Consider the following 60,948-nt stretch of genomic DNA (forward strand, 5'->3'; position numbering starts at 1 on the left):
GTGGAACAACCTACAGAATTTATACTAATAAAGCTTAACTCATTACCTGCTTTTCTTCCAAACTTACTTGCAATGTTTCCCACAAGTTTTGATTAATTGCCACAGGTACATGCATGGAACAACTTATTTGCACATTTGCTAATCAGCTTTAGTCCCAATACACACAAGAATCGGGTACCCTGTGTCCTGCTCAGCTGTTATTCCACATTATCTCTTGATACTGCTATGGGAAAATGAAGGCACATTCCCTCCTGTGTATACACCACTATTTATTACTCCAGTCTAACACCCCAGCAGCCTTTAAATAAGGCAGTTATGGCATGAGAACATCTTTGCTACTGTGAAGGCTAACAAAGCTTACCTTAGCACCTGAACAGCTGAAACTAGTCTAGACTTAATGGGAACACTCCAATCACCTGCCTTAAGACTTCTGGCTGCTCTGTAGTGCTCTGGCACCACCCAGCTAGGATCATCTCCTCGGTGGGAACACTCAAAATAAGTGTGGTTCTACTTCAGAAACACAACTGTAAGAGACAAAAAGGGTGTTGGTGAATCACAGTGCCCTGAGAGTGTCACCTGGCTCCTTGGGTTGTCTGGTTTATAGAAAGGGTGGAACAAGAAAGTGATTTTAATTTATAACCACCATCAGTTTGCTGTTTTGCAACAAACATGACCCAGTCAGCTCCAGGATGTTCAGAGGTCTCTTGCCCAACAGGTTCAAATATTTGGCTCCATTTTCTGTATGTGAAATGAGCAGTCTGGGCAACCCTTAAAAATGAATACTTACAGCACTTGGAAAATTAATAGGTTCTGAATTCCAAGAGGGAAAAGAAGGAAAGAATGAAAGAAAGAAAATACTCAGTACACATTAGCATTACAGGAAGTTTTACACCCACCATTTCCCATGACCACGTCCCTGATATTCTCCAGTGACTGGGAAGGAACACCATAATGAAGGAACCCTTACCTGAGAATCTGGCCAGACACCTTTTTAAGAAGACTGACATATATCCCAATTGCTCTCTGTGGGTCAATGACTAGCTCCGTAATTACCATGTGTATTTTGATCTTCACTGATACCAGCTGCAGGAAATTACACACTGTGCTGTACCTGCTGTAAGCTTATCCCATTGCTCTGCTGTTATTAACTGTTCTCCCTTTGGGACTTGCAGCATCTCCTACGCCAGCCACTGAAATGGAAGAAAATGCTAACACCAGCTTGGAAGATGACTTTGAAGGACAGGCAACACACACAGGCAAGGAAACTAACTGGGTTTTTTTCCTAAAAATAAGTGAAAATGTTCATGTTCCCTGGGGAAGCCCAGAATTCCAGTAGTTCCAGTGGATTGGCCAAACCTCTTGCACAAAAACACAGGTTCCAAAGGCAATGAGAAGGTATTTGCAAGTGACAGCCCCCATGGAGGGCAGGTAACACCAAATGTTGTGCTGCTCCTCCTCAAACCTGAAGCAAAGGCCAAATGCAGGGGACACTTGACAAAGCCACCAAGAGCCATGGCCCAATGTGGCTCCTGTTGGTTTATTGCCTCACTCCTGTGGTTTATTTCTTCACTTTGTTCTCCAGGGGAGTAGAGAAGACAACAAAAGAGCAACAAAACCCACACTCCCACGCTAGAATTAGGTGATAGCGTTTCACTAGAAAGGCAAAATTATTTTTCCCTTCTTACAGAAGGAACACTTGGAGCTAAAAATGCCCCTTATGGCAAACACAGAATTTAGAAGCTTTAAAAGAGGCCTCACTCAAAACCATCACTCTTTTTAATCCAGTGCTCAATCACCAGGATTTTTATGAGTAGTGACATTGTGTTCAGCTCTACAGCCAGGGATCATCTCCTCCACCCCACTGACAGGTAACAGGATGCCAATCATTCCCTCCCTGTGCTCCAAAGGCTTCTTTTCCTTGGAGCTATAATAAATGCCGCCCTTGTAATAACTCTGGGGTTCTTTCCCAACCAGCCTTGCTGCTGTTGGCCAAGATTATGATATATACAGAGGTTGGATGTGGCTCTGAGCAACAGAGCTAGTGGAAGGTGTGGAACGAGATGAGCTTTAAGGTCCCTTCCAACCCAAACCATTCTATGAAAAAAAAAATAATAACAATTAAAAAAAAAAAAAAATATATATATATATATACACACACTATATCTCACTTTCATCACATCTTCCATGTGAAAATGAGAGCTGCCTACCCGGTCTTTTCTAAATTTTCCATAGGAAACTTCACCTCTGAAAACACTGAAGTATTCTTTGTTTGTGCTTTAAAACCTAAGATGCAGATTAAAATTTTTCATTTTGAAAAACAGCACTGGAATTTTGAAATTAATTTTTTTCCCAGTTTCAAAATTTAAGCAGTTTAATCAAGCAGCTCCAAAGACCAAGATCTGCATTACAATCAGAATTATCATTTGCCTTACAGGTTACTCTTCCAGTGCAACATGTATTGTTTGGGGTTTTTTAAAATAATCTCAAATGTCCTGCATTCTTAGTTTTACTCTGAGTCCTTACGCACATTTAATATTTAAATTTTATTAAATATTTAAATTAATATTTAAAGACCCTGTTTATAAAGAAATCAAATATTTGTCTACCAAACATCACCTTTGGCCAACATGGCAGTTTTAACAGGTTTCAACATCCTCATCCATGTTAACTGCTCATGTAGTTCACCACAATCCTTCCAAAGGATCTTGATGGGAACCAGATCACCAAAGTGATCCAGGCTACAAAAACCCTCTTTCTTTCTTTTTGGGACACACTGATCCCAAAGCTTTGATTCTCAGCACTCCTGGAGAGTGCTTTGGAAGGAGGAGGGACACATAAACTGAGGCACAGAAGGACAAACCAGCAAAGAACAGAAACTTCTCAAGAAATCTCTTGTTGCAGCCACTTTCTCACCCAGCTTCATCTCTCTTAGGGCCCAAAGGTGTGATCAATGACTGGAGGAAGTTCAAATTAGAGAGTGAAGATGGAGACTCCTTACCCCTGAGCAAGAAAGAAATGCTTAGACAAATGTCTTCACCACACAGATCTTTCAGCAGAGATGATAAAGATACCAGAGAGAGATTCTGCCGTAAGGTAAGAAAAGCAAAAGGAATTAGTTTTGGCTCTATATAAAACATGCCTGTTATAAGGTAGAAAATCTTGAATTTCCACTCAATTTCTGTGTAACTTAGCAGAACTCTCACAATGCAGACAGAACACGTGTGCAAAACAATGGAGCTGGGGAAGGGGCTGGAGTACCAGGAGCAGCTGAGGAAGCTGGGGGGGCTCAGCCTGGAGAAAAGGAGGCTCAGGGGGGATCTTCTGGTTCTGCACCACTCCCTGACAGGAGAGGGCATCCAGGGCTTGGACTCTGCTCACAGGGAATAAGGGGCAGGATGAGAGGAAATGGCCTCAGGTTGTTCCAGGACAGGCTTAGACTGGATATCAGGAAAATTTCTTCCCCATAAGGTTGGCTAAACATTGGAATAGGCTGCCCAGGGCATGGATGGAGTCACCATCCCTGAAAGCATCCAAAAAAATAGGGATGTGGTGCTTAGAAACATGGGTTAGAGGTGGATTTGTCAGTGCTGAGTTAATGGTTGGACTTGATGATCTTGAAGGGCTTTTCCAACCTTAATTAATGGATCTGTGATTCTGTCTATCCAGTCCTCTCTCAAGCAAAGGGTAACTTCAGTAAAATGAGCAGTGTATTTCACATCTATCCTGTACAGCACAGCTTGATCTTTCTTCCTCCCTTCCCTGCCACAATGCTCTATCCTTGGTTAAGGCAATGGAAAATTTTTAACGTGTTTAAGAAACTATCAGTCAGGATAGTGCTCTGAGCCTGAACATCACTCATGACCATTTATTAATTCTGAAACGGGGGGAACCAAATCCCCAATAACACAGGACTTAAACCTGCCCCACTACTGGCAAAATTTCCACAGGCTCTGAGAGATCCATAAATTTTTGCCAAATGTGGCCACTGCTTTCAGTACCAGCATGTTGACAAGCAAGTATTGAGACAGGATCTTCACCTGTCTCTCGACGAGACCTCCCAAAGTCACTGTAGGGAGTGATGGTGCTTCTGGCTCAACTTTCGGGGTTCTCTAGACAACAGGTGGGTCTGTCCCCATTCCAGCTCCAAGGGGTTCCCAGTGACTAACAGCACTCTCTGTATATTCCCAGATGAGCATGCAGGAGTACGAGTTGATTCACGCCACGCAGGAGGACGAAAGCTGCCTACAGCAGTACCGCAAGCGCTGCATGCAGGACATGCACCAGCGGCTCAGCTTCGGGCCCAAGTTCGGCTTCGTGTGCGAGCTGCAGAACGGGGAACAGTTCCTGGAGGCCGTGGAGAAGGAGCACAAAACCACCACGGTCATCGTGCACATTTACGAGGACGGCGTCAAGGGCTGCGAGGCCCTCAACAGCAGCCTGACCTGCCTGGCGGCCGAGTACCCCACCGTCAAGTTCTGCAAGATCAAGGCCTCCAGCACGGGCGCCGGGGATCGCTTCTCCAGCGAGGTGCTCCCCTCCCTACTGGTCTACAAGGCTGGGGAGCTGCTGAGCAATTTCATTAGTGTTTCTGAACAGTTCAATGAGGAGTTTTTTGCTGTGGATGTGGAGGCTTTCCTAAATGAGTATGGGCTGCTACCTGAGAGGGAGCTTCGGGTGCTGGGGAATGGCACGGATGAGCCAGATGTTGAATAATTAGAGCCATAGTCCTCACTGCCTCCCTCTCCTCTTCAGTCAGCTGTAAACCAATGTCAGTAACACTCATCCCACTTAGAGAAGGCGGTCTCTGCTGATACATTTGTAACATACAAAGACATAAAAATTGTTTAACTGTTAGTATGTGAATTCTACTTAAAACACATACAACTGGCAGTTCTGTACATATCTCTATGTCAGCCACAAGTAATAGGAAGAACAGCAGTGATATTTAAGAAATACAGGAAAACAAATTAAAATTTGAGGGCCCATGCCTGTCTCCACAAAGCACCAGTCCTTCATCTCAGTGGGGACAGGACTGGTCCATCCCTCTGTGCACACAAAAAGCCATCTCCATGCTCTGAAGTTACAGCAAGTCCTGACTCCTGATTCACTTCTACCGATTTTGTCAGGAACAAGCAGTTTAAAGGACAGACAAATAGCCCAAAGTCCTTGCATTTCTAAATGGCTCAAGTGTCTACATCATTATTTTCTTCCACATTTAATATCCAATACTGATGCAAAGAGAGAAGTTAGCTCAGTGATCATGTACGTTTTTCACCCAAACAGCTGACACAGACACAGCATCAGCTGATTTCAGTTCATGGGAGCTCCCTATGCTGAGCAGCAGTATTTAAAATGTCTGTCAGTTTCTGGAAAAGTATGTTGTGCTTATGTAATAACTCTGAATAAAGCTTATCAGCTCTCAAAAGCTGCCATTGGAAGTGTGAAATATATTGGTAGTACATAACCTTAGCCTTAAAGACGTGAAATATTAGTAAGCACTCGTTAGACATTTACTAAACTCAAAGTTTCAAGTTTTCTTAAAGGGAAGCTACCGAGAACTACAATTTAACAATCTATCTGAGAGGAAAACATGGGATAAACTCACTATAAACATTCCTCTCTCTCTCCACTTGATACAACACAACAAAACATTATAAACCCTTCAGTGATTTCTGCACACTGCCAAAGCTAAAGGCTGAGTTTGACTCAGAATGGAAGTATCTGTATCTTACTAAAGATCTTAACAGCACAGTTTGGCTGATAACATTTGAGATGATCAAAATGTTAAAGACTATTTCTCTTTTGTTCTTTTTTATAAACTGTCAAAGCACTACTGAATTTCTACTTTTAACATTGTTTTGCCATGGATGACTATTCTAACAGAGCTCTAGAAACCTCACCTCATGTACAGCTTATTAATCATCTCTCGTACAATCTTCTCTAACCGGTAAAACAATTCATGACTTTATTACACCAATAATTCAAATAGCATGTTCCCAAAATGTCACTATTTCCATGCTGTAAACTGCCGAGTGAGAGACTGTGACAAGCCTTTCTGATGGAACTCCAGCTGAAAGGAATAAAGCTTTTCCCTTGGAGCAGTCCTCTCTCCCCTTCCTGAAGCGTGAAAGTTGACCCCTCAGGTAAAGTCACTTTCATCCTAACATTTCATTTGTCTCTTCAGAATATTTGCAGATACACCCAACAGCATGAAAATCCAATGATCTTATAGGAGTTTAGGTAGAAAATACTGAATTATCTTTTGTCCATCATAAAAGTAACCAGTTACTTGAGTAGCAGGACAATACTTCCCTTGCATTTTGTTAATGATGTGTTTTAAAGAAGAGACACGAAAAATTTCTATCCTCTACACGCCAAGAAAATCTCCATTTAAGCTGTGAGAACTTAACTTCCTCGAGAACTTTCCCTCTTCATCCAACTTGGTTTAAAAGCTATCAGGCTGTACATCAGCAGCCTCATCACATAAGCTTCATTTCCTTGAGTATAAGGCTGAAAGCACAAAATCCCAACAGTAGCACCACAGAAGCAGCACCCATAGCTACTGCAAGAAATAAGTTGACACTCCAATTTAAGAGACAGATTAAGCATGCTTAAGAAGGATTTTCTTCAACCTGTAATTTAAGAACCAAAAAGCAAACACACATGTGGCACCAAGCCTCAACAGAAGCTCATGACTAATGAAGTTGCAAATAAAACTGATCACAGCAGTTAGCAGTTTCTGCAGGAAAAAACCCCAACACCTTAAAAACAAAAAGTAAGACTTGACTCAAACATTTACTACTGTACGAAGGTTTTTGAGTAGCAAATGCTAAATGCTTCAATAAGCACATGGGAACAGCCTTCCTGCTACTCTGCCCTGTGGTTACTCTTCCTTTTGACTCAGTCACAGAGACCCTGAGTGTCCCCAAATATTCTGATGGAGCAGAGGGGGGAACAAATGATCACTGGTGTCACTGCTGCTCAGACTGAGAACAAAGCCTCTGGTAGATGCCAGTGTCCTGCTGTCAGCTAGGCTAGTTATTTTTCCTCCCAGCAGCCCAGACAGGGCTGTGTTTTGGATTCAGTACAGAATCATTTTGATAACACACTGATGTTTCAGCTGTTGCTGAGCAGAGCTTACCCCCAGCCAAGGACTTTGCAGTATCCCAGGCTCTGCCAGTGAGAAGCTGCACCAGAAGCTGGGATGGAGCATGGCCAGGACAGCTGATCCCCCTGGGCAGAGGGATATTCCACACCATGGGATGTCATGCCCAGTGTGAACTGGGGCAGTTGGCCAGGAGGGCCAACGGCTGCTGGGGGACAGGCTGGGCATCAGTGGGTGAGTGGTGAGGGACTGCACTGGGATCACTCATCTGTCTGGCTTGTACTCCCCTCTCTCTTTTGTTATCTCCCTTTTCATTATTATTACTACTGCTATTACTATATTGTACTTTATTTCAATTATTAAACTGTTCTTATTGCAACCCAAGAGTTTTATCTTTGTTCCAACCCTCCTGGCCCCTCGTCCCACGGAGGCGAACAAGCCCTGTGTGGTCCTTAGGTCCCAGCTGGGGCCACACACCATCACAACCTGTCAAAACTTCAAACACCAAATGCTGCCCTCAGATGTGAGGAATCATAAACCTCAGTGACCAAGACCACTGAGGTTTTTAAAACTACATTTTAAAACCCCATGGCACAGAAAATAATGATTCTGTAAAACTATTTTGTGTCATAAATTTTAGAACTATACTGAGAAGAGCCTGATTTTCAGATGTGGAAGTTGAAACCATTCCCCTGGACTCTTACATATTAAAATAAATATATATCTTCAATCATGACCATGAGTAAACAAAGCTTAGTGTCAGTCACAATGGAGTTTTGATAGACTGAAAGCTTTGGAGTATTATACAGGTAGGAAAAGGATAAACCTACAATCAAACCTGAGCTAGAGTTATGCAGTAGTCAGGAAACAGATTTTTAAAAGGTTGTTTTCCTTTTCTCTTACACACACATTTAAATTTATCCTAAAGCCGTCATTTTCTTATGCTATCAATGGCACAAAATGGTACAAGAAAGGATGGGACAACGAAATCCCCTCTTGGTTAGTCCTGTAATTCTTAGACAAGTAAGAACCTGCTTTCTTCTACATCCACTATTTCCTCACGCCAGGATGACTGGAAGGCTCAATCTGCAGGTACAAGTCAAATTACTCATTTTTTCTTTGACACGGTTGATTAATTTCTTATTGCACAAATGTCAACAGTCTCCTACATCACACCTGAAATCTCCACCAGAGCCCAAATTGGAAAATCAGACTTCCACAGATCCTTGATACCTAGTTACTTACAAACTGAAGGATTAATTTGACCATCACCACAAAGAAAAGGATCATTTACTAAGCACTGCATAAGCTTGCAGAGGGGAAGAAAAACAGAGTTCTTTGCAAGGGGATCCATGGAATAATACATTCCAACAAGCTCTATTTTTGACACCACGAGTACTAAACAAGAATAACTATAGGAAGTGTTTCAGGACAGTTTTCTTCTCTGGTGTCAGAGATGCTGTACCTCACTTCTGTGGCTGAGTTTTGTGTTACAGGCCACTAAAGAATAATCATTTTGTATTTTACCTCCAAAAGCACACCCTATTCTCCTTAAAAAAAAAGACAAAAGACAGCTCCTTTCTCCTAATTACATCCTTGTTCCTCCCTCTAACAGAGGCTGTAGCAGAGCAATTTTTAAACCAACCATATTCTGAAGCATGTTACAAAATTACTCCCATTTTCTGGATAACCCTCAGCCTCCCCTGGATGTCATCCCACCTCCTGATTCCTGCCTATTGATTCCACTCACTGGCACAGAATAAAAAGCAATTATAAAACCCACAGCTGAACCCAGCTGAACCCAGTGCCTCCATTACAACACTCACCTTGCTCCAGAAGGCCCCAGTTGAGCAACGCTGAGCACAGAAGGTCAACATTGCGTTTCAAAATATACTTACAATACTAAAAGCAGTTGTTTTTTCCAAACACGTAAAAACAGAATACACAGGTGAGGCAACAGCAGTCAAGACACCTTTCTCAGAGTTGCCTTTAATAAAGGTATCCCAGTACATACTTGATTATGCTTTAGATTCAAAGGGTTTATTTTTTTCTTTGCGTTCCACTGCCTTCAAACAAAAAAAAAATTTGCAATGGTATTAAAATGCCTTTAATTCTTTTCTGTTGTAGTTCAGGTCCAAGTAAACATCACATTTCATATACAAGTTATCTTTATTAACCTTACTAGAATTCATTCCCTCCTGCCACCTTCCTCATGTCAAGTAAACACGTAACTGGCCAACATCCCCAGGAGACTCTCTCATCACAGAAAGCTCTCTGTTTATAGCCTAAAAATCCTGATTAGCAGTAATTTTGACAATTTGCCTGTATCTACAAGATAACCCACAAGACCTTGCCTAGGTGTAACTGTTGCTGAAATAGTTAAAATTCCAAGATAACAATGATTGTATTGGAGCTGGACAGAGAAATCCTCATCAGGAGGCACTGAATAAAAGCCAGCAGCATACACACAGCTCAGCAATGCTATGCATTTCATTGATTTCTGAGTTCTCCAGTCCTGAACCAAGCTATTTACAGGCTGTCTTGGTCTAGTCTTGAAACTTCTAGAAACTATTCATTTGCATTTTATGCTAGTTAGCCAGTATTATCTAAAACAACACATATGGTGAAATGCTGGCTTCACTAAAACTAATATTCCCCCAATTAACTGTAATAAAATAAGATTTCTCTTAGCAAAGGAACCCTTAAAGCAGGAATTGTCATACCAGGTCATTATGCAGGTTTTACCAATACCCTGAGAAACACCAGGAGCAGCATTTTGCATTAAAGGAGCCAGGAGGAAGAAAATGAAGGTTCTGTGTTTGTTTAAGGGATCTCTCTAGAAAATAATATTACCATTCTTTTATACAGAGCGACAGAGTCAGTTTCTTGTAAACCTGATTCGCCCTCTACTTGATTCTGTAAGTGCATAATTCTACTTGATCTAGGAAGTGCATGATGGAACAAGGTAACTGAACCTACCATTACAGTTTATATTGCACATCTACCTGGTGAGATTTAGGCAACAATTCTTAATTACTAATATATTAACCCCAGCTGTTTCCATCTTGTGAGTGGCCAACACTTCCTAGGAGCTGTGGTGGCTGGAGTTTAATCACTGGAGATCAATCACTGAAGTAGTTGAAGGAGAAGATCGACGCCAGGACTGCGACAGCGGCTGCCACGACCAGCCCTAAATCCAGAGGGAACACAGGCAGTGAGGGAAGGGCAGCACAACCAGCCCTAAATCCAGAGGGAACACAGGCAGTGAGGGAAGAGCAACACAACCAGCCCTAAATCCAGAGGGAACACAGGCAGTGAGGGAAGAGCAACACAACCAGCCCTAAATCCAGAGGGAACACAGGCAGTGAGGGAAGGGCAGCACAACCAGCCCTAAATCCAGAGGGAACACAGGCAGTGAGGGAAGGGCAGCACAACCAGCCCTAAATCCAGAGGGAACAAAGGCAGTGAGGGAAGGGCAGCACAGGCAGCAGCAGTCAGGGAGGGGAGGGTGGGTCAGGGGGAATGAGCACAAGGAGAAACAAAAAGAGCTACCCCAAAAACTACTTGTCTTAGCATGCTCATTACTGATGCAGCTGAGGAGACACACAGAAAACCCCAAAACACCCCAGTGATGATTTAAGGGAAAACATTTTTACATTCAAAACAAACACATATTTACTGCTCCTATTTAATCTTCCAGTTACCATATTCTAATAATTAATAGAAACCAGAAGTTACTGCTTTGTTGACTAAAGTGGAAGTATTTCAATACAAGCAGACCCACAGCACAGAGAGCTGTACTAAGTGCAGACACATCTCTGAGAGCAGGATGAGGCAGCACCATGGAGAAGCTGCAATGGAGAGTTCTGTGGCTTAGCATTGCTGTGGGAGTTAACAGTCCTGAAAGGGCCCACTGCAGGTTCTGGAGTGCCATAGCAAACATCTGGGAAGGAACATACCCATATTTTGTTGGAGCTTCAACAGCAACGTTGCTTTTGTCAGCTGTGCCTGTTGCGTGTCACTCGGGCTATCAGTCACTGGACAAATATCAACTGCATGGAAATCAAGGAAAGATGGGAAATTAGCAGTTGTGTTTTACAGTGAATTAATGCAAAAGGCCAAGAACTTCCCATCAACTTTATAAAGTGTATTTATAGTAGAAAAAACAGTTTATTGCAGTAGAAGTGGTACAACAGCACATCACTAAACTATGCTGTATGGCTGGAACGGTAAAACTTAAAGAGACGAAATACATTTCAGGAGGAGTTCCTCTTCCAAAACTCATTTTCCACACCCTGCTTCCATAGAAACACTCCCAACCCTCTTTGCATAGCCTGGGGAGAATTTGACTACCCTGAGAGGGAATCACCAAAATGTACCAGTAAGCACCTTCCAAGATCAAAGGTTCCCTTCAGAGCCATCTGTCCCAAGTTCAGGGTACATGCAAATCCCACTGCCATGAGAGGATGAGCCAGCCAGCACTTCCCTACCCAACATCCAGAAACACATTTTTTCCAACCACAGAAATTTCTTTTTGAAGATCCCCTAAAAATACCCTTTCACAGCAGGCATGGAGGACTCATTCCTCTTTGGAAGAATTACTAAATCCTTAGTCTGCCCAGCCAGGATGTGAGAGAGCTTAAGTCTATTTCCAGGCGGATGGGATTCAAACCTGTATCTATTTCCTTTGCAAAGATCTCCCTAATCCCTTGGCTATATCCAGCCTGTTAGAGGGGCAGGAGACAAAGAAGGGGATTAACCTCCAGTCCTCCAGCCCAACTTGTTTGAGCCACACAGAGCCAGCATGGAGTATGCCATACACCCCTCAGTGATAAGGCTGCTTGATGGTGGTGGGCCAATGGCCTTCAATTTGCAGCATTCCCATTTCCACAAGTTTGCTAAGACTTCACTTGCCAGAAGTTTGGATTGCAATTCAGTAGCTACGACCACAGGCACCTTCTGCACGAGCAAAGGGTAAGAGACAGTGTTTGTCATGGCAGTGGGAGCTGGATGTGTCTGGCAAGAATGGGACGGGCAGGCTCAGATAAGAGAATGAGCCTAACAGACTGTTCAGGAAACAAGGAAACCCCCAGCAGCACCAGATATCAGGTTTAGAAGGCCATGGGACACTGATCTGAATAAAAACAGATCTCCATTTCCACAGCGGCGTTGTCCATCAGCAATAAATCACAAATTACATACTTGAGTAATAAGGCACATCCTTTGGGTGATTCATACGCAAATAATTCATAAAGTACTTTCTCTATCATTAGCTGTGGTGGAAATGGATAATTTAGACATGATCAGAAAGGTTGTCTCATCTAACATGAGTCATGTGGATGATTGTCTTCAAAATCTCCTTAAGTCAAACTTGCACAACATCTGTTACGCAAAACCACCCAAACTAGGCTTTTACAACTTGTCTTCAGGTTTTTTTATTCCTAAACCCACCGAATTGCTATAGGATGTACTGCAGCAGAGAAATCACTGTCTGATATGAAACTCAACAGGACAGTGAGTTACATAGATATACAGACATCTATACATATGCATATATTAAGCAAAACATTGCTTGGAGATCTCTCCGCAAGCAGCACATACACGTAAAATCAAGATAACATTGCAGTGCAAAGTGTGTTTTTCGAAGAGAAAGTATCAAATATCCCTGAATCCCACTGGTCCTCAACGAGGCCATAGCTAGATCATTATTTTCCCTGTGCCAAGAAAAACACCCCCTCAGCTGCCTAAAATGTGAGTAGAAGTCTTCAGCTAGAGTAGAGGTATTATTAATTGTTGCAATATAGGTTTTCAGTAAGTATCTTAACTAGTACAGTAAGAGAAGTTCTGTCCAGAGTTTTGAACTTCTTAAAACATCCCACTTTGGGATAATCTGCCTGCATTTCTTGAGCCACCTCTGAAGTCTAGCTCCAGCAGGTTCCTTTCTGCTGTACATTCGATGAGCAGGTAGGATGGTCTGTGCCCTCTAACTTGAGGTTTCTTTGTGCCTCCCTGTGCTGACAGGACCTTTGGAAGCTGCACATCAAAGAAGCTGCACATCAAGGCAGCTGCACATTCCTCACTTGTTCAGGTGGGAAAAAGGTAAAAAGACAAAGGGAAAAAGAAAAAAGAACCACCCTTGAGCTATTTAGTTATCACAGGCCTTTATGCCATCACATTCTGGAAGATTTGCATGTGAAGCAGCTGTAGCACTAAAGAGTTTTCATAGCAGATGTTTTCTAGTACCAATTATATGAATCCTTAATTCTTCAGTTTCCTAACCAAGATGGGGAAGTGATTACCACTGCTGAAGTCTTATTTCTGTCTATCCACTCAGGGTATTTAACAGCCCACCCCCTGCACTGAGGAGGAGCAGGGATTTAGTAAAGCCAATCCGAAATGCAGAGCTTTCAGATGCCTGTATTAGAGCACTAAATACCTTGAAATCACAGTGTTAGAGCTATTTAAGGCTTTCACTTATAAATAGCTCGGGGTTTACTTTCTATTTTCCATACAGCAATTTTAAAGCATGACCCCATGGTGCCCCCACTGGTGAGGTGTACAAGGAGTCAAGAGACTAAAACTGCAGGAGACACTAGGAAAGCCCAAGTTCAGTAAACACATGAAACTGACCTCAAAATTTCCCATTTTGACTAAAAGCTGCTTAAGAAATAAATCTTTTACCTATACTGATTAGATCCTCTTCTTCTAAAGTGCATATTTTAAAGAGCAACAAAACCCCAAATTATTTCAAAAGCCTGCTTGTGTTCTTGAATTTTAGAGAATTCTTTTTATCAGCAAACTTTCCCCAGAACCTCAGTATGAAAAGCATTTCCAGTTAATTCGAGGTAGGGGCCTCAGACCACAGGAACTGTGACACAAACAGAAACGCTGATGACAAAATTCCTTACAAACCTATTACTGAATATTGACTACTATTAACAAAGTTAGAGCTAAGCTTAGAGAAACAACACATGCTTCCCATGTCAATATGATGCACTGGAAAAGCCTTTGTACAAGGGAAACCATAAACTCCCATTGTAACATAAAAACACATTTACAGCAATACTTAGACATTTCCTACCAAAGCAACAATAAAAATCAAATTCCATAATTAATGGTTTTTTGGTTTTTTTAGAATGCAGAACACTTTGTATGCATTTAACAGGACTCTTTCTAAAATGACCTTCCTGGTGTGATAAAAGAGTATAAATAACTTGTGATTTTAATAAACCACAGGTGCCTCATGCCTCAACACTAATTATCAGAATGAACGGTGCTGTGCTGATAACATTATTGATATCACTGCTATTAACAGAGCCAATTCCATGGACAAACTTTATGGTGGTCACCAGGACAAGGCCAGGCTTTACCAAAATCCCCTTGAATGTTTTTCCCTCTCTTCTTCTATGCACTTACTTTAATTTGTGGGTTTGGTTTTTTTTTTAATGAAAATACAAACCTACTTTAATTTGCTTTTCTTTAAAGAACAACAACAAAAAAAAGGACTATAGCCCCCCCCCCTTTCCCCCCCAGTTAACTCTACAAGCAGCTGGGTACAAGAACACCCAAGCTCATTTTGTGGCCATCATGTCACACCTATTATTGGCATTAATCTTTGGGAATGCCCTGCTGTTAGTGGAAAGGTGTTTCCTTCCTATCTGCAGCTCACACAGCCTTACACAAGCAATAAAGCTGAACTGAATCATCACCTCTCTCCTCCCACATCTCTCTCCACTGCTACAACAATACTTACTTGCTTCTCTAAGCTACACAGATTCCTTAAAGCTCAGTAGTAATTAGTTTTAAGAGTATTAAAGTTACTCTAGTAATACCAGAGAGATTTTTATTGGCTTTCCTGTTTTCCTTGAGGTTTCTGTACATCTCTTACTCGTCAAGATGATGAGTCAGTTCATAGCTAACAGGTCTAGTTAAAGCCTGGGGGGGAACTGATTCATTTAGAAAGACAAGAATTAATGGTTAGCTCTGAAGGAAACTCAAAACCCCCTCCAAGCAAACAAGTAGGTCAAGGAGAATACTCACAGTTCACCCTGCACAGCAAGTCATGGTTACATTGCCCAGTTTATGTCCCTAAATACCAACATCCAAAAGTGTTCATAGTTCTTAGCTGAGAATTAGTGTTGGATTTTTTACTCATTTAAATTATAAAACTGGAACCTGCAGCTCATATGCATGTTGATGGGGGAAAAAAAAAGGGGAGTAAAATCTCTTCCATAAGACCACAGGAAATGTTATTAGATGCATTTCAATGTCATATTTGACGTCTACATTGAAATCAACATTGCAAGGGAAAAAAACCCAACAGGGAATGATATAAACCAGAAATATTCAGAAAGAGGAACCCAGTAACTAGATTATAGCAAAATATCTGCATTAAAAGGAATATAGCAGTCTCATAATCAGACCATAAACTTGTAAGACATTCAGTCGAAAATGAAAAGTGCTCTCAATTTTGTTTTTATTCTGGGTGAACCACAGATCTTCAGGTTTGGGCACTGCATTTGGTACATAAATTAAAACACTCAGAATAAAGAAAGGTATTCGGTGTTTTTTAAAACATCAGGTTTAGCATGAAAGCTTCCTGAAAGACAAATTAGACTACATGCATGTTTTGCTAGTGGAATTTTTGAAGTTTTTAATTCTGTAGTGAAAAACCTGTAGATTTGACTAAATCACTCACCTTATTCTAACTCGCCTCAAAACTACTTAACACTAAAAAGATGAACTACTGAAAGTGTAAATATATATATCTTCATGTGAAAAATAAAGCTTCACAGGGTGTTTTAAGAGTTTATTTGTCAATAAAGGATCCCCTCTTAATTCATGAGCAGAATGGCACACAGAAACCTCGTTTAACCATCTCTTCATGTTTCTACTGCAATTCACAGGATGCAGCCATGGCTGCACTGAAAAACCAAAATATCTGAGCGAAGAAAGAGAAGTCTGTTCCAAGAAACACAAACTGCAAGAAACTTGATGTTTTCCCACAACATATTCAAGCTGTAGTGAATTGCTATAAATCCTCAGAGTTGGACGTGAAATAAGTTGACTTTAGGCATGTCCATATCTGGATAAAACTGGCCTATGCCATTAGTCAGCATTTTCCTAGCCCCTTACCCAGCTTGCCCTGGTTCTCAGATATTTACCTGTGCTAATGTCCTCAGCTATGTGGATTTCTTCAGCTTGCACAGGCTGATCCAACATCTCCACAAAACGTTCCTGGATTTCTCCAGCAGCCTCATCACCGAACTTATAATCACTGAGCATCACACTGGATCCAGCAACTGGGACAAACAGTCTCTGAGGCAAGATATGATATTCCCTCTCAAAATCTGAAAGGCAAGAGGGAGAAATACCATCCCAATAAAAGCCTTGACAGTTATGATAAGATTCCTCCATAATCTCTGAGCCTAAGATAAAGTCATTGCCAAAGAAGAGCTCAAGGTCTCTGTGTAAAAACCCTGCTTTCAGACATGCCTGGTTGAGTTGGCTGCTATTATATGGATTGATGTCCTTACATTATTAATCTCTCCAGAAATACCCAAGGCAGTTCCAAAGCAGACCATAAAGCTAATAGGAGCTTTTCTCCTCTTTGGAATGACTTGCAGGAAGGCTCTGGGAGAGCCTGCAGGTAAGAGCTCCCCGAGGAGCAGGATTTCACCAGCACAAAGGATTGCAGAGGTGTCACACTCAGAGCCGCGAAGTTCGGGTGCCACCTAGAGAGGGGACTCAGAACTACGTGCAATGGAAAATGCTCTCCCTACCGAAGATATTCCCATTGATTTGTCAATTAACTCCTTTTTGGTTCAAACACAACAACAAGACAACGACACCACTGCACTGAATTAAGTTTAAAGAGTCCCCAGCACGAGCTCAGAGATCTGGTCTCTACCAAGTTTTAACAGACTTCAATATTAATAGGAACACTATAGATGGATTTAAAGAATAAAAATAAAAATGTAAAGAGTACAAGGTACAGCTGGAACTTCAGAGACAAGAATTTCAACTACAGAAGTTTTTTAAAAAATCACAAAATTTCTCATGAGTGAGGAAGAAGCTGGAATTGCATTTTGTGGTCACAGGAACTGAACACAAACTTGGTGTGAAAGCTGTGATGCCAAAGGACACAAACTTGACAAAAAATTTCCAGATTTAAGTCAAGGTTGACAAGCAGCAATTATACCTTTCACTTTTTACTCTGCTCTAACCAGACTGGAACTTCACTGTAACAGAATTTTCTACAACCACCAAAATTCACTGCAAATAGAAGCTGGTGATTTTTTTTTTTTTAATTTCTTACTTTTTTTCTGAGGTCCTTCATTTAAAATCAGATCTTCAAACAGTATTTCACACCGGTCATTCAATGTGTTTATTATGTCTCTTTTCAAAGCCTGCAAGGACACAATGAAATCATCAGGAATATCAAAGCCATTTGCAAAGCTTTTAACCAGGAAGGAATAACCAAAGAAGCCCCATATGTTTAACCCATGATGAAAAAACAGTTTTTTCCCAGAAAATAAAAATTAGTGTGAATTTTCAAATTAATAAATAATAATTTATAAATAAATAGAAGCTAACAGCAAAGAATTGGCATCGAGGAGGAAAACCACAGAACAAAAATGAAAAGCTGAGGAAAGTTTTAGGATTGTTAGGATAAGAACTGACATAATCTAGCTATTTATCAGTAAAACCAAAAAAAAATAATCACAATGCATTGACTCAGTAAGGGCAAAAAAATAAATCATTCAGCAAGTAAATCTCAATCTTACCTCAACAAATGTAAAAATATAGTCTGCAACTTTTTCTTAATTTTAAGAGAATTCTTCAAAGCTTAATCCCTTTGACAGTTTGTGCAAAGATTCCCCAGAGCCCTGCCTTACCCACAGCACACATATTGTCTAGAAGAGAAAAACTAACTGACCCCACATGGATGGTTTCTAAAATAAGCCCCCTGTCCAACATTTTCATCCCAGTTTAGACCATTCTGGCAAAGAAAAACCAGTATGGCAAGTCCCATGTATTTCAGAAGAATGCTTCTGATGGACTAAGACCCTGCTCAGTACCTGAATGGCTTCTTTAACCTTGGGCTTGTTGTTATGGACGTAGGCCCTGCACTTGACAGCTCCCCGGAGGTTGATGGAGCCGCTGCACACCTGCACCGTCGCCGTGGACCTGGCGCTCGCGCCCTGGCACTGAGGAACAAACACAGCCACTTTTATTTCAGGCCCAGGCACTTGCAGCAGAGTCACTAAAACCAGAATCAACAAATTAACAGCAGGTGTTTACACATAACCTGCTTCCCTCAGCACGTATAACTAATTTTATTTTAGTTATTCTTTCAGTTAGGTAAGACTGAAAATCTCTTCTCCATTATGGAAAATGCGTTTATCTCTCCAGGTGTTTCAAACACTTGTGTCTGTGAGATTTTAAAACTTTCCAGGCTTGTGGCAAATAACAGTATTGCAACTGATAAATCCTTCTCAGCATTTTTTAAACAATGAAGCTTTCATGTTTACTATAATCAGTGTAACCCACGGTGTGCTGGGAGTCATCCCATCAGTCAGTACTAAATTATACACGTGGTCACACTGAGAGCTGCATCAAACAGTTGCCTAGAAATGCTCTCCCTAAATAGCACAACAATGAGTGTGGCATGAAACACTCCAGGACAACACCTGGAAACAGGGAGATGCACGACTTCCACACCAACTGCACAAACCACTTCTGCCAAAAAGTTTTCCTCTCCCTGCAGCAATTAACCTCAGTACGATAGACAGTAACAACACAGTAACAATAAAAGAAGCTAAGATACTCATGGAGTCTTTAAAATGGCACTGGATACATTTCAAGTTTTCCTGAACATAACTTTGAGAAACCAGGAACTACCTGACAAAACATAGAAGGCTATGAAACAATGCCTGGACACATTTGGACTTCAGGACCTAGACTGGGGCACCAAATTCATGGTTTTTCACAGCTCTGGTAGAGAGGAAACTCCTGACATAGATCCAGCAGTTCCAGATGATGATTCAGCTCACGGGATCTGTGCTTTAATCCAGAGCTGGCAGCTGAGCTTCTGACAAAAGCATCCAAGTGAATGTCCAAGTTAGTCAGGGCAAGCTGTCAACTGAACTGTGGGGGTGCCTCTGAACTTCAGATGCAAAGTCACTTGAAATCAATGTGCACAGGTATCTACAGGTATCCTACCACCAAAGGAATTAGTCACAGGCCTTCTTTTCCATAACCTGTTTTCCAGTATTTCAGCTATACTATGCAATTCATGGACAACACAAGAATTTCTAAAGGCACAAAATATGCAGATCTGTCAACAATCAGTTCCACATTCAATATGGGTAGGAAAAAAAGGTCTTAGGAATAAGTGAGCAGGATTTCTAGACAATAATTCAGAACCTTGGTATTTTATCTTTTACTCTATTTTATAATATAAAGGCAAGCTTATACTTTGCAAACCACTAAAAACTTACCAGCTGTGTCAGAACCTTGACATCAGAAAACTGAGTGCCGGGCTGAGTATTTCCTCTTAGCTTTTTCTGAGGGGAAAAAAAATTCTTTGTGTCATGAAACAGGAAAGGAAAAGTCCCTGAGGCAGTCTCCTCACTATGGCATAGAGTGTACCCTAGTTTATAGACTTTAAGAGAGAAAAATAGCACTTAGAAACCAGCCACAAGAATCGAACTACAAAACTAAAAGAAGAGATGAATGCATCAGCCAAACGAGGTGACAGACATAGATCTCTGAGATGTCATCACCCACATTCACACCTCACTTGTGCTCTGTAATAGAAACATTTCAGTCTCTTCACGCATAATTACTGCATTCACACTGCCCGAGGAGGGAGAGGCAATCTCCAGGAATGGAGCTGAGAACAGGAGCAGTTCTGTGTATTGGTTACCTGGAACAGCCAATCAGATCAATAAATACTGCACAGGAGATATCTCAGTCAATGCTTTGTCACACAGAGGTTCCAACCATACATCTATTAGAGCTCAATTCCTCGCTGTTTGGTACTCACCTGCCCTTCCAGCAGTTCTGTATCCTCATCTTTAACCTGGCCATTGATCAGAAAAACACTGTCTTCTATCTGTTTTGACCATCGGTTTAACCCATTCTTTAAAATAAGTGAAAACAAAAAAAATCACAAGAAAGAGGAAAGAATTTCACTAATGGGTTGGACAGTAACATGCTGAAAATTATAGAAATAATGTGTTTTAATAGTTACTCTGGGAGAGTTTTAAAGTCTCTGAATAACCTATGTTTTTCCAAAGGTAAACCTTAAATGGATCACGTTCAGAACAAATTAAGAGACAAGCATTGCAGAATACTGAAGTGCCACCTCAGGGATTTGGGGGTTGTAGAGACGGTTGCAGCCCATTGAAAGTCAACTCACAGCAAAAGCATCCCATAGCCCTACTCTGATTGGGTGTAACCTTTCACTAGGTGAGGCACCAGAGATGTTACCTGGGATACTCATGACAATTATTACATAATTTTGAACAAAGGAAACTTCTCACTGAGCACAGCAGAAGAGTTACATCTAAAAGAGGAATAATTGCTAAACATTCCCCACTGATTAGTCCTACTCCTCTCCTGCACTGTTCAACTCTCTCTCTCTTACTTAATTTTCAGCAGAGAAATGAGTGTCATTACTGGTGTGTAGGAACTGGTGCAGGCAGTGAGTTACCTTGGTATTCTTCTCCAGGTCGTGGTTGGGGGAAGTAGCAAGAAGTGGAATGTGGATGTTCACATTTACTGTGCAGCCCAAAGCTAACCAGGAAGCAGTCAGAGCACTCTGGTATTTCCAGTCCGCCGGCTTAGCTGAACTCTGAGAGCAGGAAGAACAAAGCCATAAAGCATCCATCCAAAGCACTGTATTGAGGCTCTTTTGGGTTTTAGCATTACTTGCCATGCATTAAAAGCTGCGTGTGGCACAGCAGGATGAGCTTACCTTTGGGTCTTGCACATCGTAGGTTCGGCAAACTACTCTGTGCTACTTAAAGAAAAAGATCCAGTGAAAAGCAAGGGAACAACTAAGAACAATTCCCAATTAACTTTGCCCTCTACTAAACTTCCTTGCTGAGCTAATTTATGCTCTGGAGCAAGCTCTCACCTTTCATCAGCATAAAAAAAGGTGGGGAAAACATTTTCCCATAATCTCCAGCTACCCCAGTGATGCTGTGCATCTCTTACAAACAAACTAAGATCAACATATATTGACAGGAGAAGCACCAAGGCACCAATCTGTAATTTGTCCTCATCTTTCTCTCCTCTCAGAGAAAAATCCTTGCTTTCTCTCCTTGTATTATGTCATTACCAACAGCTCCTGCATTCTGCTGCAGCTCTAGTAGTGATCCCACAGGCCTGCTGCTCCCCCCACTCCATGGAAGCACCGTTGGTAACAGCAATTCAAGAAGCCAAACAGTAATTTAGATGGGTTTTTTTCAATTTATGCAAATCAAGACTGACTGGGAAAGGTGTCATTTGATGCCCTCACACAGACAGACCTCGTAAGAAATGATGGAAATTTTGTAAGGACAAGAGGGTCAATAGTCTTAACCATGGCTAATCAGAAAACTTCATTATTTCAACTTAGCCATGTCTAGCTGAACTTAAACAGTCTCCTCCTCCCTAATTCTCATTTATTCAGCAATAACTGGATAAAAGAGGTTGGGGTAGCAGCCGCAGTCAATAAACCTTGCTCATAAAGGATACTTTTTTGTAGCAGAACAGATTTGAAGAGCTGCTCTGTCTGAGACCTCCTCCTCAGCAAGTTTCCAAAGCCTTCTTTTACTCAAGGACTTTTCCACTGAGAAGATTAGCTAAAGACCAAGAAAAATATTATGGATTTTTCCCACAAAAATATGCACTATAATTCCTGGAGAACAGTCTTGTACTAAAGTTTTAAGTCCAAGTGATATGAAAATTATGTATAAGAAGGAAACACAGCTTACACATCACCAAAATGTCACATTAAAAGAACATTCAAGAGAGATTCAGAGTCACTTTCCCCAAAGTGAAAGAGGCCTGTGAAATCCTAACTTAGCTCCCTTATAAACCAAAGCAAGCAGCACACACTCGCATCTCCAACCCGTATGCTTTTGTCCTCACAGACATATTACAGTTTTATGCCTATCAGCTGGGTCAGGAAAGCTGTGCAAAATAGCTACTAATTATATAAACAAAAAACAAACCCAATTTTTAATTCAGTAATCACTGATCACCTGGACACCTCTTTCAGCCAGCTGCCAGTTTCATTAAGCACAACTGAGATGCAATTACACTGAACTGCCAAAATTGACTGTTGGATCTCAGGGTGCCAAACCTGCTCATGCTTAAATCACTCGCCACGATTATGTTAGAAAAATGATAAAATGAACATACATCTTCACAACAGAAACTAAATATGGCAGTAGATACCCCAATAATGTAACAAAAATGCATTTTAAGTCTATCAGATAGTTCTGAGTATGTTTTAAATTTAATCCCACACTCCTGAGTCAAATGCACAAGTTCTAGACAAGATGTTTCTTTTAAAGGAATCAGAATTATAGATCTTTCACTACTGTAAACACCTCTAAAATGAGTGATTCATTCAGACAAGGAAAGCTAACATGTTAACATCACTAGCACCTGTGCCACAAGGATTTAATATAAACCTTCAAGATGCTTTCCTAAACCAGACTGTCCACATTCAGTAAATACAGATAAACACAGTAAATAGAAATTCAGATTTACTATTGCAGTAACAAACAGGAGGTTAACAAATAGTGTCCCACAGGACAGAGATTTCAGAGGTTTCAGTCTCAAACCCACACATCAAAGCACAACATTTGTGAAATAAAACAACAAAACAACTGTATTTTAGTCAAGTCAATGACAAGAAATTCCTCAGACACACAGCTGAAGATGCTGCTGTCCTTCCAGTAAGAACTCCGCTCACCTTGCGCAAAGCATCTTGACCGTCTTTTGCCAGCTCTGGAGTTGCAACCATAAAAACACCAAGAACCAGCAACCCTCCAGGGAGCATTCTGGACACCTTGGAAACGAAAATGAACATTTATTAATAGGAATTAGCAATCTAACAACCATGTAACCTGAGATATCAAAAACCACTGGTGAGACAAGTCCGCACCAAAAGCAGAAATTAACTAAGGGAGACTGGTTTTCACTTATAGGACTCTCTGCATGCAGGAGTACATCCTGCAAGTGTTCTCCCTTCAGCAATATCAAGTGTCCTTTCATCAAAAAACCTGAAAACAATACGGGGGTTTCTGGTTTTAAACATCTGTGCCCAGCATGGTTAGGAAGGCTCTCTCACTTGGAGAAAAGGGCTTGAGATGACAAAAGTGCTGAGATACTTTGGGTCCGTCTTATTTCCCTCTTGTTCCTCCCACCCCTCTGTCACCTCCCAGGGTGAGCTCTCACCTGACTGGCGTGTGTGGTGATCCACTCCTCATCCAGGGATGCCAGCTTGGGAGGGCCCATGCTCTCCTCCTGCTGCTGCTCCTTCGGAGGGGTTCGCACAGCCCGAATGACATAGTCCCGTTGTGGGGAACACTTGCCAAAACATCAGCAGAAGCAAACACACCTTGAAACTGGTGAACAGGGGTTTCTCCAATTCACAAGAATGAATGGAAGGACAATTCCACACTTACCTGCCCTATCAACAGGCCAGTGACATATGGCTTCACCTTTGTGCTGAGCTCTGTCAGGTACTGCCCAATACCTTCCTCAACAAGGTAAGTTCTACCCATGGCTCCAGGTTTAAGTGAGGTGTTGTAGTTCCAACCTACAAAACACACAATGCATAAAGTGAAAAAAGGTACATACACTGCAATGGGTACAGGAGAACAAGTCTCACAAAGATCCTTTAGAATCGTTTGGATTGAAAAATCCCTGTAAGGTCATCGAGTCCAACCATTCCCTCAAGGCCACCACTGACCCATGTCCCCAAGGGCCACATCTACACAGCTTTAAAATTCCTCCAGGCATGGGAACTCCACCACTGCCCTGGGCAGCTCTCCCTGGCCTGGACAGCCCCTTCAGTCAAGGAACTCTCCCAATGTCCAACCTGAACCTCCCCTGCTGCAACTTGATGCCGTTCCCTCTCCTCCTGTCCCTGTTCCCTGCGAGCAGAACCCGACCCCCCCCCGGCTGCCCCCTCCTGTCAGGGAGTTGTGCAGAGCCACAAGGTCCCCCTGAGCCTCCTTTGCTCCAGGCTGAGCCCCTTCCCCAGCTCCCTCAGCTGCTCCTGGGGCCCTGGCCCCTTCCCCAGCTCTCTTCCCTTTCCTGGACACGCTCCAGCCCCTCCATGTCTTTCTTGTCATGAGGAGCCCAAAACTGAACACATGATTTGAATTTTGGAATGCCTTCAAGAAACAGTATCTTGCTGCATTATATTTTTAAAGGATGCACTTTTCCATTCACACAGGGACTTGCTAAATTCCACATGTGTCCTTGAACGTGTCCTACACCACCTTCATTCCAATTCCCAAGTACTCAAAGCACAGCATCTGTGGACATTCCAATGAGCCACCTCTGCAGCTCCCCCCTAGAACCCAGGGCATGGGGGCTTTCACAGACTCCCCTCCCTTCCCTGTAAGGCTGGTCTGAAAAACCCTTCACACCTGGAGAGGTCTTCCAAAGAATTAAGCATTAAAAAGCTGAAGCCCAAGAGCACAGGGTGAGGAAGCAAAGGGCATCCTGAGCCTCCACAAGCGAAGGTGCTCATCCACCTCAACTCATGCCCCCACAGCCGAGTCCCCACACCGGGGCTCAGCACCTCCAGATCCCAGGGATCAGCACCTCCGGACCCCAGGGATCAGCACCTCCGGACCCCAGGGATCAGCACCTGCACAACCCTGGATTCAGCACCTCCAGACCCCAGGGATCAGCACCTCCGGACCACCAGGGTTCAGCACCTGCACATCCCTGGATTCAGCACCTCCAGACCCCAGAGCGCAGCACCTCCGGACCACCAGGGTTCAGCACCTGCACATCCCTGGATTCAGCACCTCCCGACCCCAGGGATCAGCACCTCCGCATCCTCAACTTCGCCAGCCGCCGCTGCCTCAGCCAAGCACTGAGGTGGCTGGTTTACGTCATCGGTAAGCGCTGCGTCGCAGGGAGATGACTCACGCCAATGCCGAGCGGAGCGCGGGAAAAGGGCGCGCAGAGGGAGCGCCGAGCCCTCGTACCGCCATGCTGGGAGTGGCGGAAGCGGCCGCGCTTCTCCCGCACCTCCCGGGCACACGGGACACCTTAGAAGCACAGACAGCTCCGTATCCGTCACAGAGACGAATCTGTGTTGTCTCCTATCCTGGCTGTAGCGGCTGTGGCGATAACGCGGCGCTGCCGCCACACCCATGATGGCGGGCGCCGCGGCCGGGCCGGAAGCGGAAGCGCGCCTGGCGGCGGGCGGTGCTGTGGCGGAGCGATGGCGGCCGTGCTGCAGCAGCTCCTGGAGCGGGCCGAGCTCGCTAAGCTGCCCCGCGCCGTGCAGGGCAAGCTAGAGCGCTTCCTGGGCGACCAGCAGGGCGAGATCGACGGGCTGCGGGCTCGCCATGAGCGCTTCAAGGTGGATAGCGGTGAGTGCGGGCGGCGGGCCCGCGGAGCGGCCGCGGTCCCTGAGCTCAGGGGAGGCAGCGCGGGCAGAGCACGGAGCGCGGTGTTGTCTTCCAGAGGCTCTCGGGGGATGTCCTGGGGCTGTGAGGCCGGGAGGGGGCTGGGAAGGGGCCTGCAGTGGGACCTGATCGGTGTTTGTCTCTCGCTTTGGCTCCTGGAGTCTTTTTGTTGTTGTTGTTTCTTTCTCTTGTTAATGGACGTTTAGGGTTAAAACTGCGTTCGAAGAGGGCTTACAGAACAGCTTTTCGTCAGGTTTTCAACTACCATTGATATGCGCAGATCTGATGAGGAGCAGCTGAGGGAGCTGGAAAAGGGGCTCAGCCTGGAGCAAAGGAGGCTCAGGGGGACCTTGTGGCTCTGCACAACTCCCTGACAGGAGGGGGCAGCCGGGGGGGGGTCGGACTCTGCTCGCAGGGAACAGGGACAGGAGGAGAGGGAACGGCATCAAGTTGCAGCAGGGGAGGTTCAGGTTGGACATTGGGAGAGTTCCTTGACTGAAGGGGCTGTCCAGGCCAGGGAGAGCTGCCCAGGGCAGTGGTGGAGTTCCCATGCCTGGAGGAATTTTAAAGCTGTGTAGATGTGGCCCTTGGGGACATGGGTCAGTGGTGGCCTTGGCAGTGCTGGAAAGTGGTTGGACTCTGATATTAGGTGTCTCTTCCAACCTAAACAGTTCTGTGCTTCAGTCTGCTCTGGTCCTCGTTGAGGAGCTGAGAAATGCAGCGTTGTTCACTCAGCCTGTTCTCAAACAGCCTTAGGTTTATACTTCACTGTTAAATTCCATTCTGTTAAATGATCCTGATGGAATCAATATTTTTATATTGATTTGGAGATGAGTTAGTTGATCACAGAACAGTAATAGCAGCAGAGAGCAGGAGACGAGTATGGGGTTGTGAACATGAGTTAATTTGCTGGGAATGTGAGACTCTTCTAATGTAAACTTCACTTCTACCTTTCAGCTTTTCAATCTCTTTCATGGTAGGAATCTTTGTAAATGCATTAATAAAATGTACTGTAAATTAAGGTAACCCACAGATTTTAGCAGGTTACTCTCTTCCAGGTCCATTCTTCCGTGTGTGGCAGGAGGTGCAGCATTATTTGGAATTGTAAAGTATGAGAGGAAGGAAAAGATAAACAAACATCCGTCAGTACTTCCTTAGAAACCTGTCCTGCCTAGGAGTGGGCTTAGTTCTGCTTTTATTGAGTATTTTACACTGAAGCTCCATGACACAGTTACTGTTTCAGATCACCAAAATTCAGATCTTTTTTTTTTTTTTTTCACTGCTAAGGAAATAGAGCCCAAGAATTAATTTTAAGAAGTCTTCATGAAAAGTTTCCCCAGATCAAATCCCTTGATACCTGGGGTTTTGTGGATTTTATTGTATGTCTATAGAAATACTCCAGAGGTAAAAGAAGTTTCAAGCTGATGAGCCCACGCTGCAGAATTGGGCTGATACAATGTCTCTGGTTACATCAAAAATGTTAAAGAGCTATTTAGGTTAATTAGGCTCTTATTTGATGGATCATTTCACAGAGTCATGGAATGATTTGGCTTGGAAGGGACCTTAAAGCCCATCTCATTCCAACCCCTGCCATGGGTGGCGACACCTTCCACTAGACCAGGTTGAAACATATCACGGTTTCTGGAAACATACCACTTGTCATGCTAGCAAAGTATTTTAAACAACATCCATTCAATGTGGAAATAAAGGTTTTTGTCTTCAAAAATGCTCAGGTTTTTTTTTTCCTTCTTCTTCAAATTTTATTACAGTCTTAGTGTTTTTAGATATTTTCTTTAAAATGATCCTTGGTAAAGGTGAGAAAGAAAAAATGTTGATTAAGTGAAACTGAGATGACTGTTATTTTGCAGAGCAACAGTACTTTGAAGTGGAAAAGCGACTGGCTCAGAGTCAGGAAAGACTTGTGAACGAGACCCAGGAATGTCAAACTCTGCGGGAGGAGCTTAAAAAGCTTCGTAAGTGTAACTGTGTAACGTTCGTAGGTGTTGTGTAGCATATTCACCCTTCAGTCCAGTGTTGTGTGAACTGCTTCAGGTTTTACGCAGGAGCTGAAAATCTCTCTGTCAGCTGCATTTGTAGAGGTGTGTTTTGGTGGTGTGTTCAAGTCGGCCTTTTTTAATGGAGTCTTTTGTTCTCATGGAAAAGAAGCTGTTTACTTTACTGTTACTACTGTGTAGTAACAGTACAGTGGGCTATGTATGGATCCTCACAAAAGGTGCTTCTGCTCTAAGGATTGCCTTAGTCTGCCTCAGTACCCCTGGTCAATCCAGAGTGAGGTCTGGAATTTTTCTCTCTCTTTTGTTAAAAATGTTTGTCAGGGAAATTTTGACTCTGTTGCATTTGGAGAGTGACTTCTGTCACGTTATAGTGGAGATCCCTCACTGCTGTTCCTTCCCCCCCAGATGAGCAGCTGAAGGTACTCAACGAGAAGAACAAGGAGCTCGAGGCTGCCCAGGACCAGAACGCAGCCGTTCAGGTACTGCCGGGACGTGGCCAGGAACTGAAATCCTATGGCTCCCCTGGCCCTTTGCAGCACAGAATGCACTCAGTTCCCAATGAAGAATCAAGATCAGTACCAGTACGAGCTCATGGAGATATTTACATGTCCATGGGGCATGTGTGCAAGAAGTTTTTAAGTAAAAGGTGGTGTTTTAGCAAAGTGAATGACAGGTGAGCAGGTGCTCTTGTTTCAGTTTGGATGGATTGTTCCATTCCAGCTGAAACCTGTTGTGAAGTGACTTTAAACCAAACCCCCAAAATTCAGACAAAGGTATAAACAAGCATTCTGTTTTCCTCCATCCTTTCCCACACTCTGGCACAGTTTTCCTTGTGTTATGTCCAAAAGTCACTGGGTTGCAGGATGAGTCACTTGAGCTGACTGATCTAGCAGAACAGTAATTTTGGAGCAGGAAGCTAAATAACACAAGTTTATTGGATTGATTTTTCCACAATGATAAGATGGATCTGATGTTTCCCCAGGGCAGCTTATCTGAGCCTGACTGAGGTGCTTTGCAGTGATACCTTGAGGGCAGAGACAGTGCAGCCTGTAAATGATCCAAGATTATTGCCTTTGTTTTGATTTTTATATTGATGCACGTGTTCATTCCTTGTTTACTCTGTTACCCCTTTTATTTAACCAAATAAAACTGCTTCAGTAAATTCTTGACTATCACAATTGTCCTTCCAAGAATATTAAATTGAAATGCAGTTTTGAACAATTCCATTGTGATTTGTCTGCCCACTCTAAGCCTCTTATCCCAGTGTTCAGTTGGCTGGGATAACTCACTGAGGTTTAGCTCGCTGCTTTGTGATTCTGAGCGTAAGTAGTGGCTATAAACTGTTCCACAGAGCTGATCACATTTCTTTGTTGCCCTTCTGCAATCTTTTTCAGAGCCAGTTAAGTCGAGAGAAGGAAGAACTGGAAGCTGAGAAGAGAGACTTGGTCCGAACAACTGAAAGGCGATCTCAGGAAGTTGAACATTTAAATGGTACAGCCAGGAACACAGTCAATAAATACCAAATAAAACCTGCTGGAACAACTGAATTGAATGGAACATGCAGTTTGTACCTGCAGCACCAAATACTGGTTTAGCAGGAAATTGTTTAGAGGGAAGGAAACAAGGCAGGAAATAACACAGTAATTGCAGAAAAACAGCAGTTTGGTGCTTGTTTTTTTCTGTTTGAAAACGTGCCTTATACAGTACCTTAGTGCCCAACATACAATTACAGACAAAGTATCTTGCCTGTTGTCATTCTTTACAATTTAGTAATTAAAGCTGTTATGCAACAGCTTTTTCTAACACTGATTTCCCTCCTCCAGAGGATGTTAAACGCTTAAATGAAAAGCTCACAGAGGCAAACACAGAAAAAGCAAAACTTCAGCTGAAGTTAGATGAGCTTCAAACATCAGATGTTTCCATGAAGGTGAGTAGGGCTTTATAAGCTCAGTGTGTGTTCTGCATTGTTTGTGTGTGATGTAATCATCATTTTGTTGTAATTCCTTAGAAAGTAGGTCAAGTGAGCAGCTGTTATTTATAGCAGGTTCTTTTATTATAAAATTGGTGGCTGTGACTGGAAGTGAGATCTGTATTCCTAGAAGATATGGGGTATCAGGCTGGGCAAGCATATCCAGGCCTCCTTGGTGGCAGTGGTGGCTGCTCCTTCCTTCTAGGAAGGACTCCAGGTCCCTGAAGGGAGGTACAAAGGAGAAAAATATTTAGCTGTGAACTTGTACCATTACTCTGTGGGCAGAATAAACTCCATAAAGAGAGGAGGAAGGGACAAAAACGTCAATATCATAACTAATTTCCTCTAAAAGGCTTCTAATCTAGTTCATGTTCCCAGCTAATGTAAACTTTGAGGAAACTAACTCAAATGGCAGGAATTTCTTGTTGCTTGATAGTTGTTACTTACTGCCAGTGTGATAAGGAGCATTGCCTGTAATTACCAAATTACAGTACATTTTGCTACTCCTCCTCTAATCAGAGTAGTTTAACTGGCTCCTTTATTTTCCATGGAACCACTACAATCACACTGTGCAATTCTCTTTTCAGTACCGGGAGAAAAGGCTGGAGCAAGAAAAAGAGCTGCTGCAGAACCAGAACACGTGGCTGAATGCTGAGCTGAAAGCCAAAACAGATGAACTGCTCCATACTGCCAGGGAGAAAGGCAATGAAATCCTGGAGCTCAAATGTAATCTGGAGAACAAAAAGGAGGAGGTAATGTAATTACTGAGTTGTCATTTCTTAGAAATTATACCACCTGATTAACTGTATTAAACAAAGCCAAGTGCTTTAATAACTCTGTTTGAGTGACCCTTTTTGCTCTTTCAGCAACTTTTGGGTTTGTTTTTATTTTTAGATTAGAAACAACGAGACAAGTATTTTCCAAAATAAACTGGACTAGGAACTCAAAATTTTATATGGTGTTCTTATTTCTTCTCTGAATAGGTTTCCAGAATGGAGGAACAGGTGAACAGCTTGAAACAGTCAAATGAAAACCTCCAGAAGCATGTGGAAGAACTTTTGAATAAACTGAAGGAGGTGAGACAGCTTGAAATACATGAAACAGCATTACAGTTGCTTCTACAAATCAAATAATAAAGTGAGTGAAATAGAAATAGTGGAACGCTGCCCTACCCTGTCTCCTCTTTCATTTGCCAGGCAAAAGAGCAGCAGGCAAGCATGGAGGAGAGATTCCACAATGAACTGAATGCCCACATGAAATTATCCAACTTGTATAAGGTGAGTTTGTTAATTCTGTTGTAACTGTAGTAGGGGCCAAATCTTATGCAATGCAGGCCAATTTGGAGTTTTTTTCCCCACAAAATGTGGATGTGGGAAAGGCTAACTTCCATTGCAGGACTTTGTGAAACATCCAAAGCATTGTTTTCTTTGCAGCTGTCTTAGTCAGCATTTAGACTCTTATATTGTTTGGATTATCTTGGAGAATAAGCAAAACTGGGGTTGAAATAGTAATTTTATGCCAACTATTTTGAGGTTTCGTGTTGTAAAAATGTGGTTATGTCTTAGGATCTATTGGAAAGTATGACTGTGGAAGAGATTTTTCTGAGTTAGAAGTTCATTTCTGAACACTGCAGGTGTTGGTGACCTGGTTAGGACCCAGCTGAATGTCCTGTGCTGTGTCAAAGACACACCATGTAAACAAGTAGTATTTGTTTGTTCTGTTGGCTCAAAGAGTGAAAAATAACTGTAACCTTCTGTCTAAGTCAGCTAAAGTGCACAACTGCTTGCTCTTTGGTTTGCACACTTCAGTGCACAGGTTACTGAGCTCTGCTTTGAGCTTTCTTGCACAGACACCCAAATAAACATTGTACAGCTTTGCACTCGGAGATCTGAAGCTGGAAGCACAGAAACAAACTGTTGTATAAGAGTCCCTAAAAATACCATATTTTTCAGATTGTTTGAAATAGAGTATTGAAAATTCCCAGTTTTCTTTAGTGAAAAGAAGGAAAGAGCCAGCAGCAGCTGTAAACAGCTAAAGGTCATACATTGTATTGGGAATTGTCACATCAAATCAGTGTCTGATGCTTCTTACTCTCAGGTAGGCAGTTTGCATCAAAGTGAGACTTAATCCACATGGAAGGGGTTGTCCAGCTTAGGTGAATCTTTCAGCATTTTACTCAGAAAACTCTGCTCATAATTTGTGGTCAGTTTAAGCTTTCTTGTAAACGTGGGGTTGCTGTTGCTGTGTACTAAAGGTGAGCTAAACTTTCTTCAGAGTGCTGCTGATGACTCAGAAGCAAAGAGCAACGAGCTGACAGGAGCAGTGGAAGAGCTGCACAAGCTCCTGAAGGAAGCAGGTGAAGGTAAGCTGGCAAAGGGAGGAGAGCAGGTGGGCTCCTTGGAGTACCTTGATGCTCTGAAAAATGGGAGTTTTGTGTTCCTGAAAGGAATTTCATTGGGCTTTTGGGGTGACAGAAATATCATTCCTTTTGTAACAAAAGTTGTACCTGACTAGTTGAATTTACTGCTATTTGGGGAACTATTTTCAAATACTTCTGGAATTTTACTATGGATTTTGATGAAAGGGTCTAATTTTGCAAGATACGTCTTCACTTTAGTTTTTTAGTTTAGATTCCTTTTCACTGCTAAGAATGGTTCATATTTTTGCCCTTTTCTAAGCAAAGATGATAGGCAGTGGTTCATGCTTTTCTCACACTGTTGAGTTTTCTTATCAGCATGAACTTCTGCAGATCATATAAAGTAAAATTTAAGGTACACAGGTACATTTTGATCTTTTTAAAATAAAACCAATCACAACACACAACCTGCTTGTCTTATTTAATTTTAGCTAATAAAGCAGCCCAGGAGCATTTGGCTGAGGTGGAGGAGTCAAAAGCTGTCATGGAGAAGGAGCTGAGAGAGAAGATCAGTAAGCTGGAGAAGGAGCTGGAGAATGCCAATGATTTACTGTCGGCTACGAAGCGCAAAGGTGGGTGCTTATCATCTTTCAGGGAAACGTTGTGCTGAATTTCTGTAAGAACCAGCTGCATTAATCTAACTTCATCTTTGGTCGTTTCTAATGATTAGTTTTAAAAGCTTTTTCATATATATACATATGCTTATATATGTATATTAATATGCTCCCCTCAGCAGAAAGTGCATTTCTGTCTTAGTGTTTTTTGAAGTTCTTTTGTTAATCTGTTATCTTTTCAAAGAAAATGGAGAGGAAACTTTTCTTCAAGGCTGAATCATCGTGCTTTTAGTGGTTTTCTGGAGAGGGAGATGATAAACTATTCTTATTTTCCTCTTTAAAAAAAAGGCAACAGGAAACAAAACTCTGTCCTTAAATTTCTGTTTGACATTAAATCTTGCTCAGTATTCACTGTTTTAGCTCTGTCTTTTTTGTTGTTTGCTGCATGTTTCTAAAGGATAGAGAGCAGGAAGGAACAGAGGCATGGAGTACATTTGCTCTATCCCTGTGTTAATTTAATGAAAATAAACCAGTGCTCTGCTACTCCAAATCTCTGACAGTGTGATAAACCTGAGGTTAAGCCTTTCTCCAGCTATTTCAACTGCTCATGTTCTGAAAATATTTAAATTTTAGGAGTCCTAGTAGCAACAGCTTTTCAGCAATTCAAATAAAGCCAGTCAGATATGATATTTAAGAGTATTTCTGGTGGGGATTATTGCAATTGCAGCTTTTGGGTGGTAATTGTGGGGTTGTGTCTTCAGGAGCCATCCTGTCCGAGGAGGAGCTGGCAGCCATGTCTCCCACTGCTGCAGCAGTGGCCAAAGTGGTCAAGCCTGGCATGAAGTTAACTGAGGTGAGTGAGCACAACCTCTCCAGCAGCAAAGCCCTTGGATGCCATCAGTGGTGCTCTGAGAATGGAAAGGTGCAGGCTTGGGGCACTCTTTGGGTTTGGGGTCATGCCTGATGAAGGCAAGGGAATCTTACTTGAGGCAGACTTCACTTGCTAAGTTACTGCAATATTTTTCAACATGCCTTACAGTTTTTCTTTAGTAGAGCAAATTTGGAAATAGATGGGGTTTGTTAATATAAATTTACTTTCTATATGCATTTTTGGCAGGAGCAGCCTTTTTTTTTTTTTGCTTATTTACATAATTTTGCATCTGTACTGTTGTGCTTTTGGCCTATACTTGCAAAAAAATTAGCATAATGATAGGTCATACAGATTCTAGGGGTTTTTACACTTCTGGTTATGCAATTTGTATTGTCATTGTTTGTTATTGATTGTTTTGTCCAGACATTAAATTCCTTTATGCTGTGTTACTGGTTTTGATATTTCTGTTGTCTTAAACCTGCTTAAGACTTGTGCCTCTTAAGTAGAGTTCTTTTATTGCAGACAGTTGCACTATAAAGTTTGCCATTTTGAAATTAATATGTGTAACTTCTTTGCTATGATATGAGTCCTAAAACCATATTTTAGAAGTCCAGCTTGTTTTTCTGAATTAACTGGTTCAGAGTTGCATAAAATTGTAGTGCCTTAGGGTATGAACTGTACCATTACCAGTGGTTCTTTAGAGATCTGTACAGACGTATCAAAAACAGCCCAAAACCTTTTTTGTTGCAGCTGTACAATGCCTATGTAGAAACTCAGGATCAGTTGCATATGGAAAAGCTGGAGAATAAGAGAATCAATAAATATTTGGATGAAATAGTGCAGGAAGTAGAAGCCAAAGCCCCAATCTTAAAACGTCAGCGTGAAGAATTTGAGCGTTCCCAAAAAGCTGTTGCAAGTTTGTCTGCAAAGCTTGAACAAGCTATGAAGGTCAGTATAAAAAAAAAAGAGCATTTATAGTTTTGGGAAAAAAGATTAATTTTCAAATCTTTAAACCTAACTGCTGTTGTAGTGTATGAAATGGATCTTTCCGTCAACTTTAATTATGAGAAAAGATGTGTTGGACTTCCTGGCTTGTGATTTCTGGAACTGTGCAAAGTATTTTGCAGAACCAATGTATCTTGTAGTTTTTTTATAATGGTGATTTACAGTCTCCGGTTTTCTGAGGGAGTGGGTTCACTGCAAACAAAGTTCAGTGTTTATTTGGCGTAAAATTGGACTTCAGTGCTCCCTTCCCACTAGTTTTAAAGCATACACCAATACAGCACAAAAGAACGTGGCTTTTGATTCCAGAACACCTGGAGTTTAATCTTGGGAGCATAACTTTAAAGAGCAATTTGGTTCCCCAGGCGTGTCTGCACAAGCTAATACCTCTCTGGAAAGGAGTGTGTCCGGTTGAGATGTGATGTTTGTGCTTGCAGGAGATCCATCGCCTGCAGGACAGCGCGGACCAAGCCAACAAACACGCCTCCTTCTTTGAGAGGGAGAGCCAGAGACTGGAAGTGCGAGTGAAGGATCTCTCCCAGCAGGTAGAAGAAATGTTGCTGTGGTTAAATGTGCTGTTTGCAATTGGTTTATTCATGTGCTGCTGCATTTCTGCCGTTTACTTGGAAGTTGTGTTCAGCCACAGTCATGGAGACTTTGGTTGTCCTAAGTACCTTGGTGACTTTAAAGCTGCTCCTCGGGACACCATGGTACTTCTGCATTCAAAAGTGGATTAAGTTTGGCTGGATAGAAGTGGTGCTGATTTAGGATAATATTGTTAAGTGTCTGACATGGAAAACTCATCTGTATCATTTCATTGTTAGATTGGACTGTCCTGTGGTCTGTTCACAGAACGGAACAGTTTATGTACTTCTGATCTTGTTGCTTTTTGTCAAACTATATTTTCTGTCATATTATTATCTTACAAGGATTTATCGATAGTAATTGTCTGCACATTGTAGGGAAAACCCTTTAATTTCCAAGTCCTGTATTTCTAATATGTTGTTTTTCAGAGCAAACTTTAGAGTCTGTGTAGGCCTTACAGGAGGACTGTTCTCTTTCAGATCTGTGTGCTGTTAATGGAACTGGAAGAAGCCAGAGGCAACCACGTGATCCGTGATGAAGCAGTGAGCTCTGCTGACATCAGCAGCTCTTCTGAAGTGATCACTCAACACCTGGTCTCCTACAGAAATATCCAAGAGCTTCAGCAGCAGAATCAGCGTCTCCTGGTGGCTCTTCGGGAGCTGGGGGAGGCAAGAGAAAAAGAGGAGCAAGAAACGACATCATCTAAGTAGGTCACCTCTTCATTTTCATTAACTTTGTACAAAGTAGCAACAGGGATTCATTCAAGCATTGTTCAGTTTTTTACTTCTGATTGTTATTAATTGTGTGCAGCAGCTATGTAACTCATAAAAGCAAGTTCTTATTAAGCTACAGGACCTTCAGATTTATATTAAAACGGCTTTATAGCTTTATATCTTATAATGGGTTCTGTCATCAAAACCTGAAGTAAAAATAATTGTCAGACTTCTTGTGACTGATTTCATACAACAGAGCTGCTTTTCAAAAAGATAAGTTTTCATTCCTGTTAGCTGAACAAAAACCTGCATGTGTGCATATCTAAATCACTACTGTAAAGGACACAGGTAATGGAATTCTCTGTGAAAGGTTTTCAGTCTGACTCTCTGCTCATGCTACTGACATTCTGGAAGTTATTCATGTGAATAGAATTCTGCTGTTCAAGGAAGAGGCCTGCTTTCTTTTTCATCTACACATGGCAGCCCAAAGGCCTGTCTCCTAGAGCTTCAGAGGATTCTGTCATAGGTTCACAGAGTTACTGAGTTTGGGAAAGATGTCCAGGATCGAATCCAAGCTGTGCCCAGAGCAATGAGTGCCATGTCCAGGCCTTCCTTGGACACCTCCAGGGGTGGGGACTCAAACACCTCCCTGGGCAGCCCCTTCCAATGCTTAACAACCCCTTCTGTGAAAAAATTCTTCCTGATGTCCAACTGGCACAGCCTGAGGCAGTTTCCTCTCATCCTGTCCCTTGTTCCCAGCGAGCAGAGCCTGACCTCCCCTGGCTGCCCCGTCCTGTCAGGGAGTTGTGCAGAGCCAGAAAGTCCCCCCTGAGCCTCCTTTGCTCCAGGCTGAGCCCCTTTCCCAGCTCCCTCATCTGCTCCTGGGGCTCCAGCCCCTTCCCCAGTTCCGTTCCCTTTCCTGGACACGCTCCAGCCCCTCACTGTCCTTCTAGAAGGAAGGGGCCCAAAGCACCTGGATGTGCCTCTCTGATGTTGCTGAAGGCAGCTGTTGTTGTTTCAGGATCTCTGAGCTCCAGAGCCAGCTGGATGAGGCTCTCAGTGAGCTGCAGCAGCTGCGGGAGTCGCGGCAGCACCAGCTGCAGCTCGTGGAGTCCATCATCCGCCAGCGGGACATGTTCCGCATCCTGCTCACCCAGACCACGGGGGCCATCATTCCTCTGCAAGGTACCCAGGCTGCAGGAGCTGTTAATATCTGCTGTGGCACGCAGAAGTGTTGCTTTAAAACCCCCTTTACCTTTTTGTAGCTTCAGGTATGTTACCAGAGGAGATCTGTCTTACATCTACTCCAAAGCGCCCGAATTTACCTCAGTCCATGGCGACTCCTGCTCCAGTGTCCATGAGTGAATCCGTGGAGACTGTGGAGGCCAAGGCTGCTCTTAAGCAGGTACATTTTTCAGCAGACACTGCACAAAGCTGTCCCTATTTCTTTTTACACTTGGTAAGCACTTTTATGTCTGTTCTTTGTTGCAGTTGCAGGAAGTTTTTGAGAACTATAAAAAAGAAAAGGCAGAGAACGACAAGCTGCTGAATGAACAGAATGAAAAGCTTCAGGAGCAGGTCACAGACTTGAGGTCACAAAATGCCAAGATATCCACGCAGCTGGAATTTGCCTCCAAACGGTAATTCAGCTATGTAATATCATTGCCTTACATGTTCTCTGGCTGCTTGATATTGTTTGCTCAGTTAAACATTGATACTGTCAATTCTGTGTAAGAACACGAAGGAAATAGTGCAGGTGGGATCAAGAATGGAAGCTGCAGTTGAGTGAGGCGCATATGTGCAAACTGAAGCATTAAACCATGAAACACACAGTTGTGTGCATGCCCCTGGTGAGCTGGACAGTGCAATGTGGCAGACTGGCTTTCCTGTGTTCCCTGGAAGGTACGAGATGCTGCAGGACAACGTGGAAGGCTATCGCCGGGAAATCACCTCCCTGCACGAGAGAACCCAGAAGCTCACAGCAACCACTCAGAAGCAGGAGCAGATCATTAACACCATGACTCAGGACCTGAGGGGAGCAAATGAAAAACTGGCAGTGGCTGAGGTCAGTAACAGTGTGTGGCACTGCAGGGTATTCCAAGGTAGCTCGAGAGTTTTCCTTATGATTATCCTGAAATGTCTCAAGGGAAGAGTGGAGATGTAACAACATTCCAAGGTGTTTCAGTTTGCAGGGAAAGTGGAATGTCCAGTAGTGCTGTTCTTACTGTTCTTGGCTCAATTCACATGGATTTTAAAATAATACTAAATTTAAGGGTTGGACTTGGGATTGGCAACAAAGTTCTTATTATTTGCTGTCTTAAAGGTGAGAGCAGAAAACTTGAAAAAAGAGAAGGATATCCTGAAGATGTCAGACGTGCGTCTGACGCAGCAACGTGACTCTCTGCTGGTTGAACAAAGAGGACAGAACTTGCTGCTCACAAATTTGAGAACAATTCAGGTATGTGGTGCTATTCTTATGCCCGGGTTGGGTCTGTCTGTCAGGCTTTTCTATAAATACCCATGAAAATCAAATAAAAGAGTCGTGATCTTGACTGGGATTTTTATGTGGTTACAAATCAACGTGACATAAGATACTTCAGCAACTTGTTTCAGGAAGTTTGGGATTCCTGTCCTACATTACGATACTCTGTTATTTACCTGGGCAATGTCCTGAGATTTCTGAGTTGATGAGAAAGGTTTTCACAATGAAATGGTAACAACACACATGAAACAAAGTGAAAGGAAAGAATTTGTAATGTTAATTTTTATGATAGCAAAATTTACCAGTGCCTGCCTTGGTAGTTTATTTTGCTGTTACGTTATATTTACTTTTCTACATTTATCTAATTTATTATAAGGTATATTAACACAGTGTATTTAAGGATCTTTTGGAGGTTTTTAAATCCTTAGCATTTAGACTGAATAATAGATTTTCTGCTAGTAATATCTATTGTATCAACATTATTAAAAAAACCTTCAAAGCTAAGTCAAACATTAAGTGCTACTTTTCATCATTTTCTGTATCTGCCTGTTATTTAATTTTTTTTTTTTTGGATGGGAAAAGTATTGTGATAACTTTGTATGAAGCACTGCAGCAATTCAGAAGAAAATTACTGAGGTGTGTTGTAGGCAAAGTGCATTGTGCTCTTTTCTCAGGGAATACTGGAGCGATCTGAGACAGAAACAAAGCAGAGACTCAATAATCAGATAGAAAAGCTGGAGCGTGAGATATCTCAGCTGAAGAAGAAACTGGAAAGTGAGGTGGAACAAAGGCATTCCCTTACCAAGAATCAAGAGGTGAGTGGAAACTGCTGCACTTGTTTGGAGGAAAATAAAGCCCCAGGTGCTTCTGCCAGAGTGCAGTGTGTTCTTCTCCATACCTGACATGCATGCAGAACCACACTCTGCCTCTGTGCCATTTGGGAATCATTGCAAGCTGAAGAACCTTGTGCTTGCAGGTTCATATCCTGGACCTGAAGAGGCAGCTGGAGACGGAGACCAACCGTCACATCAACACAAAGGAGCTCCTGAAGAACGCCCAGAAGGAAAACGCCATGCTGAAACAGCAGCTGAACAACACTGAGGCCCAGCTCACATCCCAGTCCTCACAGAGGCCTCCAGGGAAAGGTAAAATCTTCCTCCACAGTTAATTTCTCTTTATGCTAAGCATTGCCATCTGCAAAATGGTAAAATTCACAGTCCATAATAGTTAGAATTGAGACAACAGTACACTAAATAATAAACCTCTTTGTTACTGCAGTCACAGACAAATGATAACCAGCATGATTTGCTAATGTAAAATTCACATCCAAGCAGTCTTTGACAAAGGGGAAAAATAAAGGAAAACTTCTTAAAGGATTCCTTTTATTTTTATTTGAAGTAGGTTACATGTATTAGGTTACATAGTTTTAAATAGTCAACAATGTTTATTGTAAGCCCTTATTTTAGTGAGGGGTTACAGTTTTATTTAGGGAAGCTTTGTGAAAGTAATTGTTTTTATCATGTTATTATCCTAAAATTACTTCACTTTTCAAGAGAACAGTGGTTTTAAAACTAAGTTAAACTTCAGTTAATGAATGTGTTCTACTATTGCAGGTCAGCCTAGTACAAATGAAGATGTGGATGACCTTGTAAGTCGGCTGAGACAAGCTGAGGAACAAGTCAATGACCTGAGAGAGAGGCTCAAGACTAGTTCCAGTAATGTGGAGCAGTACAGGGCCATGGTTCTTAGCCTGGAAGAATCCCTCAATAAGGAAAAACAAGTAAGTCGTTAATTATTTATTTTATTTACTTTAATTGTTTGTTAGAGCAAAACTTCATTGCAGTTTGTGATTCTTCACAATTTCAGTGTTGTTGTTCTAAATTAGATGCTGAGAATACCTATTCTGTCTTTAAATTGTTAATAAAATTCCAGTTTTTTATCAGAATAATGTATTTAATGGGATAAAAAATGGATCTCATGATGGATTTTAATGAAGGTGACAGAGGAAGTTCGTACAACAGTTGAAGCTCGTCTGAAGGAGTCTTCGGAATATCAGGCACAGCTGGAAAAGAAGCTGATGGAGTCAGAAAAAGAGAAACAAGAACTGCAGGAGGAGAAGCGTAAAGCTGTGGAGAACATGGAACAACAGGTATGTACTGACCCCCACCTTAGACCCCCTTGTAGAGAGTCCCCAGGAGTGGGCTTTCACAAAGCTTCCTCAGCTTCACTTGGGTTTCACAGTACAGCAGTGCCCTGAACCAGATCTTTCAGAGTGTACACAGGGTACCAGAATTTGTGAGAGGTTTCCAGACTTGGGCAGTACATTAACAGTGTCACTTCAGTGGAGTGATTGTGTTTTTAAAGCTGTCACTCTCAGAGTGAGCTTTGAGCAGGAAAACATAAGTAACAGGCTTTGTGAGAGGTTTCAGGAGGAAACAAAATGACTGTAACTAGAATTACTGCAGGCCCAACTCAGAAAGTAAAGGATTATATTTTTACTGGGAAAGAGCTCTGTATATTAATAAGTCAAAATATAGAAAGTATTTGTCTCTTTTAATAATAATTTTAATCAAAAAGTAATAAAACAATCACCATTATGAATGTGTTCAGTACTCTGCCAAATACTTTGCCACTTAGTCCTGTGTTTGTTCTTACTTTGTTTTTGTTGTTCCCCTGTCACTGCAGCTTTCAGAACTGAAGAAGAGTCTGTCAGCTGTGCAGTCAGAAGTTCAGGAAGCTCTTCAGAGAGCCAGCACAGCTCTGAATAATGAACAACAGGCCAGGAGGGACTGCCAGGAACAGGTATGTTTGTGGTGTTTGCCTATTTTAGCCAGGGACAGCAAAATTTGTGTTAACTTTCAGCTGAACTCTAAACTGTTACTCAGGGACTGCTGGAGGCAGGAAAAGTGCTGGGAGAGCACATTCTCTATTTTGGGAGCAGCTGCTTATCGAATGCAATAGATTTCTGTCTCTAAGGTCCGTTTCATTATTTAAAAAGATTCGTTTGGGACTGTAATCAGCTGGTTTTAATTAATTGCTTCTTCCATGTCCTGAAGAGGGAGCAGAAAATGCTCCCCCTAAGACAATGGGGAAAGTATTTTTCTAACCCAAAACATAATTGTCATCTTTTGCAGCTGTGGAGCAATGTGATATTTAGCAGCAGCTGATAAGATTATTGTCTTGTTACCAACTGGTTTTTAAAGGGAATTTACTTTCTGCAGATGAGAATTTCAGCAGCACTTATTGGTGTCAAGGATGTTGAAAAACTTTTGGCTGTTTAATCCAACCCCAAATATAGTAGATGGGCATTTTCCATGTTTCCTGTCCTTGAGAACAGCAGAGGTTTTGAACAGTGGTTTTCTTTTTGCTTTGTGGTCACTGATTTTGTCTCTTTGTACATGTCAAACATACAAAGTAAGGGTCGTAGAGTTTATTTATTCTGGTTTTGTGCAGGCAATGATGGCTTCTGAAGCTCAGAACAAATATGAGCGGGAATTGATGCTTCATGCTGCTGATGTGGAGGCACTACAGGCCATCAAAGAACAAGTCACCAAGAACACAGCGGTGAGGCAGCAGCTGGAGGAGGCCGCTCGGAAAGCGGAGTCTGAGCTCTTGGAATCCAAAGCCTCCTGGGAAGAGAGAGAGAGAATGATCAAGGTGTGATGAGCTTTGCTGTGTCAGTGGGTTTTTTCAGTTAATAGAAATTCAGCCACAAAAATCACAGTCCATGAATGATTTTGTTGTAGGATGAGGCTTCCAAACTTGCATCCCGCTGTGAGGATCTGGAAAAACAAAATCGATTATTACATGAGCAGCTGGAGAGCATGAGCAATAAGATGGTGACTTCCATGAAAGAAGCCATCCCAACTGCGGCAAATGTTTCTCTTAATGAGGAAGGCAAATCCCAGGAACAAATCTTGGAGATTCTTAGGTAACCTTAGCTCTGGTTTCTTTCTCCTGGGGTTATAAATTAGATTTGAACTTAAATAGTTCTGTATTACTTCATACTTGAAGGATAATATTAAAAATTCAAGTGCTTTTTTGCTAGGTAGGAGGTGGTTGCACTACATGAGAACATTTTCCTGGTGTGATGTGGTGTTGAACTCCTCCCTGCAGGTTCATCCGTCGGGAGAAGGAGATTGCTGAGACGAGGTTCGAGGTGGCGCAGGTGGAGAGCCTGCGGTACCGCCAGAGAGTGGAGCACCTGGAGAGGGAGCTCCAGGAGCTGCAGGACAGCCTCAATGCTGAGAGGGAGAAGGTGCAGGTATGGCTGGGGGTTAGTGCTTGTGATTTCAATGAGTACAGGGCTGTTCTGGTGCTGCCTGTGCCCAGAAATGAATTTTTAAAAGAATTTGGGGGTTTTTAGACTGGGATTCCTTACAACGAAATGGAGTGTCTTGTTCTGAGTCTTGTGAGAAAGCGTGGCAATTCCAAAATCTCGTAATTAGGGAAAAAATCATTTATCTTTTTTTTTCCCCATCTCCTGCTTCTTAAGTCGTATTTACTTGTTTTTTGAATGTACATGTGAGATAACGAATGCCGTGATAGCTTCCCAAGGTGGCGTTATACCAGATCCAGGTGGAGTAGATGTGCACGTGCAAGCAAAACAAATGAGTGAGTTGAATCTTTCCACAGGTAACAGCAAAAACTATTGCACAGCATGAAGAATTGATGAAGAAAACTGAGACCATGAACATACTCATAGAAACCAACAAGATGTTAAGGGAGGAAAAGGAGAGGCTGGAGCAAGAGTTACAGCAGATACAAGCAAAGGTTAGTACTGAGCTTCACATAAACCTGTCAGATATTCAGTGTATGAGTTAAATGTCTGGATATACCATTACTAGTTACAGTAAATACATGATTTAGATTTTAATTATTCCTTGAAGTCATAGACTAATGAAGAAACTTTCTATTTTGAATTTTAAAAGACATTGGAAAGCTTGAAGTTCAGTTCCATTTACGTGAACCTGAAAGTCAGTGTTTATCTGTGGCTAGAGGTGTAGCAGGAACAAGGATATTATCAGCAATTAAACTAACAATGGCACAAGAATACATACAAAACGGACCACAGCTTTATTAAGGGTTTAAAAGGGAGATGGTGCTTATTTTAATGGAATCCAGTGCATTGGATTTTAACATTAATAATCTCTCCTGTACCAAAGTGAGAGTGAGCATCTAAGATTGGGAAGTTGTACCAATATTTTTTTTCTCTGTATGATCATCCCCTGCTGTTGTCCTTGTCCTTTTCCTCTAGCTGGCCACTGGAAGGCAGAGAGTTGGGAAAGAAGCTCTGTCATGACTTTTTCCTGAGGGATTCCTTCAGTTTCCTGAGATGCAGAGTGTAACCCCTTTCTTTGCTTTCCCAGGTACGCAAGCTCGAGGCAGACATCCTGCCCCTGCAAGAGTCGAATGCTGAGCTCAGTGAGAAGAGTGGGATGCTGCAGGCAGAGAAAAAGCTCTTAGAAGAGGATGTTAAACGCTGGAAAGCCCGGACTCAGGTGGGGGAATGCCTCCTTTCAAAGAACATTGTTGGAAAAAAGGCCCCACCAGTCAAACAACTAAAAAAAAAGTGCTACATTTCCTTATGCAGAATAAAAAACTTAGACGTATGTTTGAATGTTAAAGCTTTGTTCACGCAGCTTCAAAGTTGGCTATTCCATATCAAAATGCAAAAGCAGTGGCTCTAATTCAAAGAGATTTTCTGGCTATAACTGTGTAATCATTTTACAAAAATGCCCATTTTCTCCCTCTTTCAGCACTTACTGAGCCAGCAGAAGGACACCGATCTCGAAGAGTATCGAAAGCTGCTCTCCGAGAAGGAGGCAAATGCCAAGCGTGTCCAACAGATGAGCGAAGAAACAGGCAGGCTTAAAGCAGAAGTTGCCAGGTGTGGTATTAGTCAATTTGTAAAAGGTTTTGTGCAAAGCAGAATATTCTAATTATAGCTGTATGTGGAAGTGTAATTTCTTGTCTCCATGTAACTGTGAAACCTTTGGTATTCTTTCTGTGGCTTGATAACAAGCAGGTAAGGTGAAATGAGAGTTGTTTTGCAAGCTGTCTATTAGCTGCAATCATTCCAAAGTAATATATTGTAGAATTCTGTATTGCAAAATCCTAGAAAACATAATCCACTACAGATAATGCCTGTGATGTTGCATAAATAAGTGATATTGAAACGTATATATGTTTTCAAGCGTCTTGTTTGCATCTCCCTCTGATCTCTTGTCATTTAGAACTAATGCATCCTTGACTACAAGCCAGAATCTTGTTCAGAGCCTGAAGGATGAAGTAACTAAAATAAGAACAGAAAAGGATACTTTGCAGAAGGAACTGGATGCTAAAGTGGCCGACATACAGGAAAAAGTGAAAACTATAACACAGGTCAAGAAAATCGGTCGCAGGTACAAGACTCAGTATGAGGAGCTGAAAGCACAGCATGATAAGGTAGATAGAACTGAAATGGAGCATTCCTTAGAGTTCTGGGGTTTGCCCAGAACTTTTAAACCAGTCACTTGGCACACAAAAGCATCTTGTGAAAGTAATGACATTGTGATCAGATAGTCCCCTTCAGCCTGGTACCCCTTAATGCCTTTCAGATGGTTGCTGAAGCGTCAACTCAGCCTTTGGCAGAACAACAAGAAGACCAAGTTTCTGCCCAGGAAGTACAAGAGCTAAAAGACACTCTCAGTCAAGCTGAAGTGAAGACAAAGAATTTGGAGACTCAGGTTGAAAGCTTACAAAAGGTAAGAACAGTGAGTAATTTTGGAGTACTGTTCTCCACTGCAGCCCTAAGTGTGTAACAGTGAATGACACTGACCATGCCTTAATTACGCCTCCCCTGATGGGGGAGAATTTGAGTCTTTGCCAGGAGTCTGAGAAATGAACAGGACTTTCAGCCTTCTCTGCTTTCAGATAGTTGTTTATTAAGTCTTATCAGAGAAATAGACCCACTTAACGTGATCCAGACATAGCACAGACCAGAGAATGCAGGAGAATGCCAAATTATCAAGATTACACAGCCTTTTTAAGGGTAAATCAACCAATGGTCACTAAAAGCATACATTATTTTTACTTTTCCACCAATGTATAATAAATCATCTAGTCACGTAGACAGGAACTGTGGAATTCTTTATCCAATCATCCCAAACTACTTCTACTGCAGAATATGGAGTAGTAGAAGAAGAAGGTCTGGAGAACAACAATCCTCCATTTTGATGTTTTTTGCTTTTATCTATTTATTATATTAACAAACCCAAATCCTCTAAGTTTTTCACCCTGTGACAATCTTACCTAGTATTCTACAACCTAGTTCACACCAGTGTAGATTCTAATTCTTCCCAGAGGGTAGGCAATTTTCTCCAAGGACAAAGGTCAAAAACAGTGTTGTGCAGGGGGGTAGAACCTTTCAAAACAGGCAGAGAAATATTCTCTGCACTCTGGGTCCCTACAAGTGAAAAATGGGAGGGTGTTGTAATGCGTGTCACAGAAATATGGGAAGTGGCCTCTACATCCTTGGGAAAGAGGGATCTTAAGCCTGCTTTAAATCCTGTGTCTAGTGTGTCTCACATTATTTCCTGGAATAAGTGGGAAAGAGAATGCTGTTCTTCAGCTCTTGCCTTCAGAGAGGACTGAACTCCTGTTGTTGATAAGAAGCCTTTTAACCTTAATCCAGTGGCCAGCTAATACCAGCTCCTTGGAACTTGGGCTGTGTATTTGCCAAAGTTGTTGGTTGTGGCCAACAATTGCAATCTTTCTCTTTCCCTAGACAATAACAGAAAAGGAAACTGAAGTTAGAAATCTCCAGGAGCAGATAATGCAGCTACAGGCAGAACTGGCCCGTTTCCATCAAGATCTACAAGAGAAGACTACTCAAGAAGAACAGCTCAGGCAACAGATCACTGAGAAGGAAGAGAAAACTAGGAAGACCTTGCTTGCAGCCAAGCAGAAAATTGCACAGTTAGCTGGTATTATAATTGTTTTTTCTGTCCTTAGAGATTTTTGATTATTTCTATGGAAAAACCTTTAGACAGGATGCTTGTGAAATATGGCCTGCTTCATATTTTACTGAAAAGTGTTTTCTAGACTAGATGCTACAGGAATTGTTCTAAAGTTTGAAATTTAATCCTCCAGGGATGATAGAAGTACATAACTAGCTGTGTACACTGGACATAGAAAAAGTTTTGCTTACTTTTGGCCAGCCAACATGATAAACCCCCATTTTTATCCTTCTGTTGATTAGAGCAGATTTGCCCTACTAACAGCTTGGGTAATTCTCCCCTTCCCTAAATGTACAGGTGCAAAACACATTGTCTCCTCTGTTTTTAAATGTCACTGAGAGGAATGATGGTGTAAGAGCTTGATGAAAACATCTTGTTCTTTTGGGACTACTTGTTTAAGTTTTCTATTTATCTATATTTATTATATATTTTTCTACCTTTAGTTTCTTTTTATTTAATTGCAATTAAATAGAAAAATGGCATAATTGCCTCCCAGATTTCCTCTTGTAGCGTAACATTTTTAGGATTTCAGAATACTTCAGTGACTTGGTAAAACACCCAGGCATTCAGTGTGCAGATTCAGCAAGGCTGAACCCTTTCCTGTTCCACCAGGTACTAAGGAACAGCTCACAAAGGAAAATGAGGAGTGGAAGCAGAAGAGCAGCTCCTTGGAGGAGCAGAAGACGGAGCTGGAGGTGCGGATGAGCGCCCTGAAGTCCCAGTACGAGGGGCGGATCTGCCGCCTGGAGAGAGAGCTCCGGGAGCAGCAGGAGCGGCACCACGAGCAGCGGGACGAGCCCCCGGAGTCCACAAACAAGGTACAAAACATCCTGCCAGGCAGCCCTGGGACAGCAGCCAGGCCACCAGTGCCTAGCCTGGACTCAGGTGCCACCGTGCCCTGCTCTTGGAAATCCACAGGTTGGTTTCAGGAAGAGTTCAGAACTTAATTTAAATTTCCTGCCCTAATCAGAATTCCCCGTGCCAACAAGCAGGCAGTTCTGTCATTCGCTGTGAATCAGCCAAGGAGCTGTTCACACTCTGCCCTCTATTTTCTGTGTTTTACCGATGCATTCAATAAAACAGGTTCATGTCTCAAAGCTTCAGAAAATACCTGAGCAATTACAAAATTGTATTCCAGCCTTGGTATGGCTAGTATGATTTGGTTTGGGGAATTTGCCATAATTATGGAGTCTTCTCAGGTAAATGTCCAGCAAACATTTCTCTCACAGACTTGTTAGCAAAGTGCTGAAGTGTTTTCCTTGTTGCCTGCTCTGTTTCATGTGTACATGACATGATATTTCTGTTCCTTACCTAATAGGCCCCAGAACAGCAGAGGCAAATCTCACTCAAGTCTACTCCAGCTTCAGGTGAAAGAGGAATGTGAGTTCAAGGGCTTTGCAGAGTTTCTGTGGTTGATATTTCTTGGGTTTATCACAACTGTGAAGATACTGATTGACATAATACATTCCTCCTGTTTTCTCAGCTACATCTAATCAGTAGAGCTTTTAAGCTGTTAACTGGCATATTAACCACCAGGAGCATGGTATCTGGGAAACATGGAAGATTTTTTTCAAATGCTTTCAGACTTCAAGATTTTTGAAGTTGATTGTTAACTTTGATAATATAATTTTGATTGTTAACTTTAACCTTTTTGGTTTCGGGAAGGATCTTCCTTGTGCAAGAATGAGAAATGGACTGAACAGATAACTAATGACAGATAAAATAGTCAAACGCCTAAGCTCTGAAATGGGAAATATTGCTGTGAATTGGGATAACAAACTCCCTCTCAGCTGTTGCAACTGCATCCTTTAGACAGCAAGGCTTTCAAAAATGTCTCCAAAAATTTGGCTGCCCCTTGTCTCAGCGAAAAGATGCTGTTGCTCTGTATTGAGTGAATCAGTTTTGATGTAAGGTGTGTTACTCACTGTAATAAAAGTCCCAGCACAGCCAACAGTACGAACATTTTGATCTAGATTCCTACTTGATTACCTTGGAAGAAATCTGTCAGTCCTCCAAGATGGATAAAATGCTATTGATGGCATAGTATGTCTCTCTTCTTTCAACTATAAAAAGTTTGGAAGACAATTCCTTATGCTGTTGTCAGGCTTTTAAATGTAAAAGCTTTAAAAAAGTGTTTCTTTCTGGCTATGAGAATATATTTGTTACTTTTAGAATCTGCCTTCTGTACCATGATGAAACCAATCTCCTGTTTTTCAGTGCCAGCACTTCAGATCCCCCAACAGCAAACATTAAACCAACTCCTGTTGTGTCAACTCCCAGTAAAGTGACTGCTGCTGCCATAGCTGGGAATAAGTCTACTCCAAGAGCCAGCATCCGTCCAATGGTGACTCCTGCCACAGTCACCAATCCCACCACTACCCCCACAGCCACAGTTATGCCAACAACACAGGTGGAGACTCAGGAAGGTGAGTGTTTTATTGTAGTACAAGGATCCTCAGTACTCAAAAGTGCTACCTTTGACTTGAAATGGTGGTGGTAGTCAGTTTGGAAGGGCCTCACACAGTGTCACTGTCGCTGCATCTCTTGGAGTGTTGCACTTCCATGACCATTCTACTTGCAGCAAAGTTAGTGGTTCCTCAGCTGGAGATGTGCATAACATTAATTCATCTGCAAAACACTGATTGTGCTTGTTCAGGGCAGCCTGAGAGGGAGAATGTGAGCCGTGCTGGATGAGTGAAGACCCTGATTGTGCTGCTGTTTGCCTTCCAGCCATGCAGTCGGAGGGACCCGTGGAGCATGTCCCAGTGTTCGGGAGTGCCAGCGGCTCCGTGCGCTCCACCAGCCCCAACGTGCAGACTTCCCTGGCCCAGCCCATCCTGACTGTGCAGCAGCAGACACAGGCCACTGCCTTTGTGCAGCCCACCCAGCAAAGCCACGCTCAGATCGAGCCTGCAGCTCAGGAGCCTGCCCCTGCCATCGTGGAGGTGGTGCAGAGCTCCCAGATAGAGAGGCCCTCCACCTCCACAGCCGTGTTTGGCACAGGTTGGTGTCATTTTGTAGGCCTGCTTTGCTCAACAGTTCCCTGTAAGTAGCTCCAGTTAGACCCTTGGCAAACCAGGCCTCACTTCAGTTCGTGCCTTTTCTCCCTCCCTTAGTTTACTGCATGTTTTAAGAACTTTTGAAGTTACGCTTCCTTCCTGAACTGTCAGAAATGGTGCCTCTGAAATGCTGTTGGCACTGCCTTCCTTAACGTAGAAAGAAAATAAAACTGTGTTTGTCTTATTCAGAGCAGCTTTAGAGTTTAGTACATTAAACCTTGCTGGCTCTGTTTCCATGGCACCATGAGCAAGGTTCATTTTAGGAGCCATGAGTAAGCTACTTAAGCTTGAATTTAAAATAGAGGAGGTACTCTGAAGCTACTCACTGTATCACACTGTTGCACATCTGTTTGTCCTACACAGGGTAAATAGAATGTTTGTTCCACAAAAAAACATTTCTGCAAACTGTTGGGGTTTTCTGTTTCCATCTGAAACTCTGTTAAATTTTTAGGTGTACTTGTCCAAAGCAAAGATGTTGGAAGAAATATTTGAGTTGTACCCTGAGGCTTATAGTTAGGGTCAGTTAAGTTGTGAATAAAGGCCTGAGAGCTTAAGACTTGTAACTAAAGGGGTTGATGTTTTCGTGGCCTAGGAAACAGCTCACTGTGATTTTGATCGTTGTCATTCAGTGCAGAAATAGAGGTGATCTTCAGAGGAAAATACCAAAGCTTTTGATTTCTGGTTTGTACATGTGTTGTTCTGAAAATAACTGAGAGGCTTTGAAGTTTCAGCTACCCCCAGTTCCTCGCTGTCTAAACGCTCCCGAGAGGAAGAGGAGGACAACACCGTGGAGAACTCGGACCAGATCTCGGAGGAAACAGTGGATGCACCTACTTCAAAGAAACTGAGAATCATGCAGAGAGTTGGACCTGAGGTTTGCACAAACATGAAGTTCCACTACTTAATCTATCCCTTTGTAGAATTTTAATGGGAAGAGCAAATGTGTTACTTCAGAGCAAATCAGTGAATTCTTAATTGACTTTCTAATCTCTTGGGGACGAAACAGTTATATTTGGGTATCTAAAAAGGCAGAGGTTAAACCAGTTAGAATGAATGACGTAAATCTTAACCTGTAGGATGGAAGAGAGAGGGCCATATCCTAGGATTGAGGAGGAAGAAGTTCAAACTTCTTTCACTGTGGTTTGGAAGATCTTTATCCACAGTAATTTTGGACAAACAGTGTATTTGAGGAGATGGGGAAGCAAACATGAGTTGCTAGAAAAGCCTACAGAAGATGCATGTGAATGCTGGTGTGAGGGATTTGGGATGTGCTGTGAAAAAGGGATGAACTTGAGACAGAACCTCACAGCAGGCAACTCATGAACAGTGTTAAAGAAGCCAAAGATGTTTTATTAACTCTGTGCCAGAGGGGTGTTCATAACAGAAAAAGGGCAGGATTGTGTAAGAACATTATCACTTAAGGATCTGGGAGGCTGGAGGTAGAATGGGAAACTTTGATGATTCATTTCTTGTCCTGAAAAAATTGTGGGATGCTGAGGTCCAGTGGACTGGGGAAGTTGTATTTCTCAGGACAGGGAAGTGAGGTTCTTGATAAAAGCATTGCTAAGGAAGGGGGAGAAAATGCTGCCCATAATCTTTGTGGGAAAAGATAATTTTTATTATCTTTTTTTAAAACAAGTAAAATAAAATCTCAAGCATGTTTAGGGCTAATGATGTGTTTTAAATGAGAAAAATATTTGTTCTTCCAGGAGGAAGTGACAGCAGAAGAGAGCACCGATGGAGAGGTGGAGGCACAAACATACAATCAAGACTCACAAGACTCCATTGGAGAAGTAAGGATATTTGAAAAGCCCAAATCTTTAGCAGAAATAGCCATCTGCCCCCCAAACTCTCAGTATATTTGGAAGTGAAATCTCAAATGGAATCCTGCAAGTTTAAGTGGTTTCCTCCATGGAAACCACTTAAAATGTTTTAAAGTTTAGACTTTCACTGTTCAGTCACTAAGTCACCTATTACATTCTCTCTTGTCCTTTCCTCTGGTCAGTTTTTGAGGAACAGCAATAACTGTTTGTCCTCTGCACATCAGAGTCTGGTTCTCTTGCTGTTGTACATGGTGCATTTAATTTTGTTTGTTCTGGTGATTGCCTTTGGTCTTTGGCAGGGTGTGACCCAGGGGGAGTATGCTGCCATGGAGGACAGCGAGGAGACTTCCCAGTCTATCCCAATAGATCTTGGATCCCTTCAGTCAGACCAGCAAAACACTTCTTCATCTCAGGATGGCCAGTCCAAGAGAGATGATGTCATTGTAATTGATAGTGACGATGAAGATGATGATGACGAAGAAAACGAAGGGGAGCAGGAAGTATGTATATCATGGAATGCCTTTATGATTTTGCCTTTCATCAGCTGTAAAGCTCGCCAGGCAGGACTAATTTAATCAAAATATTTCTGACTGTGTTAAGTGGTCTGTATTTATGTTGCCTGAATCTGCAGTGTTTTAAAGGTACCTGCTAATTCACCTTGAATTTTTCTTTTACCTTCCTTTATCTGAACCCTCAGGCTTTTCCATCTTCTTTCCTACCCTTGTCCTGTTGAAGAGGGAGAGAGGGAGTGTCTGGGTGGGTGTTGATCTGTGCACCACATCCAGCCTATTCCACTCCCCTTTCTGCACTTCCCTAAGGCTCTTCTGTTGTCTCATCACAGGATTATGACGATGAGGAAGAGGAGGACGAGGATGATGATGAAGACACAGGGATGGGAGATGAAGGTGATGACAGCAATGAAGGAACTGGTAGTGCTGATGGCAATGATGGATATGAAGCAGACGATGCTGAGGTGAGATTTGTACCTTTCTTTTATGGCCTGTTAAATTTCTTGCAACAAATTGGTGCTGTAATGCACAGATGTGAATGCTCAGAAGAGAAGATCTTGGTGTGAATTCATCCCCAAAAGTGGAGACTGCTACTGGGTGATGGTAATTTCTTATAACTGGTTTTCACAAGAAAAATCAACTTGGAATGTTTAAGAGGGCTGAATGAAAATACAAAGTACAGCAGCCAGCAGCAAATAGTGTAGTTGCAAAGCTGGTGAGGCTTTTCAAGAGCTGGTTATTTCACTGTCTGTTGTTATTAAATGATGGTGGGGTGGCTACATTGTTCAGGTTTGTGTATGCACAGGTACTCAAAACTTCTGAAATCTCATACAGTTGAGAATATGTTTACCTAATGCTATATATATATATATATATATGTATAATGCTATAGATGCTTTTAAGATTGTCATATATTTGTTTACTTTCTGAATACTTTTGTACTGCTTTTATATTCTCTTTACAACCTATAATTTGTTTAGTCATACCCTGTTTATGTGGGGTTTTAGGGTGCTGATGGTACAGATCCTGGAACAGAGACTGAGGAGAGCATGGGAGGAGCTGAAAGCAACCAGAGGGCAGCAGATTCCCAAAACAGTGGTATAGTTATTCCATGTTTTTTCGCAGTCTGTGTATGTAGGGGGAGGGAAATGTAGAAGCTATTTTCCATGTGTTAAAATCTCCACTTGAAAGTAAAAATATAAGTGAAATACTAAAGGCCATTTCAACCTGCAATATGGATTCTTTTGAAATGTTCTTTTCTGGATTTATTCTAAGTTCCTTTGAAAATCCTGCAAGCTGTGGTTGCTGTGGAAGCTGAATGGCTCCATGGATTAATCTGTCTCTAAATCAGCACCTGAATAATTAATGCTTTGTTTCAGTGCTGCTGTTGTAGCTGGCAGAAGTCCTCTTTAAGTGGTTTTAAATAACAATACTGGGCTGTCCCCAGGCTTGCAAGGGAAAAAAATGTGTTAATTCGTGGCAGAATTGGAAGATTTGCCTTCATGTTTTCAGCGTGGTTCCTAAGGTTTCCCCCTGTGTATTTGTGTTGTAGGAGAAGGTAGCACAAGTGCTGCAGAGTCCACGTTTCCCCACGAGAGCCCGAGGGAGCAGCAGCCGTCGTCGGCGTCCGAGCGTCAGGGCCCGCGGCCCCCACAGTCCCCAAGGAGGCCACCGCACCCTCTGCCCCCACGGCTCACCATCCACGCCCCTCCCCAGGAGCTGGGGCCCCCAGTGCAGGTACAAACCAGCTCCAACACCTCAGCAGACTTTGAAAAAAACTACTGTATGCTTTCTTATAAATAAAATCCATTGGGAAAAAAGTTGCCAGCTGTTCAGCATCCTAGAAATGGTAGCTGAGCAAAGTGACTTAATGTCTGGACAGGGAACATATCCATCCCAAGTGCCTTACTGCTTCTTATCTTGGAATTCTTACTATATTATACCAGTGCTATGTCAGTCAGGGCCTGATGATATTTTCACTAAAAAAGCTTTTCTTGGCCAGGTTGTAGCTCACATTGGAAGGTTTTTATGAGTCTCTGCCCCAATGTAGATGGGGCAAAGGAATGCTGCCATTTATTTTCCAAGTTAAACCTTTCACAATCAGTGCCTGACCCATGATTATGCTTTGTTGAAGACCTGTAAACTTTGTAAATTAAAACATCACAACAGGAATTCTTCAAACATATCCTGACTGAAATGATCCTTTACCATTAACTTGGGCTGAAACTTGGGATCACAATATTTCTGTGTGCAAGTTTTCTGTATTCAGTAGAGACTCGAGTAAAATGTTACTGTCACTTGCCCAGAATATACACATTGTACCCCAGAGGGTGGTGGGGCACTGAACAGGCTCCCCAGGGAGCCTGCTCATGGCCCCAAGACTGCCAGAGCTCCAGGAGTGTTTGGACAGCGCTCTCAGGCTCTTCCTGGATTTCTTGGGGCTGTCCTGCATGCAGGGGTTGTTCATGATGATCCTTGTGGGTCCCTTCCAGCTCAGGGTATTCTGTGATTTCATAATGATTGCTATATTTGCTCAGTTAGCTGCTGCCCTTGGCTCTGACTGAATGCTTGTATGTTGTTAGAATTCCGGGACCACATTTATACTACTTCCCTCTTTTCTTTCCCATAAAGAGAATCCAGATGACTCGAAGACAGTCGGTGGGGCGAGGACTTCAGCTGACCCCTGGGATAGGTGGAATGGTGAGTGTATCAAAATCTACTACTAAAGACCTGCTTTGAGGGAACATTCCTAATTCTTGGGGTTTATTTTGGTTGTTAAAGAAGCCTGGCTGCTGATTTCAGGGGGGGATGGTTTCTGTAGTCTTGCAGAAAATATCCTACTCCTGTTAATTCGTGTGTTAATGGAAGGCAAGGACTAGAAAACTCCCAGGAAGCAAAAGACTTCAAAAGAGGCTCAATGGGTTTTGTCTAAGGTGGTTTTACTTGTTTTTAGAGTCAGTCACAGTGGCTATGTTTCTGGAAAAAGTCATGCTGGGTTCAGGCTCATCCTAAAGGAACAAGGCTAGTTTATGATGTCCCATCAGCTAATTTTGAACCCTTTATTCAGCTGTATTTGGCAGAACAAATGCAGGTTCAGTGAGAGAAAAGAGACTGACTGACTAAAGTACCTTTTGTGAGATCAAAGGCATCAGCTTTACATGTCGGAAATTAAACAAGAATTTTGTTAGAGCTATATCTGTCTTTGTTTTGCTGGACTGTGTGGAAAAATCAACCTGTATCTCAGCTGGTAAAAACTGGAAATACATTGTAGGCTCTCATATCAGTCTCTTTTTTTCCAGCAGCAGCACTTCTTTGATGATGAGGACAGAACAGTTCCAAGCACACCAACTCTTGTAGTTCCACATCGTACAGATGGATTTGCAGAAGCCATTCAGTAAGTAGTGTGAAAAGAAAAAGGAAAAAAAAGGCTTTATTCTTTATTCGTTTTCTTTCTATTTTTCAGTGGAATGAAAATAAATTTACATTAAATGAACTTGTGATTGGAGTAACATGCTAGGTAGTAGGATGGATAGCTGCATGTGCAGATAAGTAATTATTGTTTGAATTGTGTGTCATATAACTGATCAGCAAATTAGGAAGTGAATAATCTCCAGTGCATTGTAACTTGGTGATCTAAGAAGAGATTAAACAAACAAAAAAAAGTTCTATCTGATTTCCTTCCTCATTCTTTCTCTCTCCCCATTAATATTGCCAATAAAAGTAGGAAAAGTTAGCTCCATTTTTGCTTTGGGATGTTCTGGACATGTCCAGCAATCCACTTAAAATTGTGAGAGTTCATAGAATGGCTAAGTAAAGAATATTCTCTTCAGGACTGTTCTACTGATTTTGAATGCATTCCCAATAATTTGAGAAGCTAATTGCTGTTTATTTAGCAGTAGCTCAGCTGATTTTTATGGTCAGTATTAGTTCATTTTGTCTCATGCATGATTTGTTCTCTTGGTCAGAAAGTTCTTCCCCCCTGCCCCCATCTTTGGGGAATTTGCAGAATTCCTTAAGTCTGTATTTTGCCAGTTCCCCCCAGGTAGCTGGAGTTCCTCGGTTCAGATTTGGGCCCCCTGAAGATATGCCACAAACTAGCTCCAGTCACTCTGATCTCGGGCAGCTGGCATCACAAGGAGGTAAAGCAGTTCTGGGCTCTCTTTTCCATGGGTCTTTGAGTGAAAAAGAGATAATTCAGTCAACAAAACACAATTCTGCTTCAGGAAATTGCTGAAGTGTGGAAACCTGCAACTCGTAAATAATTGTCAGCAGAGAGAGAATAACAGAAAGTGAGAAGGTGTTTTCTTCAAACTGCTACATTTCTAGTTGTGTTAGGATTTTGAAATTGAATTAAATATTGAAGGAATGGTTTTTAACTTCAATTTTACTGTTGGTTGTAGCTTCCCTGTAGTGAAACAATAGGGGAAAACAGGAAATGCAAAGAAATCTTTGGGCTATATCCTTACCTGCTCAGATGGCCAAGCTGTTGTGTTTGTTGTTGGTCTGAATCTGTCCCTTTCCTCGGCATCCCTGTTGGCATGGAACACAGGCTGTTCTCTGGAGACAGCTCACAGCAAAATAATGGCATAAGGCAAGGATGAAAGTTAAAAAACAAGCAGTAATATTTTCATCAAGGTTTTACCTTCCAATAAATTACGACCAGCTCTGACAGTAAGTCAAAACAAAATAACAAAAATCTGCTTAAGTACAAGTGGCTGGATTTCATCAAGTGTTCAGAGGGAAGACATCACTTAATCCTTTTTTTTAGCTGCTTATTTGGATGGATTGTCACTGGAACTTTGTGTTGCAGGTTTAGGGATGTATGAAACCCCACTGTTCCTTGCCCACGAGGAGGAGTCGGGTGGTCGTAGTGTCCCCACAACACCATTACAAGTAGCAGCACCAGGTAAGAGGCAGGGGTTTGCAGAGCAAAGCAGGGAATAATTCCCCATGATTGGTGCGGTGCTGCTGCTCCTCAGGAGCGCTGGGCAGCCTGTCCCCGAGCTGCCTGTGCTGGGCAGCGGCTCTGTGGGCAGGGGCTCTGCGGGCCGGGGCTGAGGCTGCCTGTGCTCCCCGCAGTGACGGTGTTCACAGAGAGCGCCTCGGCCGACGCCTCGGAGCACGCGTCCCAGTCCGTGCCCATGGTCACCACCTCCACTGGCAGCCTGTCCACCACCACTGAGCCCGGCGCCGGCGACGATGCCGACGAGGTCTTCGCAGAGGCAGAGTCTGAAGGGTAAAGCACCACTGTTTTGGTTTGGTAGCGCTTCTGGCACGTTCATTGTCACCCAGGGGCAGCTCAGACAGCGTTTGGTAATGCTGTTTTCTGCTGATTTTCTCCTTGGGATTTAACAAAGTTAATATAAAAGTCACCAAAAAAATACGTATTTTTTAAGAATGCAGAGGAGTCTGCAGTGGTCAAATACTGATGGCAAGACATGAGTTGAAGGATCAGTTTGCAGAATAAAGACTAAGGTATTCCTGTGTAATACAGAAAATCACGCTTCATGCAAAGCACACGTATATGGCTAAGTCACCCAGTCAAGACAGTGCATGTAGAAAAGATGAAGCATGGGGGTGGAATAAGGAGTTCTTACTGAATTTTGTAGACAAATAATTTTGTCTTTTGCTTTACAAGTGCAACTTCTAATATTTATAATAATTGCTGTATCTTGTATTATGATGAAGTAAAGATCCAAAAGGGGATAGTTTATAATTTTATGCTGTATTTTACTTTTGATTTTCATTGAATCTCTATGTTCCAAGACAGGGTTTTTTTTCCTGAGCTTTTTGAAACTATGTATATACACTTCCATGCTTCTCCTCCCACTCCTTCCCTTCTAGCATTACTTCAGAAGCAGGTCTAGAAATTGATAGCCAGCAAGAAGAAGAATCTGTTCAAGCATCTGATGAGTCAGATCTTCCTTCAACTAGTCAGGATCCTCCTTCAAGTTCATCTGCAGGTACAGGATAATCAGCAAAAGCAGTTCATACCTTTTCATTAAGAGTGGGAATTCCTTTGTCCAGCATCATGGCTGGTAGCCAAGATACACAAAATAAGATAAAACTCTTAAAATCACAGATTCATAGAATGGTTTGGGGTGGAAAGCTCATCCAATCCCACCCCTGCCATGGGCAGGGACACCTTCCACTAGCCCAGATTGCTCCAAGCCCTGTCCAACCTGGCTTTGGACACTTCCAGGGATCCAGGGGCAGCCACAGCTCTGGGCAACCTGTGCCAGGGCCTCCCCACTCTCAGGGAGCAATTCCTTCCCAATATCCCATCTAACCCTGCCCTCTGGCAGTGGGAAGCCATTCCCCCTTATCCTGTCCTTACAGGCCATTGTCCCAAGTCCCTCTCCAGTTCTCCTGTAGCCCCTTTAGTTACTGGAAGGGACTCTGAGGTCTCCCCAGATTCTCTTAGAGCAAGATCATATTTTGATGCTTATAAATCCTTTGGTACTTCAGCAAACCATTTTTCCTTGGACTACAGTAAGTGGAGTAGGCCAAGTGAAATAACGCTTCAGGGAGCAAATGTTACTGATACTTTGGTGATTTATCCACTGGCATATTTTATGTCAGCTTTAAAAATATTTTTAATTAAATTGTGAAACAACAGTAAGTTAATCTCTATTGAGTTATCAGTTGACCCCCTTGTATAGATAGCAAAAGAAGTCCCAAACTTATTTGTTTTGAAGCTTTTATTTATATTAGAGGAGAGGTCAATGAAATAAGGAGGCACCTTCATCATTCTAAAGTAAAGAAAGCATAACACATATGAAAACATGGAAAGATGAAGAATGAGAATCTGGCAGGCACAGCCACCCTTTCTGTCTCTCCCCACAGACACGAGCAGCACTCAGCCCAAGTCCCTTCGCCGTGTCCGGCTGCAGCCCCCGACGCTGAGGACGGGCGTGCGTGGCCGCCAGTTCAACAGGCAGAGGGGTAAGTGCTCCCAGCTGCTCCCAGCCAGCCTGCTGCAGACACGGCTCCAGCACACCTCCTGTGGCCACCACCTCTGATGCTTTACAGGCTGGCCTTGCTGGCAGACGTGGAGTGACACAGCAGCCCTGCCCTCGAGTTTGGCATGTGAGCCTAAGAGCTCTAGTTTGGGTTTAGTGTGTTAGGCTGAGCAGGTTTCACACAGGAAAACTTCCTTCTGCAGTGGCACCTGGCTCTTACCAGTAGAGAGAAAGTAAAGGGCATTAGATCTTATACTTCAAAGTTTTAAAAGAAGGTTTTAAAAATCCTGTTAGGACAGCAGTTTAGAAACTTCTGGTTTTGGCATTAGAGCAGTTTCCATTTGGTATATTAAAGGGTTCCAGTTATATCAATGTATACTCATTGAAAAAAAGCTTTATTGGAAGTATTACAGTTTTTTTAGTGCAATAGAGTTAAACCATGACAAGAAATTGTTGTTTGCAACTTCTGTATTAAGAAAAAGCCTTAGATGGATTTTATTCTGTTTTGCATTATTTTAACATTGTAGATGACTCAATATTAGCATTGAAATATAGGTCAGCTGGTATTTTAAGGGGAAAAAAATAAGGAGGTGGGACTAAGATTTTCTTCCATGTGTCATCTTTTTTTCAATAACAAAAAGCTAGGACTAACTGATTTCAGGTGTGGTAGGAATCCTCTGCTCATTGGTTTGGCTCAGGGTCACAAGTCACCCCCAGCCTTTTGCATGACACAGGTGACATGTACATGTGTCACCAGGCTTAGGGGAGAGACAGGAGCTTGAACTGTGTCAGAAAGGAACCACTCCACTGCCCTGATAATTCCTTAGGAAAGGATGAAGTATCATATGTTTACACTAATTCACTTGTTTTCTTTCCCTGCACAGGTGTAACTCATGCCATGGGAGGCAGAGGAGGCCTGAACAGAGGAAACATTAGTTAAATGAAATGTAAAGTACTTCCAGCTGTGTATACAAAGTGCCAGTTTGCCTGTGGGTTGCTTAGTGTAATGAAGTCAGAGCTTGAAGCAGCATTTCATACTTAGAGCTGTGTGCACACATTTCAATGTCTTTTATTAATAAAATTAGAAAAAATGTTGACATTCAAATGGCATCTTTTTTTAAACTCCTCTGCTGTGCATCACTTGCTGGGACAGTTGTACCAGTCTTTGGATACAGTCTTTCCTGTGAGAGCAGTAACAGGTCGTGCCATTCTTTTGCCAATATCCAAACTGTAGTACCGATCTGAAAGGAAGAGAGGTCAGGATTAAATTCCAGAAACTACATTTAATACATGGGAAGAATCCAGAAATTCAAGCCTGCATTTTAATGTCATTTAGGCCTGAACAACAGATTTCCCATTCCGTATAGGGAGCTCAGAGGCTCCAACAATAAATTTCTGTCCTCAGCTTTATTTTTCACATGTCCTGGGTTGCATTAAGTTTTATAGCACTGCTAATAATTAAATCTGTCCCAGGAGCAGTGTTGTATTGCTAGAACACAGAAACAGTCTTAAGAATTTGGAAATCAAACAAACTTAATCCACAACAATCCTGCACTCACTACAGAAGTGGAAGTCCACGGTCCCTGAGTGTAAATGGGCCTGTGAGGCCAATTCCTCCAACATGAGGAATTGGATCTTACTGACAGGGACTTTAATATCCTGTATTTGGGTATGGCTTGTTCTTAGAGCTTTTTTTTTTCAGAAAAATGCAGAAAAATCTGAGGAATGCTTGTATGGGATCCTGGCTGGGGGAATGAGTCTACCTAATCTGGGATCATAAAAATAATTTTTTTGATCTAAGTCAAGTGGTTCATGTCCCTCCTTTTTGTGTTTTGTCAGAAACATAGTTCCATAGAAGCCAGTGAAAAACTATTGCTATGTAGTGATCCAAGGACTTCAGTCTATCATTAACATAATTCTTGACTTAAGTGGAAGGTTTGTCACTTCACAAGGCTGAACTCCCTGGCAATCCATTCACCAACTGGCTGCTTTGAACCTCTATATTTCATGGCTGCACATTGTCGTGTAACTACTGACTTTTAATAGAAACATCTCGTGATTATGGGCAACATTTTAATTCTCAGGACTTTTTAGTAGTGCTGAAAGTAGTACCACAACCGATAACAGGAGCTTCTTTCTTCCCCACCCCTGTGTCTTTTGAGATCCAGTGATGTGCTTTAGCTTTACTTACTGTAAGAGAAGGCATAGTAATCGTAACCATCGG

General features: G+C 42.3%; 3 protein-coding genes across 12 annotated transcripts; 2 read left to right on the forward strand and 1 right to left on the reverse strand.

Moving 5' to 3' along the window:
* The first annotated feature begins 462 nt into the window (after window positions 1-462).
* Window positions 463-6,090, forward strand: PDC (phosducin). 2 transcript variants are annotated; one of them, XM_069022678.1, is made up of 4 exons: window positions 463-526; window positions 1,173-1,256; window positions 2,933-3,093; window positions 4,189-6,090. In XM_069022678.1, the coding sequence occupies exons 2-4, from the start codon at window positions 1,196-1,198 to the stop codon at window positions 4,711-4,713; spliced, it is 747 nt and encodes a 248-aa protein (XP_068878779.1). In that variant the 5' UTR covers window positions 463-526; window positions 1,173-1,195; the 3' UTR covers window positions 4,714-6,090. The 2 variants fall into 2 exon arrangements, with proteins under 2 accessions (XP_068878779.1, XP_068878781.1); XM_069022680.1 differs by lacking the exon at window positions 463-526 and adding an exon at window positions 671-715.
* A 2,978-nt stretch (window positions 6,091-9,068) lies between these two features.
* On the reverse strand, window positions 9,069-25,265 carry ODR4 (odr-4 GPCR localization factor homolog). Of its 5 annotated transcripts, none has more exons than XM_069023061.1 (14): window positions 25,179-25,265; window positions 23,797-23,930; window positions 23,567-23,698; window positions 23,082-23,177; window positions 21,854-21,960; window positions 21,090-21,126; window positions 20,826-20,966; window positions 20,157-20,252; window positions 19,609-19,674; window positions 18,187-18,315; window positions 17,424-17,514; window positions 16,270-16,455; window positions 11,065-11,157; window positions 9,069-10,295 (listed from the first exon to the last, which is right to left on the reverse strand). In XM_069023061.1, the coding sequence occupies exons 2-14, from the start codon at window positions 23,893-23,895 to the stop codon at window positions 10,228-10,230; spliced, it is 1,341 nt and encodes a 446-aa protein (XP_068879162.1). In that variant the 5' UTR covers window positions 23,896-23,930; window positions 25,179-25,265; the 3' UTR covers window positions 9,069-10,227. The 5 variants fall into 5 exon arrangements, with proteins under 5 accessions (XP_068879162.1, XP_068879160.1, XP_068879161.1 ...); XM_069023059.1 differs by having other exon boundaries at window positions 24,993-25,261; XM_069023060.1 differs by having other exon boundaries at window positions 25,133-25,260.
* A 310-nt stretch (window positions 25,266-25,575) lies between these two features.
* Window positions 25,576-59,829, forward strand: TPR (translocated promoter region, nuclear basket protein). 5 transcript variants are annotated; one of them, XM_069022448.1, is made up of 51 exons: window positions 25,576-25,728; window positions 27,633-27,737; window positions 28,185-28,258; window positions 29,174-29,270; window positions 29,603-29,706; window positions 30,336-30,500; window positions 30,732-30,824; window positions 30,945-31,025; window positions 32,023-32,110; window positions 32,596-32,736; window positions 33,480-33,571; window positions 34,340-34,537; window positions 35,029-35,136; window positions 35,656-35,882; window positions 36,911-37,074; window positions 37,155-37,294; window positions 37,381-37,529; window positions 37,792-37,954; window positions 38,213-38,347; window positions 39,046-39,186; window positions 39,348-39,516; window positions 39,985-40,151; window positions 40,368-40,520; window positions 41,057-41,173; window positions 41,825-42,028; window positions 42,118-42,302; window positions 42,488-42,635; window positions 43,007-43,144; window positions 43,741-43,872; window positions 44,131-44,261; window positions 44,608-44,818; window positions 44,971-45,117; window positions 46,140-46,338; window positions 46,984-47,189; window positions 47,690-47,751; window positions 48,589-48,797; window positions 49,102-49,374; window positions 50,156-50,304; window positions 51,140-51,223; window positions 51,553-51,753; window positions 52,095-52,226; window positions 52,770-52,860; window positions 53,315-53,499; window positions 54,394-54,462; window positions 55,047-55,156; window positions 55,795-55,901; window positions 56,573-56,668; window positions 56,842-56,998; window positions 57,607-57,725; window positions 58,609-58,707; window positions 59,609-59,829. In XM_069022448.1, the coding sequence occupies exons 1-51, from the start codon at window positions 25,578-25,580 to the stop codon at window positions 59,662-59,664; spliced, it is 7,122 nt and encodes a 2,373-aa protein (XP_068878549.1). In that variant the 5' UTR covers window positions 25,576-25,577; the 3' UTR covers window positions 59,665-59,829. The 5 variants fall into 5 exon arrangements, with proteins under 5 accessions (XP_068878549.1, XP_068878552.1, XP_068878553.1 ...); XM_069022451.1 differs by having other exon boundaries at window positions 55,062-55,156; XM_069022452.1 differs by having other exon boundaries at window positions 55,065-55,156.
* The last annotated feature ends 1,119 nt before the right edge of the window (window positions 59,830-60,948 follow it).

This window comes from Aphelocoma coerulescens, chromosome 8 (assembly GCF_041296385.1).
Source record: "Aphelocoma coerulescens isolate FSJ_1873_10779 chromosome 8, UR_Acoe_1.0, whole genome shotgun sequence".
In the NCBI taxonomy this organism is placed as follows: Eukaryota; Metazoa; Chordata; class Aves; order Passeriformes; family Corvidae; genus Aphelocoma; species Aphelocoma coerulescens.

Bases quoted from the DNA above. Each gene is read 5' to 3' on its own strand.
- PDC (XM_069022678.1), top strand. From the start codon at position 1,196: ATGGAAGAAAATGCTAACACCAGCTTGGAAGATGACTTTGAAGGACAG. The intron at 1,257-2,932 runs GCAAGGAAACTA...CATCTCTCTTAG, and splicing joins AGGACAGGCAACACACACAG to GGCCCAAAGGTGTGATCAAT. The intron at 3,094-4,188 runs GTAAGAAAAGCA...GTATATTCCCAG, and splicing joins GAGAGAGATTCTGCCGTAAG to ATGAGCATGCAGGAGTACGA.
- ODR4 (XM_069023061.1), bottom strand. From the start codon at position 23,895: ATGGGTAGAACTTACCTTGTTGAGGAAGGTATTGGGCAGTACCTGACA. The intron at 17,515-18,186 runs GTACTGAGCAGG...GTGTCCTTGCAG, and splicing joins AGGTTAAAGAAGCCATTCAG to GCTTTGAAAAGAGACATAAT. The intron at 10,296-11,064 runs GTATGTTCCTTC...CTCTGGATTTAG, and splicing joins GAAGCTCCAACAAAATATGG to GGCTGGTCGTGGCAGCCGCT.
- TPR (XM_069022448.1), top strand. From the start codon at position 25,578: ATGGCGGCCGTGCTGCAGCAGCTCCTGGAGCGGGCCGAGCTCGCTAAG. The intron at 29,271-29,602 runs GTACAGCCAGGA...TCCCTCCTCCAG, and splicing joins GGAAGTTGAACATTTAAATG to AGGATGTTAAACGCTTAAAT. The intron at 35,137-35,655 runs GTAGAAGAAATG...GTTCTCTTTCAG, and splicing joins TGAAGGATCTCTCCCAGCAG to ATCTGTGTGCTGTTAATGGA.